The following is a 67,677-nucleotide window of genomic DNA, read 5'->3' as shown; positions in this document are numbered from 1 at the left end:
GCCGGGGCGGGGGCGGGGGCGGCGGCTCCTACCGCGCCCGCCACGGCGGAGGTCGCTGCCGGCGACGCGTCCAAGGGCTCGTCGGTCATTGCAGAGCGAGAAAAGAGTGCAGAGATAGAGAGGGAGGGCGGGAGAGATCTGAGAGGGAAAAGGGTTATTAGGGGCCGTTTGTTTGTTGACACAAACAAGTTGGTCATGATTATCCCACAATATGGATAATTAAAATTTGATTTAGAAAATAGTGTTGGGTTTGCAGCTAAATTAAAGTTATTGCAATAAAAAATTATAAGTATGATATATGGGTTCATATGTCATTATATTCATTACTAAAATATGGGTAATACTAGTCTTATTTTCTATATTAAATTGTAAGAAATACAATGGTTTAAACGGATCACGAATCATATGGTTTAGAAATTATAGTAATTTGAAGCAAGTTAATCTAAAATGTAAAGTATTTAATGCTGCCAATTACTAGATAACACATCGGCAAAGACGTTGCTACAGCCAAGCCAAATTCTGGGGCTGACGTTTTGCTGGCTCAAGTCATGCCAAGGATTGCTATTGATTGTAGCCAGGCATGACCAAATTTTTTGGAGCATAGCCAATGCACGGTCACAAGCCAAATTACTTAGGCATGGCCAAATTTTGGTTAGATAAAGCTGAGATGTAAATCAAACAGTTCCTTAGTTATTTGATAGTGCATCGGCCAGATTTCCATATGCAAATTAGAAGGTGCTACCGGATCCACCAAATGTTTATTTTGGTGTCACTTTTGAACTATTTTGCGCCTTTCTTCTTCAACCATTTCTTTTATATCTTCTTTCTTATGGGTGTCACTGGCTGACTGTGTAAGGTGGATTCGAGCGGCGAGAGTACCGCTGGTGCTCAAATCCAGACGTTATCAAGCTGTCAAGACTGCTGTGCACCATGCTCACCCACTGTGCTAACAACCTCCGCTATCACACCTGCAGCCATACAAGGCTCACCATCTCTCAGCACCGTCGGTAAGACAAGACTCCTTCGCATCAAATTGGTCATGTGCTTGTTGCTCCTCTTCCTTGCCCCTCTCTCTCTTCCCATCACCACTACTCTTGGCCTCACCCACCGCCTCAGGGCTTGGCCTAGCGGCATCCTCAATGATTAATCTTGTTGTCGATGATGGTGACCACCTCCTTTGCGGTGCACCAGCGTGTGTTGTCTGCCATCTCCCCAGGCCACCATCAATGGACGACACTCGGGTGGAGCATGCGTGGGAGGAGGCAGAGATCATGGTACCTAGGGATGGCAATTATGCCCGCAGGTTTGGGTGCCTGGGGTTATGTGACCGACGAATGTGGATTCGGATGCGAATTCCCACCCACGGATCTAGCGGGTCAGGTGCTCGAAATAGGTGTGAGTTGGGGTCTAGTTCCTGATTTCTTCCGTGGGTGCCTGTCGGGCCACCCAAATTCGAGTGCTCGGCCCTCAGGCCTCAGCCTCAGCAGTCAGCCCAGCCCATTCAGTTGGAACCCTAGCTCTCCAAGTTCCACACCTCCACCTGTTCCTTGACCACGACCCCAATACTCCACATCTCCACACGATAACGCTTGAGAGCCTGACGGCTAATGCCCCTAATCCCCATCCGCCAAACCAACGTCGCTCCACTATCGGGCTTCTTTGGTTGGGACCCTGGTGGAGCTACCTGGGCTAGGCAGTAGCATCCAGCCCTAGGCATCCAAATCAAACGCCTATATGTGTTGCCTACGCTAGGCAACAATTCCAATGCTGCAAGCAAACGAGCCTGATGAGTCCATGGATCTTTCGGATACGATCAATATCGCCAATAATCCTCAAATCATACAAGATCCAATTACAAGAGCATGTGCACGATAATTAGACCACCATGTGCACTCGTTCCTTACTGTTCATGCTTCATTGGATGGATTACTACTAAATTTTTATGATGTTTTATTGCTTAGGAACGTGGGAGAAGCAGCACAACCTTACTCGGACATCACCCCTCGAAGTCAAAGTCTACTCGGGCTCGAAGCTAAGCTCTAGTCGTGGTCGTGGTTGAGGTCGTGGTCATGGTCGAGTCTCAGGATAGCACGTCAGTAAAACGGGCATAACTCTCTCATACGAAATCCGTTTTAGGTAATCTTGGACATTCTGGAAAGCTTACAACGATCCCTTTCCAATGGATATGAGTTCAACCAAATATTTCTTATGGTGTAGTCAGAGTCGAAGGAATAAGATGTTGTGCTACCGTTTTGGACCTAGTTGGGTCTTGTAATCGTGTCAGAGTCGGAGTCCAGGTTCTGTACGCCTCTTTCCATGGCTGCACAACCCTAAGTCGACCTCCTCACGTCCCCCCTATATATACATAGTAGCTGTCGTAGTTTAGACTCAGGTTTAGCTTAGATTATTCTGTTTTAGACAGTTTCGTCATTTATCAGTTTGTTGAACCCTAACTCGAGTACTTTATTGGTAATTAGCAATATTCAGATTGCATCTACATGTTCTTACTTGTGTTCTCGATTCTCTTGTAGGAAAAGCCTTCTTGGCGAGGTCAATCACGTCTTGGCACGGTTGATAACTATGAAGTAGTGATGTAGTGGTTGCGAGGGTTCTCGATCTGTTCTGTTCAGAGCCTTTGGATCATCAACGTCGAACCTCCACTAATCGACTTATCATATTACCTTTCGGAAGATCGGGCAAATGCGCATCAAGTGGTATCAGAGCCTCGGTTCCCCATTAGGTAATCTCAGTTATCCCCTTTGTTTCGTCGTTTTCCATTACCTAGAGTCCAAAAAATTGCTCCATAAAAATATTTAGATCTTAGTTTTTCCGCTATCCAAACCACTTTGCGCCTTCACAATTTTATTTTAAGTATTCGCGCCGTTGAGTTTGAGTCCATCGTCGGTGTCTTTGTTGCTGGTCGAGTCATCGTGTTCTAGTTTTTAGTGTCGAGTCTTGCTGTTTAGTTGTCGTGTATCTCGATCTGGCCTTGTTTGCTATAGCCGAGATTGTGTATCTACTCGAGTTTGACCACTAGTTGAGTTGACCATCAAGTCGTGTTTGACCACTAGTCGCTTTAACCATCTACTTGAGTTTGACCACTAGTCGAGTTGACCATCAAGTCGTGTTCGACCACTAGTCGCTTAAATCATCTACTCAAGTTCGACTACTAGTCGAGTCGACCATCAACTCGGGTTCGACCTCTAGTCGCTTCGACCACCCACTCGAGGTTCGAACGGCCACTCTGACCACACACTCGAGGTCCCGACCAGTCACTCCGACCACCTAGTCAAAATCGCCCACCTTCTCGAATCCTACCATCCTTTCGGGTTCGACCACCTAGTCAGATTCAACTACCCACTCGTTGTTGCCTCCACAACCTAGTTGGAGTCTATCTGTTTCTGGCTGCTCTCGGACATCCTACGAACTCATCATATCGAGCATTGTCCGACAAAGTTTGAGTATCACTCGATAGCCCAAACAGAGGTAGCCAAAGTTCAAAGAGAGAGAGAGAATCTTTTTATTACCTTTATACCCCTGCTCTTCGAAAAAAATTTGTGACCCACATACCTCACTGGTCTTAGAAAAGACAGTAGAAGAGTTTTTGAGTTTGTGTCACATTAAAAAAAGCAAGCAAGAAGTAAAGAGTGCCAAAAAAAAAGAAGAAGCAAAGAGTGCAAAAAAAGAAGAAAGAGAGAATTCAAAAAAAGAATCAGTTTGCATTGTGAATTTTGTTCCTTTGTGCTTGTGTTTGTTATAGTTTTTGACTTGCTTGAGCTAGTTCTAGGAACGTATTCGGGCCAGCAACTGTGACGAGTATTGTTGACTTTTATTCAGCTTTGCTAATCTAATTTCAATTATTGTCATTCCTTGCTACTAAATATTGCATATTCAAGCTACACTTTCTCTTGATTAGAACAGTTTCTCCCCTTGCAACTATCTCACTCGCACCCAATAAGGTATCACGATCCAGCCACCGATTGTGCCAACTGCGGTAATTGGTAAGAACACTTGCAAGAGCATGGTAAGACGCTTGAGAGTATGTGAGTCCACCTCCACCACCTAGTAGTTGATAGGGATAATTTATCTTTCGTTATTTTCTATCTTCAACTAACTATGGCAGGAGAAGCATCGGATGTGAAAGAGTGTTTTGAGGGAAGAATTCACAATGTTGTTGGATGATTATCGACAAACTATTAATGACCACATTGACAAGAAGCTTGCGGGAACCAATACCTTATTGCAACGACTTAATGAAAGTATTGCAATGCTCAATACATACTTTGATCGATTGGTTAATCCGCCACCGAACAATGGTCGAGTGGATCCTCATGGTGCAGCCTATGAACAAGAGGAGTCCGTCGAGGATGATGAAATTTTGAGACAAGAACGTGACACCTTTGATGAACGACAAAGGAACCGATTGAACTTCAATTGTCAAGGTATGAGAGGTAATAATTTTCAGCAACATAACCCACGTATTAATGATGATTTATTTGCTAAGGTTAAGTTTACTATATCATCTTTTGAGGGTGCTTATGATACTGAAAGGTATTTAGATTGGGAGATGATGATAGAACATAAGTTTAATGCTCATTTAGTTCCTTAAGTGCATAGAGTTAGTGAAGCCACTAGTGAATTTAAAAATATTACAATCATATGGTGGAATAGGGTATGCATTGGCAGATTAGCTCCTACTACTTAGAATGCTTTAAAGGTTGCTATGTGTAACAGATTGGTTCCACCCTCTTTTAAACGTGATTAGTGTAAGAAATTATAGCGCTTAAACTAAGGTAATAGATCCGTAGAAGAATATTACCAGGAGCTACAAATTAGTATGTTGTGTTGTGATATTATTGAGGATGAAGAGGCTGCAATGGCACGCTTTTATGGAGGGTTAAAGCGTGAAATTCCGGATATAGTTGATTACAAAGAATACAATAGTGTTCCTAGATTATTCCAACTTGTATATCTGGCAGAAAAAGAATTGCAGTGACAACAACAAAGGCCTAGGAGCAATTTTAGAAGCACGACCGCTTCAAAATCAACACCGGGACAAGTAAAAATAGCCCTATATTTAGCTACATGTTCTGATGCCCCCTTCTCGAGTATGGCGCGTTCAGCAGTACCTTCGACACCGTCACATGCTCCCGAGGTAAGCAAATTTGTAAGTATGCAGGGGTCAGCCAAGAGCTCTTCTTCGGTTGCTTCTACAGGCTGATCGACTGGGATTGTATGGCACCGATGCAAAGGAATGTGCCACGTCATGAAGTATTGTCCAAGTCAGCAAGCGTACATTGTAACAAAAGACGGTGGATATGTAAGCTAGTGATGTTGAGGATGAATATGCACTTGCAGCTAACCATGCAAGCGATGAGGATGAACATGAGACGGATATCGACAATGAGGAAGAATTAAGTGCAACTGTTACGGAGAATTATAGGACACTCATTGTGCAGCGAGTGTTAAGTACTCAAATAGAGCGAGCGGAGCAGCTACAACGCCACAATTTGTTTCAGATGTTCCTCATAGTCAAGGATTATCGTGTTTGAGTCATTTTTGATGGAGAAGGCTGCAATAACTTTGTAAGTTCAGATATGATCAAGAAGCTTGCCTTGTTGACAAGAAATCATCATCACCCTTATCATACTCAATGGTTCAACAATAGTGGTAAGTTGAAGGTAATGCAAACAGTTAAGGTGTATTTTTCTATTGGTTCATACCATGATTGTGCTGATTTCGATGTAGTTCTTATGCAAGCATGCTCTCTTTTGTTAGGACGACCATGAGAGTTTGATACTGATGCAACACATCATGGTATAAATAATAAGTACACCCTTATGCGTAAAAGAAAGAAAATAACTTTTCTACCATTAACCTCTGCTGAAATTGTAAAATATAAACAAAAGATTAGCTGAAAATAAGAGAAAATAGTTTGAGAATGAATCTAAAAATCAGCAGGTAGTGGAAAAAGTTTTTCCACCCAAAAAGGAGAAAGCAATAATAACTTCTAAGTCTGATGGAATTAGACTAAAGGGTGTATTATGCTTGCTACTAAATTTGACCTTGCTGAAATTTGTGATAATGAGCTGCCATGCTATGCTTTGATATGCAAAGATGCTTTTGTTTCACTTGAGAATATATCTAGCTCTTTGCCTCCTGCTGTTGCTAACCTTTTGCGGGTGTTTGTGGATGTATTTCCAGCTGAAGTACCCCCGGGATTACCACCTATTCGAGGGATTGAACATCAAATTGATTTGATTCCAGGAGTAACTTTGCCAAATTGAATTCTATATAGGACCAACCCGGAAGAGACTAAGGAAATTCAGCGACAAGACCAAGATCTTTTGGACCGCGGGTATGTCCGAGAAAGTCTTAGCCCTTGTATTGTTCATGTTCTTTTGGTTTCTAAAAAAGATGGTAGTTGGCGTATGTGTATTGATTGTAGATCCATCAATAATATTACTATAAGATATCGTCACCCTATCCTTATGTTAGATGATATGCTTGATGAGTTGAGTGGTTCTATAATTTTCACTAAAATTAACTTACGAAGTGGATATCACCAAATTAGGATGAAACTTAGAGATGAATGGAATACTGCATTTAAAATTAAGTTTGGTTTGTATGAGTGGTTAGTAATGCCTTTTGGGTTAACTAATGCACTAGTGCTTTCATGCGCTTGATGAACGAAGTTTTACGTGTTTTCATTGGGAGATTTGTGGTGGTTTACTTTGATGATATCTTGATTTTGAGCAAGTCATATGAACTACACTTTGATCACTTACGTGTTATTTTTAACGCTTTGAGAGATGCACGTTTGTTTGGTAACCTCAAAAAGTGCATCTTTTGCACGGATCGAGTTTCTTTTCTTGGCTATGTTGTTACTCCATAGGGAATAGAGGTGGATGAAGCAAAAATTGAAGTCATAAAGAGCTGGCCAACCTATGAGACTGTTACTCAAGTGAGAAGCTATCATGGTCTTGCAGGTTTCTATCGGTGATTTATGCGGAATTTCAGCACCATTGCTGCTCTATTAAATGAGTTGACAAAGAAATGAGTAGTTTTCAAATGGGGATCTGCATAAGAACAAGCATTCAAGTTGTTAAAAGAGAAGCTCACCCATGCTCCATTGCTCCAACTCCCTGATTTTGGTAAGACCTTTAAACTAGAATGTGATGCTAGTGGGATTAGAATTGGAGGTATGCTAATTCAAGAAGGTAAACATGTTGCTTATTTCAGTGAGAAATTAAGTGGGCTTAGTCTGAATTATTCCACTTATAATAAAGAATTGTATGCTTTAGTGCGTGTGCTTGAAACTTGGCAACATTATATATGGTCCAAAGAATTTATTATACATTCTGATCATGAATCGCTGAAACGTATTAGAAGTCAAGCTAAACTGAATAAACGACATGCTAAATGGGTAGTATCTATTGAGTCTTTTCCATATATCATTAAACATAAGAAAGGAAAGGACAATGTGATTGCTGATGTGCTCTCTAGGCGTTATACCATGTTATCTCAACTTGATGATAAGATTTTTGGTTTAGAGACCATTAAGGACTCATATGCTGCTGATTTGGACTTTAAAGAAGTGCTTGAACATTGTAACGAAGGGAAGACATGGAATAAATATATACTGAATGAAGAATTGCTCTATCGTGCTAACAAGCTATATATTCCAGTTAGCTCCGTTCGTCTTTTGTTGTTACAAGAGGCGCATGGAGGAGGATTGATGGCACATTTTGGAGCAAAGAAGACTGATGATATGCTAGCCGCCCACTTCTTTTGGCCAAAGATAAGACGTGACGTCGAGCGCTACGTTTTACGTTGTACCATTTGCAACAAAGCTAAGTTTTGCTTAAATCCACATGGTCTTTATATGCCTCTTCTTGTTCCTAGTGCACCATGGGAAGATATTTCTATGGATTTTATTTTAGGACTGCCTAGGATAATGAGGATGAGGGATAGCATATTTGTAGTTGTGAATAGATTTTCTAAAATGGCGCATTTTATACCTTGTCACAAGAGCGATGATGCTACAAACATAGATGATTTATATTTCAGGGAAATCGTTCGCCTACATGGAGTGCCTAATACTATCGTCTCGGATCATGACACAAAGTTTTTGAGTCACTTTTGGAGATCACTTTGGAATAAATTATGGACAAAGCTGTTGTTTTCTACTACGTGTCATCCCCAAACTGATAGTCAAATAGAGGTCGTCAACTGCACATTATCGACCATGTTACGGGTAGTTCTAAAGAAGAATTTGAGGATGTGGGAAGAGTGTTTACCACATATTGAATTTGCTTACAACAGGTCGGTACACTCCACCACCAAGGTAAGTCCGTTCTAGGTAGTGTATGAATTTAATCCTCGTGCTCCTATTGATTTACTACATTTGCCTACTTTTGAAAGACTTAATTTAGATGCTAAGAAACGTGCTGAATTTATTCTTAAGTTACATGAAACAACTAAAAATAATATAGAGAGCATGACTGAAAAGTATAGGATTGCTGGAAGTAAAGGTAGGAAGAAAATAAAATTTGGACTGGGTGATTTAGTTTCATTGCATTTGAGGAAGGATAGGTTTCCAGAACTAAGAAAGTCAATGTTGATGTCTAGAGCTAATGGATCATTTAAGATAATTGAGAAAATTAATGATAAAGCATACAAATTGGACCTACCTGCAGATTTTAGGGTTAGTTCCACGTTTAACATTTCAAATTTGAAGCCATATTTGGGAGAAGAAGATGAGCTTGAGTTGAGGATGACTCCAATTTAAGAGGGGAAGGATGATGAGCCCATGGCTCCTTCAGATACGATCAATACCGCCAATAATCCTCAAATCATACAAGGTCCAATTACAAGAGCACGTGCACGATAATTAGATCACCAGGTGAACTCGTCCCATGCTATTCATGCTTCATTGGATGGATTACTACTAAATTCTTATGTTGTTTTATTACTTAGGAATGTGGGAGAAGCAGCACAACCTTACTCGGACATCACCCCTCGAAGGCCAAGTCTACTCGAACTCGAGGCTGAGCTCTAGTCATGGTCGTGGTCGAGTCCCAGGACAGCACGTCAGTAAAACAGATATAACTCTCTCATACGAAGTCCGTCTTAGGCAATCTTGGACACTCTAGAAAGCTTACTACGAGCGCTTTCCATTGGATATGAGCTCGACCAAATATTCCTTATGGTGTAGTCATAGTCGAAGGAATAAGGTATTGTGTCATCGTTTTGAACCTAGTTGGGTCTTGTAATCGTGTCGGAGTCAGAGTCCAAGTTGTGTACGTCTCTTTCCACGGCTGCATGACCCTAGGTTGACCTCCTCACATCCCCCTTATATATACACAATAGCCATCGTAATTTAGGCCCGAGTTTAGCTTAGATTATTCTGTTTTAGACAGTTACGCTGTTTATCGGTTTGTTGAACCCTAACTGAGTACTTCATTAGTAATTAGCAATATTCAGATTGCATCTACCTGTTCTTACTTATGTTCTTGATTTGCTTGCAGGAAAAGCCTGATTAGCGAGGTCAACCGCGTCTTGGCACGGTTGATAACCACAGAGTAGTGGTGTAGTGCTTGCGAGTGTTCTCGATCTGTTCTGTTCGGAGCCTTTGGATCATCAATGTCGAAGCTCTACCAATCAACTTATCATATTACCTTTCGGAAGATCGGGAAAACGCGCATCAGAGCCCTACCTCCATCCGCTGGACCGCCGATGCTCCAATCCCCATCCGTTGGACCGCTACCGGTCCATCGCATGAGTGTTGAACGCTGACTCCTCATCTTGTCGTCTCCACCGTCGCCACCCATTCTGGGTTGCACTCGTTAGAGATTTGAAGAGGTTAGGCAGTTTGCTAGAGATTCACCTTACCTGCTGCATCAACAGCACAAGATTTGGGCAATTCATGCAGTACACTGGCTCTCACACTATTGCTAGGAGGCACACCCTAGGTACATTCACCAACCAGCTCCAAACCTCCTTCAGCGAGCCCCACCCGCTCATCCTCACTGACCCAAGGACTAATTACCAGGTGAGAAGAATTGTCATTTCACTGTTCCAATATATGCATTTGGTTCATGCTGGAATGTTGATGATGATGTGTCATGCACAATTGTTTGCAGCCAATCAAGGAGTCTGCTATGGGGAACATCCCGACCATTGCCTTCTGTAACACTGACTCCCCCCCCCCCCCTCGACGCGATATGTCAATATTGGAATTCCATCCAACAACAAGGAGAGGAACAACATTGGATGCATGTTCTGATTCTTTGCCAAGATGGTTCTGTAGATGAAGGGGCACTATCCTCCCTGGGCACAAGTGGGAAGTCATGGTATACAAGAGTATTATACTGTTCATTTATCAAATTGGAGATGCATTGTGTGTGAATCTTTTTTATTCCTTTCCTGCTTATGTGTAGGGAACCATCCAAATAATATTCTAATTAATCACCAGGAGGATCATTATTCATAATCACAACCTCGATGATTAAACAGAATATTATCCCGGTAGTCCCGGCACATGTTTTGTGCCCAAGATCGAAACGCATGCCTTCCAACAACTAGCATCACAACATAGCTTAAGAAAGAGTAAGTAATTAACATTTATATTATAAGTCTTTAGCATGCAACCATTTTCAACAATTTACAACAAAGGTAACAACAACTACGCAGCGGAAACATAAACCTATACAACAAAAGAGAGTGGAGTCACATGCCCTTAGACTCCACCCCAAAAGCATGACCTCCGAGAGTAGGATGCACTACTCTTGCCCGCCACCCTGATCAGTGACATTCTTGGGCTGAACCCAACTGAGCACATCCTGCACCTTGCTCGACTCAACTGCAACACCATTCTCTGATAGGACATGACCTAGGAATGCAACCTCCTTGAGCCAAAGCTTGCATTTGCTGAATTTGGTATAGAGTTGGTGATCTCGGAGTCGGCCAAGAACAACACGAAGGTGCTCAGAATGTTCTTCTTCAGTCTTAGAGTATATAAGAATATCATCGATGAAAACCACGACAAACTTATCCAGTTTCTCCATGAATACCATGTTCATCAAGTACATGAAGAACGTCGGGGCATTCGTCAAGCCAAAGGACATAACAGTAAACTCATAAAGACCATAATGAGTCGAGAAAGCCATCTTTTGAATATCCTCTGGTCGGACCTTGATTTGATGATAGCCCAATCTCAAGTCAATCTTCGAGAAAACCCGGGCACCGGTCAACTGATCAAACAGAATGTCGATCCTCGGGAGTGGATACTTGTTCTTGACAGTGACCTCATTCAGAGGACGGTAATCAACACACATCTGAAGACATCCATCGTTCTTCTTCACAAAGAGTGCCGAGCATCCCCAAGGTGAGGAGCTCGGACGAATGAACCCCTTCTCTAGCAACTCCTTCAACTGCTCCTTCAGTTCCGCCAATTTATTTGGCGGCATCCTATAAGATCTTTTTGATACTGGGGCCGTTCCAAGCACTAGATCAATAGAGAACTCCACGGAGCGGTCGGGTGGCATCCCTGGCAACTCATCTGGAAAGAAATCCGGGAATTCACACACCACAGGAAGGCTTAACAGATCCATGGTGGGGACAGCCTTCAGGGCATAAAGACAAGGATTGACACCCTTAAGCTTCAAATGAACTTGAGTGCTGGATAGACCATTAAGAGTGACGATCTGTCGAGCACAATTTATGACAACCTTGTTCTTGGTAAGCCAATTCATCCTCAGGATGATGTCTATCCCTTTGGAGTTCATTACCAACAGATTTGCACCGAAGGGTATCTTATTGATAACCAACGATGCTCTGGGAACACACTGATTAATAAGAACCTCAGCTCCAGGTGTATCTATGAGATAAGGCATAGGAGTGGCGCTAACATTCAGCCCATGACGCCGTGTATAACTCATCGCTTTGAAACAGTGAGAAGCCCCAGAATAAAAAAGAACAACTGCAGGAATGATGACAGAATTAAAACTCATATTCAACGTACCCATCAGTACGTTATCACCCTCGTGAACTTCGTTAGCGGTGGTGTGGTGCGCTCAGCTTGGGGACGCGGGTGGCCTGAGAAGACTGCGGTGCAGACTGAGCAAGTGGTGGCCTTGGAGCGGTCACCACAGCTCCCGGCTTAGGATATGGACAATCCCGAGCATAGTGGCCAACACGGCCGCAGTTGTAGCACGAGCCGCCGGGACCACCTGTCACGCTCACTTGAGAGCCAACGGGTCTTGCAGACTATCCTTGTGGAGCGGAGGAAGACGGGCGCTGCACCATCCACATTGGTCGTGGAGCAGTCGATGCCGACATGTGAGACAGTGGAGATGGATTCTCCGTGCGAACGCGTTGAGAGCTCCCGCCCATGGAAAGCGACAGACCCCTCTTGCGCTTCTTCTCCTCTTGGTGGTTCTTGAGCTTGAACTCCACTGTGATGGACGTGCTCACCAACTTGTTGAAGTCGGTGAACTCATGTACGGATAGCCGGTCTTGCATCTTCGAATTGAGGTTGTTGACAAAGCGATATTGTTTTCTCTCGTCGGTGTTGACCTCATCCTGAGTATATTATGCAAGGTGGTTGAACACCTGCACGTACTCCATCACTGATTTATCTCCTTGCTTGAGGTCCATGAATTCCCTTCTTTTGATCTCCATAAGACCCTTAGGAATATGAAAATCCCAGAATGCCTGGCGGAACTCCGCCCAAGACACTCGATGATTGGCGGGGTGCAAGGCCAGGTAGTTGGACCACCACGCGCCCGTCGGGCCTTGAAGCTGATGAGCAGCGAACAACCCCCTCGTGATCTTCACATCCGAGGAGGGCGAGCTTCTGCTCGATAGTCCAGAGCCAGTGGTCGGCATCCAGAAGATCCTCATCCCGCATGAAGGTAGGCGGCTGAGTCCTAAGGAAATCCGAGAAGTCATCTCGGCGCTCAGCCCCACCTCCTCCTTGAGGGGCCATGTTACGCACAAGAGCTTCAAGAAGTGTCGTTAGAGCTTGACGGTTTTGCTAAATTTGCATTAGCACATCCGCCATGCTCAGCGGTGGAGGCGGGTTATTCTCATTAGAACCCTCAGGAAGATCACCCAAACTGCCACGGGTGCTCATCCTGTTGTGACGATGAGAAGGAAGAAATGTGAAGGTTAAATTCCGCCATAGGTGAAAAATCCAACTCCAACTAATGCTACTTGCTATGTCGGATCTCGCTTACTTGGGTCCGTATTCTACATACTGATGAAAATGCATGTTGAAAGGCATGATGCAAAATGAGCAATGAAACATGAAGGCGTGCTCGCTTCTGAACTACACGTATCTTTCTCAAATGCATCTCACCCCATCAAGCGTTACAACTACAAATGTTATACTTAGGGGCATAATATAGCAGGTTCATACATATTGGCAAGAAGATGCACAAAAGAAGTTTTAGTGAGTTGCTTAGTGAAGTTAACCACTTACTAAACAACGTTCTAATTATGTTTAGGCTACTTCATTAAACCAAGCTATGATACTACGTTGTGGGAAACCGTCCAAATAATATTCTAATTAATCACTAGGAGGATCATTATTCATAATCACAACCTCGATGATTAAACAGAATATCATCCTGGTAGTCCCGGCACGTATTTTGTACCCAAGATCGGAACACATACCTTCCAACAACTAGCATCACAACATAGCTTAAGAAAAAGGAAGTAATTAACATTTATATTACAAGTCTTTAGCATGCAATCATTTTCAATAATTTACAATAAAGGTAACAACAACTACGTAGCGGAAACATAAACCTATACAACAAAAAAGAGTGGAGTCACATGCCCTTAGGCTCCACCCCAAAAGCACGACCTCCGAGAGTAGGATGCACTACTCTTGCCCGCCACCCTGATCGGCAGGCACGAAGTAGCCAAACACCAGCTCTTCCTCACCAGCAGCACTAAAAACGCAGGCATGAGTACAAAGGTACTCGCAAGACTTAAACCATATAGAGCACATATACATAGCTCGACTCCAAGAATTGTGCATTGAGCCATTAGCAAGGAAAAACCACAAGGTTAAGTTAAACATAAGCGGTAAGCAACCGAGACATATATGTGTGAGGAACAAACTTAACCAACAAACACATAACTCTAACCTGCCATAACCAACTGAACATAAATAAAAGGAACCATTATGAACATACATATAACAAAGACCACCTCGGCCATCTCCCACATATCCAACCATGAACCACAAGCGAAAACTCTACGACCGATGCAGATGAACAGAAGCATGCTCATGACCGAGAGCGTGGCATTTCGAAATGTTTTTACACCCTGCAGGGGGATACTCCTAGACCCACACGATTTGAGGACCATACGGCTTGCATGACCACACAGGTCCATACAAGGGGGTACTCATGTCAACATTTCCCAATAAGCCCCGATCATTTGAAACATGCATGTCTCAGCACGGCAGTACTAGAACTACTCCCGGAGCAAACTAGTACCACTACAAGCCCGCCCGCTCACACCGTCGATGTCCAGGCCCCAAATGACCACAGCTACAAAGGTATTCGGCTCGTCTTACCATTAGATTGACATGCGGTGAGTATGATAAGTGCTAAAGCCGACTACACTGACGATTGGTGCTTAAATGACGCAAGCGGTCTACAGTGTCCGTTTTCCTCTCCCTACCTACCTAGGGAACTCCACATCCGGGCAGGATAAACACCTCCTAGTACCGCTCATGTCTCGTCTCATACTCACCACCCATACAACTATCATCAACCCATATCCAACATTGTGATCAAGAATTAAACCTATCGCTCGTGAACGATGGAACATTCCACCGCTCGATTTCTACATGTGACATATGCATTGCAAAGCATTTAAGTCGAAATTGTACTTAGATGACAACATGCTCTCAAGGCTACAAGGATGCAAGTAAACAATATCTCAAGGTAGAGCTAATGTAACCAACATAGGATCTACCCATTTATACCAGACACTGACTCGCTAAACATGCAATATACATAAGCATAATTTATCAACTTTAAACTTCATTCAATTGAACAAGGGCGCAATATGCTTAGTTGCTCGAGGGAGGAGTGAGAGAGAGCTTGAGATAGAGGGGGGCTGGGTGAGCTGCAACAGCTGTGCCGCTCAAGTGAGGGCGTGGGGAGTGAGGGAGGAGGGAGAGAGCAGGTGGTGCTGCCCCATTTGGTGGTTGGGATGGTAGGACCCACATGTTAGGGAAAGGAGGTATTTCCAATGCGATTTTTATTCTTTTCTCTCCTAATTTTCTTTCTCTTATCCGAATGACTTTAAACGAATTGCTCTGGAGTTACAAAACAAGGTCACACAAAATTAAACGTAATACTTAAGAAGCATAATTATACTTAATTATGTGATTAAGGATTTAGGACGTGACATTATGTGACAATGTTCTTTGCAGGTTGATCTATTCTTTTACAGAGATCCTGAGGAAGCAAATGAGCAGGAGGAGGAAGTTGTTGCGACTCATGATCCAATCTATCAGATCAGATGCAATCATCTGTGGTCAAGTATATTCCCTTGTTATGTGCTGAATATACAACTCTACTGAGTATGATATATAAAATTAACTTTTCCCCGGTGATTATTTTGTACTTCTCATCAAGGCTAGGATTGAAAATAAAAATTGAGGCTAGGACTGAAAATAAGGCTAGGGCTGAAAATAAGGCTCGTGAGCCAGCTCGGGCTCAGCTCGTTTAGCCCGAGCTGGCTTAGTGACTAGCCCAACACACACTCGGCCAGCCGCTGCCCAAAGGCTTGGGATCGAATCCAGCATGGAATGAACTGCCCCTGCCCAACACATTTTGATTCGTCGCCTAGTCGCAACCCCTCTCCTGATCCCCAAATCCCACGACGTGAAGGAAGTTAGCCTGTGGTGATAGGCACAGACTCCTCCTCCTCTACGCTGGGCGGGGGCGGTAATGGCGACGCAGCGGGTGGCGTCGAGTTCTGGCATGGGGCAAAGCGCTCGGGGTGACTCAACAAGCAGGGCGAGTACATCAAGGTGTGGCGTCGATGGTGCTTCATGCTCAAGCAGGGCCGGCTCTTCTGGTTCAAGGACCCCACCGTGACACAGGCCTTGGTGCCCCATGGTGTCATCCCATTGCCTCCTTCCTCACCGTCAAGGGAGCAAGGTGCACGCTCAACCGCTAGTGCAAACATTATCTGAAGGAAGAATATAAAAGTGCAGAGATTATCTGATATTAAAAGTCCATGGAGATTATTGGGGTTAGAGTGCTGAAGCATTTCAAGATTGAACAAGCAGAGAGATGAAAGAAAATGTGAAACTCATAGACTATTGATAAGCTTGACAGTTCACTTTGTGCCGAAAACGTGAACAAGAGCAGAGCAGAGATGGAGAAGGTTGGCCTGTGTCTGTCTAGGCTAGGCCTTCCTTCCATGCCTTGAGGCAACATAATTGGAAGAATTCAGTAGGAAAGGGAAAGGGATTTTGTTTGATCATGAGGTCGATGTTTGATTTCCTATAGAATTCAGAAGAAAATCTACAGATAAACTAGCCCATTATATAGACAGATCTTCAAATCTTCAGTATATTTGTCATTATTGTCCCTCTATCTTGTCTTTTTTTCTGTCTCACATTTTTCATTCAATCATGCAATCAGACCAATGGCCCCTTAATTATCTGCATCATCTACATAATGTTCCCTTTTTTACTCAAGAGCACATAAAAAAGGGTAGCGACAGCATCTTGCAATCTCTAGCATAACTAACCATATGTATATATATAATATAGTCAAGTAGCTGATCTATATTTGTAAAATCATCATACCATTAGCAGTTTGGATTCCATGGAGACTGACCTCGTCTTCCTATTGCGATTCACAGCAACAGCTAATGCTGCTGCACTGGTGCTAGAGATCAAGCTGCCAAGCTCCATATAACAACCAAAAAAGAGCTTGTGCGTCTCGTCGTAGCTTGTGCTGTGAGGGAGAAGGACCGAGCTAGCAACGAGCCCGAGCCGAGCAAGTTTTTCAGCTCAGTACCCTAACTGAGTCGAGTCTGGCTCAGCTCGCCCATAGATGAGCTCATTTGAGCTAAGCCGAGCTTGCTAGTTTCCACCCTTAGTCCAAGGAACGCCCCGCACAGGCCACACGCAACTGCTACCGTAATCGAGTCTGAACCATGCATGTTGTCCTCTCGCCTCACGTGAGACAAACGACGATTAGATGGAGAAGAAGTCGAAGCCGGTGCAATTGTCATCATCCCTATCTCTGCATCGCTTTAGACAGAGGACGACGCATCGATGTTCCAATTGTTAAAATATAAATGAATTGCCTATCTTTTCTCATCAGTTTAGACTTTTGGGTGAACTAATTGGTACATACAACTTAATATTGCAGCTGACTCTTATTTTTACACCTGAGGACTAAGGAAGCCTACACGTGAGAAGGACGTTGAATTATAAGTGAATTACCTATATTTCTCTATTAACTAAGCTTTTGGGTGAACTAGTCCGACACGTGGCAGGACATGACGACGCGGTGGTGCGAGGAGCAGTAGCAAGCGCTCGAACAGGCATGGGCGAGCAACGATCGTGCCATGTACAACACGCCGCTAGCCTAGGCCAGGTCGTGGCCCTGCGGAACCTATACCTGTGTTAACTTCTTGACATCCTTCGGTTGGGCACGTGCGTTCTCGCCTTTTCTTTTTCCTTTTTTCTCTCTCTTCGGAAGCTACCAATGCGCTATCAAAAACTAGATACGTGAGTATACAAATTTTATGCCTCTAGCAACAAGAAAAATGACCTCACAAGATGCTGAAATTTCAGTCCAAAAGACCAAAACGAAAATCAAAATCAGAAACTGAAAACTTGCAAACTTGTAAGGAAACCAATAGAGAGAAACTAGAAGTAGGAGAATTCAAGCATATGCAAAAACATAAAGTTCATTACTCAAAGAGGTCAACCCTATTTTATGTGGATTACAATGATTTATCTCTCAAAACTCTCACCTATTACATAAGCTAAGCACTCATCTTTCTCTCCTCTAAAATCCTAACTTTAAGCTCTCAAATGGGTGGCACAAGAGAGCTCAAGTGACTGGTTTAAACTCTTTCATAGACATACCCCTCTATTTATAGGCCTATTAAACTTGACTCCTAAGTTTTCTAACTTTTCACAAAATACTCATATCTTGTAGTACACTCATACCTACCACCGAGGGTATTTTGGTTCATTTTTTCTCCATTTATTGGACGGCCGCGACATCTTCACAACTTAACTTCGTCTCGACGCAAGCTTCAAGATGGTGCCACATACTCCTCCAGCCTTCACACGGTTTTAAGACCAAATCGCGAAACCACCTGCACGCTTCTCAAAGCGTGACTCACCGCCTTGCTTACACCTTTATCAAGCGTTTCATTGTCGACACATGTACTCCATCATGCGATCCTGACCGACGGCAAGTCTCCCCCACTCCCGATCCCTCGGGCCACCTTATCACTTGCACTGACATCCCCTTCGCTTAACTTTGTCAACACGCCGTCTATATCCATCTTACATGCTTTGCTTGACCTCCACGTGTTCAGCTAGAATTACCCTTGACTCCGCCCGACCTCCTTGATTGTCCGGCACCAGCACTCCACTTGGCTCCGATCATCCCGCTGTCGACCACCAAGTTGCATCCATCACCTGCACACCATGAGACAAACAAACACATATCTCCAACTCTAATTCCAGTTAGTCCATAATCAATATGCTCAAATGAAATTTCAAATCACATCAAAGGTCATGTAAAACCGAAGATCCTGAAGTCAAATAAATGCCAATATCAATCACTCATCACAAGTAAACCATGCACATTTCAACTTAGCTCCTCAAAAGACATGCTTAACATGAGTTGAAAAAATCAAAGAGAACCATAAATATGAATTCAAAATTTGAAACAGGCCTGTTACAGCCAGCCGATTGCCTTTGTTTTCATTATTTCAAATTAAAAAAGTTCTCTCATTTACCTTTGTTTTCATGAGAACAACACATATGAACACTACCTAAATCAATGCTGGTCATTTACCGCGACTGTTTTCTTAACCGTGATAAACATTATTTATCATCATATATAGTTTGATCGATTATTTTTTATACATGTTTTTGTTTTTTGCAAGGAGTTTACTTACTTTTTCTACCGTGTAAGCCTTAACATGATTGTGATAAACAGCTTTTCATTAGCACTGATTGTGATAAATAGTTGCATGTGCCAGGCTTAACTAACAACCTTTTCGGACTTTTTTGCAATCCGCTCTAATTACCTTCGACGTGTTTGCCGTCTATTTGTGCTGGTTCTTGGCACATTAAGGCCGATGAAGCGAAGATTGTCAGCCTTCAGCTGTGGTGCAGTAGCAATAAGAAACTAGAAAAAGATTGTCAAGTGGAAAAAATATAATACTACCATACCATGTGTAGCAAATCATGGAATAATGGTAAATGTCACCATTAGAAAAGGCTCAATCTCAATCTGTGCTCTTTTTCTTTCTAGAAAAACCCTCTGATTCATATTAGTAGTAGTGTCAAATCTAAAGTTCATGATTCTCTCTCTAAGAAAAATCTAAAGTATATGAGTTCTCGGTTTTTATATTTTTTAACAATACGATTCTATCTGCGTTGTGAAGATCTTAGGGCAAAACTCCCGCCTAAGCTCAACTCTACTGTAGAGTCGAGCCCCCACACTCCGTATGTGCCCAAACTGATGCATACCCGTGTGAGCACTCGTGCTCAAATACGGACCGCCTCGGGAGTGATGTTACGTCCTTACCAACCGAGCTGACGCTCGATGCTCTCAGCTTTTACATTAGAGATACTAGATAAAAAATAAACTTGCTACCATCAAATCCTTGAGATGATTACCGTGCTGAACTTCTTGGTCTCCTTTTGGAAGTGTGGACCTTGCTTGATCTTAGCATGTGTTCTAGGCATCTCAATCGATTTTTTCAATAATAATCTTTTTTGCAGAATTAATACGTGATTTAAAAAAACAGAAATAATCGTCCTGTCGTGCCACAACAACCAGAAAATAAGGAATAACGACGAAGCCACGTGGTGTTACACTTCCGTTGCGTGATTCCTAACTTTCACACTGTGTGTCGCGACACACAATTATTTCTGAAATTCTTGGAAATCACGTATTAATTCTGCAAAAATAAAACTAAAAATGATTATTAAAAAAATCTCAATCTTCCTTCCTGGGCTTCCGTCTAGCCATATCGGTTGGGCCCGACCTGGGCCTGACCTTCCAGCGCCGGCCTTTTCAGGCCCGTGCCAAAGCCGACGCCGCCCACGTAAGATTTGAACTGGTCCAAGGGAAATCCACCTGCGCCGTGCCACCACCACGACCGGGGCGGTCTATGGGCTCGGTCCACGCGCGGCCGACACGTGCCCGACCGGAGTCCACCTCGGTTCCGCGCCGCGCACGACTGGCCTCGTCGCTCGCTCCCTGGTCTGGGTGCGGGTGCACGCCGATTCGGAAAAAAAAAAAAGCAGGAGGAGAGAGAAAAGGAGACGCGAACGCGACTACGCGAGCCGGTCCATTCCCATCCACCGTCCACGAAGGGAATATGCAAAGCGCGCCTCGGGCCCACCTTGTCTGCGTGGGGCGGGACATGCATCGGGCGCTTTGATGCCGCCGAGGAAAAAGGCACAGCGATACTCGGGTGTACACCCTCGAGTTATCCTTTATTTGCTCCGTACCATAACTAGCTTTGCTATGCGTGCGGGAAAATTTCACTCGTATGGATATATCTCTACTATTTAAAAAATATATAATAGTATTTTCTTAACTAACTCGCATTCTGCCGCCGTCCTGCTCCCCTACCGTGCTGACACATGGGTCTGGCACCCTCCACATTCCCTTTCACATTCTCTCCAGATCCCACCATGAACCTCTCCTTCTCCTCTCCTAGTTGTCGCATTCAAGGTCGCGCTTGCTCGCCCCGTCCACCCTGCGCTGCTTCCGACCGCCGTGCTCTCACCCCTTCTCCGCCTCCTCCCTGCCTTCACCTCCATCCACTTCCTCTCGCTCTTCTGTTGCAACCCAGTTGCCCTCCCACCGCTACCGTTCCTCTCACTCTTCTGAGTCCTCGTCGCATCCCCTCTGGACCTCTTCTGCCACATGCCGTCCTCCTTGGAAATTGGTGCCTTTTCTAGCGGGGAGGAGGTAGGCCACAGGGGAATCTGGCACCGACCACCACGTCCCTTCTCGCAGCTTCCTCCTCCCTACCCTCCCTTTCCCAGATCTGAAGCCATTAAACCAGCGGATCTCGCCTCGTGGAGCGGTCGTGGCATCTGTGCAAGGGCTGAGGGAGAGGGAAGCCAGCTAGCCATAGCCATGAGATGGTATGCATCAGTAGCCTCCTAAGAGCGCTGGTGTTGCGTGCGGTGGCGTTTGCGGGCAGGTACCGGGGACCCAGGGTCCTATGCGGTCGAGCGACGGATGTGCGTGTGACATCACGACACGGGTGGCGCGGGTTTCGAGCGGTTGCGGGCACCGAGGGCAGGATGGTGCTAGATTCCTTTGGCTCTGCCGGCTCCGCGGTCGTAGCGGTGGAGCTGGGGGTGGGGGCAGGGCAGGTGCAGCCGTAGTGCCACGTGGCGGGGGTCGTGCCCCAGGCGCACAACAACGGGTATGCCAGTGGCAGATGGGAGAGGTAATGCATAAGCGTTTACCCCTGCTGTTTGATGCGTTTGGTTTCCTAAATTGTACAATTTGTCGTTCAGAAAATTGCTCGAGTCCTGAATTGTACAACTTTCACTACTAGGGAACATTATGTTTTGTCACTTAGGAATGCGTAAACATCATCATGATCTTCACGCATTCCTCACTAATTGTGAACAACATATAGCACTGAAATTTAAACCATTCTGTCTGATTTTTTAAAAAAAGATGCTCACTAGGAAGCTACCATGCATTACCTTTTTGTTTTTTTTTTGTTTTTTGAAGACTTGGATGCATTGATCTAAGAAACACAATACATGAGTTAGAGAATCTGATTACCATTTACATTGAACCAAAAGAATTTTTGTTGGGGGAGATGTTGTAGTGCTCCACGTTATAGCTAGATAATTCTATCTCTAGCATATGTGGTCTTCGTCTTTCTTCAGTTTCTAACATAACACGCAATGGAGTTGGCTTCCTAGGCACCTAATAAATAGATTGTGGTAGTCATTTGTTGTATCATTGATTGCTTATGCTATTATGTAAGTCCCTTGTGCTGATGATTGCTTGGCTAAAATTTGGCTGTCAATGATGTAGCTTGTCGCGCCATTATTGAGCACCTCATTGGCCCTCCTTTCCATCATAAGAGCATGCATTTCTACTTGAAGTGACGATTCTGGAGCCTAGCTGAAGCCCATTTGATCAGGAGTATGATGGATGAAGATTCTTATTCCCATCTTCCTGTCTCAACATGTTGCATCGGTGATTTAGTGTAACATCTTGGACCTGGAAAGAGTGTTTGGCTATTCATACCTTTATTGTGTTTTCTACTTACATCGAGTCTCTGTGCTCATGTAGTTGTTGGAACTTTGTAGCAGTAGTGGTCACTTGGTCCATATGGTGCGAGAGAGATAACTGGATCTTCAACAGGTCAGCCCACATGCCAGCCACCCTGGCACAACAGATCATGGAGGGAATGATGTGGACACGAGCAAATTTTTGTTGTTTGTTTCCGGTAGATTTTAGGTCGCAAAATGTAATTGTGTGGCATTAGCCTTTTCCGTTCCGGGTCGCGTAAGTTATTGTTTTATTTGCTCCTACTTAATGAAATATGCGCACAACGAGTTTTTAAAAAAAATTGTGGCAGCAGTCGTTTTTATCAACCCCTCCACAACATGCAAAACCTGTGCCACTTTTTTTGTTAGGTATGTGATTGTTTCTTTCTTTCCAAATTTGCCAAAGAATTATGAATATTCTTGGTAGCTATGAGTATTGCTATGAGTATATGGGTTGTGAATTATGTCTTGGTATCAATACCTTGACAATTTTGGATGCTATCGAATAGAAGCTGCATGTTCGATATGAACACAGTGAACTGCTGTAAGCACAAGTGAAGAACAAATTGTTATCTGTCCCTAGTCCACATCTTGAGAACCTATTGTCTGCATCTTCGATGCACTTTCTCCCCTGTTGGTAGGGCTAGCGTGATCATCCGCCAAGCAATGGTTTTTAATACTAGGCAGCATCTTCTTTGCGTTACCATATATTGTTAAGCACCTGCAGCTCTCTTGACTTGTTGTTTGAGGGCCCGCTATTGATTGTTGTTCCCTGATCACCTGTTGGTAGACAAGTGTGCTTCCAACACAGTGTGTCTTGAGCAAATATGGTTGTTACCTTTTGCGCATTCCATTGCCACAATTAGGTTCCTAGAGGTTTGCTACAACTACAGGCTTTGGGTTGAACAGTTGATGTAGTTGCAGATCATCATGTATTTGATGCCAGACCAGGCACCATGGTTGGCTCTAGATTGAGAATTGCCCTTTTGATAATTGTTAAGTGTTCAGTGTGCTAGCATATTTCTAATCTTTAGTGTATAATTCTAGAAGGCTAATTTTGATGTATTTTGTAGTGCGCTTCAGTAATTTGTTTGGGTGATGTATTTGGCTTTTAGTGTCCTACAATATTCATGATTGCATTAAGGGTCTAATCGAGTGTGTGCATCAGAATGTCCCTCAGTATTGGAGTACATATGAAGACTTTTATATGATTAAGCAAGCTGGTTCATGGACGTCTTCCACATCACCAACACTGGGTCGCAAGGTAGCCGACACCGATGAGCTGCTGCTGCTCGAGGAAGAACAAGGTGGCATGTGTTGGTCGACCAATATGGCGAGGTCCGGTGGCCACCATACCTGCCCAACATTGGAGCCTTCCTCAACATGTAGTCGCTAAATAATGTTTTTCGTTTATTTCTTACGCTTTGCAACATCTTCCGTTTGAATTGGCAACTTTGATGTTACCATATGCACTGCTTGTGTTTCTGTTGCAACGCACGAACACTCATCTAGTGATTTATCATAATAGTTTATTTTATGTTAAGATTCGTACAGGAGAGATAAGTAAAAAATTAAGTGAGAGAATAGATGGATGCAGGGAGGGCAATCGAGTATGATGGATATAGGTAGTGCTCATGTATACATGTACTTGTCAATTTTTACCCGCCCACGCCGCGAATGCCTGCAGGCGAAAAGTAGGGACCAAACCTATCACCCGTAGGTACCCCATCGCCCGCGGGTATACATGTAGGTGGTGGCTCGGCTCGGGGTTGGGCGTCGCGGCGCGAGACTAGCAACAATGACACGGGGCGGGGTTGGTAGCGGCGGTGACTCGGCTCGGGGCTAGGCGAGTTTGGGTGGTGACATCGCGGGGGAGGTTCTGGGTGGTGACGGCGCAACTCGGGGTGAGCGGCAACAGTGTGGTTCGGGGTGGGGCTGAGAGGGGCTAACTGCGGTGGCAACTTGACTCGAGGTGGAGAGGGGCAGGGAGCGGAGGGGCAGGGTTAGGCGGCGTAGCAGGAAGTGGGGAGGGGCGTGGCTAGGCAACTGCGCGATTGGATCTGGAACGGAAGACATGACGGGTCACATGGAGAATTGGGCTCATATGTCAGAGAAGTTATACGGGTAAACGGGTTTTGCATGTATGAGTATGACTTACCGGGTATAGAAATATCTTATGCATATCCGTCTACCAATTGGGTAGTATTTTTTATCCACAAACATACCCACGGGTATCAAATGCAACCCATACATGATCCTATTAGAGTATTTACTCGTGAGTAAATAGGTAATTAGGTAGAATTACCATTTCTAAATAAATGAGTATCAGTGAAAGAAATAAATGATCAAAATATACCGTGTGTTCACACCTCTTAGGGGAGTTGCGTTTTCAATGCGTGCAGTCATCCCCACCCTTTGGACTTTGTTTTCCTACGGCCATTGCTAGATGCATTTTTCCCCTTCTATTGAGACCTTAGCTGTGTATATCCAATTTTTCATTTTTAGTTATACTAACTTGTCCTTGATACAACTTTGCTGTTATCTCATGATTAATGTTTACGAATGATATACAAACTCACTACCACATCTTATTCCAAATATATGCCCATTTAAACTTGCGCAAAAAAGATAATATTGTCAATGAAATGGCTATAGTACCCCAAATCATCATTGTCGTGATATAAAAAATAGACCATTCATTGATGTCGTACTAAACAAAGGAATGCACGGTCATGCTGACTCACTTATTGATTAAACCAGCGTTTAAATAGTGGTCTAGCATTAATCAAATCTCTGTCTTCTTGTTGTATCACATAAGCAACATTCATAACCAGAAAAAAGGAAGGAAAAACATTTTTCGATGAACTTATAATACCACTGCTTTCACAATATAAATGGCATCAAATTCATATCAATGAGCCACAAAAAGTATAGAAAAGTTTATACTTTTAAATGATACATTTCAACCGTTTGTAAAGGAAATACAATGATTGAACATATCACAATAAGAGTAATGCTACACCTATAAAAAAAATCTACTTACTTGTTGTGACATGGACAACAACAACCTTGCATGTTGATTCAATTACCAATTGAAAAGTTTCACGTGGACACAGTAGGAAATATTGTTGTTGTTCACGTGGACCAACTAGGAAATTTTTGTAAGACTTTTTTTTTATAAGTGTAACATTACTCTTATAATATGACTACACTCTTATCATTTTCTATGGCAACAATTCATAAATGGTGATTTAAAAGATACTACCTCTGTTTTTTACCTATCACCGGTCTTTTTACTGTAGCTTTTGACCTTGTATTTTTCTTTAAAAAATTATGAATACTTAAAAGCTTCTAAAGCCACTTATTAGTGGTTGCGCCAGGTGCATTCCGGTAAGTGTGTCCTAAAGTTCCTCCACCGATCAGGATAGATTTGGAAATGGTTGGTTAGAGATAATTAAGCATGCCATAACATTGTTAATATACAATACTAATTAAATATATTTCGTGACGAATCTAATAATATAAGATTTTTATGTATCTATAATTTTTTTAAAAATGCAACGTCAAAATTGCTATATAAAAACTTAGTGACAAATAATATAAAAATATCACGGAAAGGATGTGCAAAGAACAGTTAGAAGAGTGTACTAGACATGTGGGGAGACTGTATTGGAACTGGAATTGGCTCAGACGTTTTTTTTTACACGAACCTGGACACCCGGTGGAAACGACAAATGAAGATAGAGTTGGCACGAAGCCCTTGGTACACGAGCGGTCCTTCCTTGAAAATCCTATCAAGGCTGAGGACTTATCTGTGAAATCAGCGACAGGGGAGGAGCGTGACTTATCTGTGAAATCAGCGACAGGGGAGGAGCTTCTGCGCTCCGGATCATAGGCATGTTTGTTGTAGATTGTTTTTATCTTTTATTTTTGTTAGAAGTTTAAGCTACAAATCTAAATAAATAGATTAGTTAAAAAATAGTTTTTGAGAAACTAGAAGTCTGTTTATGAAGAAAATAAACTAGTTGAGAGTAGCTTTTCTGAGAAGTAGTGTGTTGAGAAGTTAAAAAATTATTATAAAATTTAACAGCTAAATTAAAAAATAACTTTTCAGAAAAAAAACATAGCTTTTAAAAAAACCAGAATCAAAAGACCAAACAAACAGATCTAAATTTTATAGAATCAGTTTTATAAAAGACCTTTTATATAATAAAATATATTTATTTTACTTTTTTATTCAATTGTTACATCATAAAATATATGATATAAATAGAATCTTAAAGTATAGTTTTAAACCGAGTTTTATAAAATCCACCCCACCCCGACCTAACAAAACACCGATACACCACTCCACACTCCACTTCGTTTCCGCCGAGCACTCCACGCCGAGTCTACTCTCTGGCTCTCTGCAGCCTCCCTCCACCCTCTCTGTCCCCCACTTTGTTTTTGCTCGCAAGAAAAAACATACGTAAATCCGCCGTCGCCTCCACCGCCGAAGCTTCTGGGTCCTCTTCGCTTCCTCTCCGCGAAAGATTAGCCCGCCGACGTTGGTAAGCCGCCCAAAATCCTTGCTTTTTCCAGCCATTTTCTCATCGTTTCAATCTACTCTTTTTTGTCGGTTTCCTGTGAAGAAAAATGGTAATGCCGGTGTCCGTCTCCGCCGTTCCTCGATATGTTCTCGTTTCGTGGGTAGTTGCAGGATGTGCGCTTGCTCTGACGGCGTAGGGCAGCGCGGGTTGAGAGGTTAGGCTCTTGGTTTGTTTGTGTTCTTGATTTGTTTAGGTTGGCAATGGCAAGGGATCTGAGGATTTGTTATTTTATTTTGTTTGCTTTCTAGTTCATCGTTGAGATGAGGCTGGTAGTGGAAAAAAGAATCTGAAAAGACAGTGAAGTGGATTGGAAAAAAAAAGGCGTGGGTAAAGTGGCATAATTATTGGTGCCCATCTGTAGCTCTTGGCTTCTTGCAATGCTCGGGAAGATGGTGGCTTTTTGCTTGCTTCTGTTTGTAGATCTGTTATTTTTACTCTCCTGTGTGCTGAATTCCTTTTACTCCTCTTCTTTCGCTCAGATAAATACGGTTAGTATTTTTTTAAATCTTTTTGTTTCTTCCAGTAGTTGTTGTGCAAGTCTACTTTCTTGGTTGCTTCTATTTTTAGGATGAATTAAATTCATTATTCTTGTTCTCATTGGTTTGGTACCAAGTATTTAGTATTAAAGATGGTTACTTTTCACTCGCAAAAAAAAAGAGGTTTCTTTTCAATTTATTCAGTAATTTGCTTAGCAACTACCACGCGGTTGTATTGTTTTCTGGAGTTCAGTAGCTGCAGTGGTCAGTCAGTTCATTCCAGTTCTCATGCTTGTTACAGGGGCTTTTTCAAGATTAGTTCATTCTGTTCTGGACTCAAATGCCTTTCCTCCCGCAGAGCAAGATGAGGAAATGTTCACAAAATGATCTTCAGAAGTGATCTTGACTGACAAGTTGATTGCAGAGGTACTAGTTTCCTCTTCAGTCATATTATTATTAATTAATTTGTGTTCCTTGTAACAGCTGTTTAAAGCTTGTGCTTACTTCTGATGTTGCAGTTGCTCTAGGATATCAACTGCTGTTTCTTGGCTCTTTTTTTGAATCTGTGAGTAGAAGTTTTTTGGTGGAATATCTTCGTTCAAGATGATGCAGAGGCCACCATTCCGACCGGAGGAGTACTCCTTGAAGGAGACCTCCCCTCACCTTGGTGGTGCAGCTGCTGGTGACAAGCTCACGACCACCTATGATCTGGTTGAGCAGATGCAGTACCTTTATGTCCGAGTGGTAAAAGCGAAGGAACTTCCAAACAAGGACATTACTGGAAGCTGTGACCCATATGTTGAGGTGAAGCTTGGGAATTATAAGGGCACAACTCGGCATTTTGAGAAGAAGAACAACCCGGAGTGGAACCAGGTCTTTGCCTTTTCAAAGGAGCGCATTCAGTCATCAGTTGTGGAGATTGTAGTGAAGGACAAGGATCTTGTTAAGGATGACTTCATTGGGCGTGTTGTATTTGACTTGAATGAGGTCCCAAAGCGAGTACCACCTGATAGCCCATTGGCTCCACAGTGGTATCGGTTGGAAGACCGAAATGGGCACAAGGGGAAGGGAGAGTTGATGTTAGCTGTTTGGATGGGCACTCAAGCAGATGAAGCATTCCCTGAAGCATGGCATTCTGATGCAGCCTCAGTCCCTGGCGATGGCCTTGCAAGCATTAGATCAAAAGTTTATCTTACTCCAAAGCTTTGGTATCTGCGTGTCAATGTCATTGAAGCACAGGATCTTATACCAAATGATAAGACTAGGTTCCCTGAGGTTTATGTCAAAGCCATTCTAGGCAACCAAGCACTTAGGACCCGGGTATCACCAAGCCGGACTCTGAATCCAATGTGGAATGAGGACTTGATGTTTGTAGCGGCTGAGCCATTCGAGGAGCACCTGATTTTGAGCGTAGAGGACAGGGTGGCCCCAGGGAAGGATGAAGTGATTGGAAGGACGATCATTTCACTGCAGCATGTACCCCGGAGGCTGGATCACAAGTTGCTGAACAGCCAGTGGTTTAATCTTGAGAAGCATGTGATTGTGGATGGTGAGCAGAAGAAGGAGACCAAATTTTCCAGCCGGATTCACTTGAGAATTTGTCTTGAAGGTGGATACCATGTCTTGGATGAGTCAACACATTACAGTAGTGATTTAAGGCCAACGGCGAAGCCTCTATGGAAACCTAGCATTGGCATTCTTGAGCTGGGTATCTTGACAGCACATGGCCTGTTGCCGATGAAGACCAAGGATGGACGTGGCACAACTGATGCCTATTGTGTTGCCAAGTATGGTCAGAAATGGGTCCGGACAAGGACTATAATCGATAGTTTCACTCCCAAGTGGAATGAACAGTACACCTGGGAGGTGTATGATCCATGCACTGTGATCACATTTGGTGTATTTGACAATTGCCACCTGAATGGCGGGGAAAAGGCTAATGGTGCCCGGGACACCAGGATTGGGAAGGTTCGCATCCGCCTCTCGACCCTTGAAACCGATCGAGTGTATACCCACTCATATCCTCTTATTGTTTTGACACCTGCTGGCGTTAAGAAAATGGGTGAGGTGCAGCTTGCTGTCCGGTTCACGTGCTCATCACTGCTCAACATGATGCATCTGTACTCACAGCCCTTGCTACCCAAGATGCACTATGTGCACCCGTTGTCTGTGGTGCAGGTAGACAACCTAAGGCGCCAAGCCACAAACATTGTCTCAACAAGGCTGAGCCGAGCAGAACCGCCACTCCGAAAGGAAATTGTGGAGTACATGTTGGACGTGGACTCACACATGTGGAGCATGCGAAAGAGCAAGGCAAACTTTTTTCGTATCATGGGTGTCCTGAGCCCCCTGATTTCAGTGGCTAGGTGGTTTGATCAGATCTGTCACTGGAGGAACCCGCTGACCACCATACTGATCCACATCCTCTTTGTGATACTAGTCTTATACCCTGAGCTGATCCTGCCCACAATCTTCCTCTACCTGTTCCTGATTGGAGTGTGGTACTACAGGTGGCGTCCGAGGCAGCCACCGCACATGGACACTCGCCTGTCACATGCCGAGACTGCCCATCCTGATGAGCTTGATGAAGAGTTTGACACTTTCCCCACCTCTCGACCACCTGACATGGTGAGGATGCGGTATGACCGGTTGCGGAGTGTTGCTGGGAGGATCCAGACTGTCGTTGGCGACCTTGCGACGCAAGGAGAGAGGCTGCAGTCTCTGCTGAGCTGGAGAGACCCGAGGGCCACCGCGCTGTTCGTGACCTTCTGCTTCATTGCCGCCATCGTCCTGTATGTCACACCGTTCCGTGTCGTGGTCTTCCTTGCAGGGCTGTACGTCCTGAGGCACCCGAGGTTTCGCCACAAGATGCCATCTGTCCCGCTCAACTTCTTCAGGAGGCTGCCAGCGAGAACTGACAGCATGTTGTAGGCGCAGCCATCTCTTAGCTCTGTAGCCCAGTGTTTTGCTCCATTGATGGTTCGGTGTTCATCTACTAATTGCAGCTCGAATGCTGATCTCGATGATCATCCGAAAAATTGAACTGCTTGCTATCTATGTTGTTTCGTTTTGTAGCATTTCTGCCGCATGGTTGTGTTGTTTATGTCTTAAGATGGTTGTGAACCTTTCCTGTAAGAACTGAACTCATGAAGTCTGAGTGTGGCTAGGAATGCAACTATGGATGTATTGTGCGTGTTCTCAGTTCTAACCTCTCGCTGAATCTGGTTCTTGTTCAAGTTTTTGTTTCCTATGTGCTAGTAATTGCTTCTACCTACTCATTCAGCAGAGGTGAGCTGTAAGCTGCAATGGTCTGCTGATTTCTGCTCCTGTGCTGCTGCATGTGTTTCAGGAACGTGTTTCCAGCTCACTTTTATCATCTTGCTAAGTGGTTGCCAGCAATTTTAAGTACGTTATCCTCAATGCCGTTCAGGAATTCTTTCTAAGTGAATTGTGAATAGGAGTCTTATGGCCTGAAGCTCAAACAAACAATATGTTTTTGTTAGTTTCTAGCTGTGGTTTTTGAGAAATAAAAACGGTCTTTTACTGGTTTCTACCAGCAATTGGCTTATGGAGCAGCAACAGCCTGTAGAAATCTAAATAAATAGGCCTATAGTTCTTAAGAACCTGAAGTTAATTGGATGGATGGGTTCTGTTTTTCAGAAAGCTCATTGAAGTTTTTGATGCGTCGCGTGTGTCAGCCGTGTTCCCCTCGCGTCCTCCGCTTCCTGGCTCTGCGCTCCGGTGAGCGGTGGATCCAAGCATGCCGGCGGTAGAAACTACTGAGTTTAGTGCTTGTTATTTACTCCTATGTTTAGACTATTTTGTTCTTTTATAGTTGAGTCAAATATGGAAAAAAGCTGATCAATTGGATAGAAAAAAAAAGATTTTTGTCGAAGATTAGTTACTGATAATGTGTCCGTAAATAGACTGGGTACCTTCGAGTGCAGGAATTAATCACGAGATGGGATAATCGATGTATATAGGTTCGGGCCTCCGATTGGAGTAATACCTTACGTCCTGTGGGGGTGTTGCTGCCGTATATTGATGATCTCGAGTACAAGCAATGAGGCTAAATCTATTACAGAGAGTATATCCGATCTGTTCTAATCTAAAACTAAGGTCGCTAAGTACCTTCTCTGCTAGGGTCTTAATGCTTGTCTCGAGTTCTCTTTTCCTATATTTTCCTTGTGTGTTGTTCTTATCTCCCTTATTCTCACCCTTTTCTCGTCTTATATAAGGGTGATGTACCGACTCCTATCTAGTCGTGGTCGACAGAGAGTTGTCTTCCTTGATGTCCAAGTAGATAGATCTGTTTTGAGTACTAATCGTATTGAGTTAGGTAGCTAATCGAAACCTTCCTGATATGTATTTCCATGATTCCGGATGTATCAATTACCGCTGATTCGGTTCCGTGATATCTAAAACTTCTTAATACGTGTTGTACATACCCTGTTCGTATATGATATATTCCTTATGCGCATATGCCCCATAGTTAGATATTCAACAATAGCCCCTAACTCTACTCAGGAGAAGAGGTTTCCATAAGCGTCCACTTGAGTACCGCCAAGTTTAAGTTTGGTCGAGTAAAGTGGATCAGTCTCATGGTCGAAGGAATCGAGCATAGGCGGGTCCTTCCTCGAGTATCGAGTGGAAGCTCAGTCGGGTCGAGTGCCCTGTGGCTAACCGCACTCGAGACTTGAAGGAAAAGACTAAAGAACTCAATTGATCGACACCCGACTCTGAGTAGAGTTAAAAAACCTTTTAAAATTTGAAACGACAGGTGTAGGCGTATTTAATGCAGGCAGAAGGGCGTGCAGAGATTCGCACGTCGTCATTATACCTCTTTTCACGCCAGTCGAAGCATGGTAAAAACGGGTGTTGTTGTCGAAGGGACGGTAAATCTTCCTTTTTCAAAGCGGAAACGTCTTCTGAGTCATACCTTGAGGCAGGGCCTATTTATCTGAGTAGAAAGCTCTATCGTCCTACTCTCATGACATCCATTGCATCCCTGCCCTTCAATCTCATCCACCGTTGTTCACGTTCTACTCGGAGACCTTCATCTTTTCCGCCTTTGCCAAAACCTTGCCTTTAGATCTCCTCTCCAAAGCTTTTTGGCATCATCTACCTTTGTTCAAGGATTTTCGTCGCCCTCCCTGAGTCTCATGGCCGAGAATCCCGATTGGGCTGCTTTGTAATTGGGAGTACTAAATATCATCTCTAACAAGCTGCTGCACCCAGAGGATTTCACTTTCTTCCGCTGTGTCTGCACTTCTTGGCGTGAAGTGCGTAGGGTGGCATGTTTGCGCCATGGATCATGAAAGCACCATTTGTGCACAATGATGGCTTGATCAGGGTGCATCGTCTGGGAGCGAAGTAATTTTCGATCTTCGTTTTCGAGGTTTAGTCGGTGATAGTTGGGAGATAGTCGGGGCCTCAAGCGGGCTCTTGATCGTCATCAAGCTTGGACGCCATATCAACGGTAGAGTGATCAACCCAGTGATAGGATGGTTCTCCGACCTTTCGTCACTTTCTTATGATGCGTTTTGGGTAAGCCTGGAGGGATGTGTGGTGCGAAAGGATGGAAAACTATTCGTCATTGTTTGCCCAAGGATGCCATGTTTTCATCTTCAGATGACAAGGGGTGTGCACGTGTTTCTTGTCGATGGTCCACTGCGCTGGTTCTAAATTTCTAGTAGCAAATTCTGGTGGCACATTGCTGATTTACTAGATGGGGTTGCTTCAGGGGATCCATCGGGAGTCATTGCGGCATTGGAAAAGTTGATACCGGAGTTCAAACTCTGGCAGCCTGGTCTGGAGGGCACTCGACTTATCTTGGACGAGACTCGCGTGTTTTTCTTGAAATATTGGGGTGACAAAATTGATGATCTTGCTGAACACAATGCTCAGATGCCAGTTTCCATTCAAGCTTTTAATGATGACATTTGGGAGCCTCTCGACTGGAAAGTTATCCCCTGGATGAAGGACAAAACAATTCTGTTGGGCTTGACCTCCGAGGTTATCCCTCCAGTACCAGGGATTACCAACCTTGGTTGAACTCTGGGCTTACGTCAGACAAGTTCAGCTTACGACCGGGATGAATACTTGGTGCTCAAGATTTCGCACCCTGACGCTGTTTCCAGGACTGTCAAATCCCTTGAAGGGAATTTTAAGTGGCGTTCTTGTAGGTGGATATCTCCTAAGCTTTTCCCTTAAATATGTAATAGACTTCTTCTTGTTTGATAATTGTACTGGAGGCACTGCTGATATTTTGCCTGTCTAATATGCTACCACTACTATTTCCTTGTCTATGAAATAGAGTTTAGCATGAATAGATGCAAAATCGATCAGAGCGTGCTATCGTTATTCTCGAGATTGATCAATGGTATATCTGTGATACCTGAAATCATAGCTAGACAAGTCATTAGATGTGCGCCCTCGAGTACTCGAGAAGACCATAATAGTAAGGAAAAAGACTAATACAGGGCTTAGAGCATATCGGATTTTCTATGAACTTTTATCAACTTGCGCATTCAATCATCACATAAACATGAACTCGATAGAGAGCACACGCGAGATAGACTAGGACTTCAGAACCCTTTTGGTTGTTAGGTGTGAGATGTCTGATAATCTCCGTGCTGTTATGCCTCATGAGGTATAATCGTCCGTCATCGCCCAACACATGTCTCTGTTGGTTCTATTCAACGTGATCGACACAGAGCCAGATAAAATTTTGAAAAAAACATGGTATCATGATGTGGCCCCCAACTTTATGGTCGAGGAAAAATTACTCAATCGGAGAGTAAAAAAGGACATACCTGTATTGTTGGTCGATAATGTAGTCGAACAAAGAGTAAAGTTCCAGCATCGAAGGTATGCAATATAGCCCCCTGACTCTTTGTTTGATGTGGCAATCAAGACAGAGAGTAGAGCATATGTATTGACACACCATCCTCGACTGAATACTCGAGAGTGCAAGCTCCCGAGCATTATTGTTTTAACTATGATGTGAATATCGAGTGAGCTCGAACTGCCGGGCAGGTGGGCATTAAAAACCCACTCCCGTTTGTGCTCGTTTTCACCGCAATCTTGATTTGGCGTGCCATAATGACCGCCCATCCCTCTTTGCAGAGATGAAACAAGCCATAATGACGTCTTGACTTTGTGGAACGCGCTACACGCCTGAGGCGACGCCATCGTTTCGGATCCTGACGACTACATTTATACAGTAAGACCCATTCCCCTCGCTATAAATAGAGGGGACTCGAAGCCGTCTATCTTTAATATTGCCTCCCTTTGTTCCTTTGCCCATTGCCTTCTAGGATTTGTAGAGCTTGAAGCCATGACCTCTACTCCATCTCCTTCTCGTGAACTAATCCCAGAAGTCCTTCCCCTAGGCCTTTTGCCATGGTCCCTCTTGAAATCATCATCGTTTCCTCCTCCGACGAGAACTCAAGTGGTAGGCCTAAGAAAAAGAGGGAAAAAGCGCCCACCGCAGATAATTGCTGTCATCCCATTCAGCGCGTTCGCCATTACATCAAGGCCTATGCTTCAAGCCAGATGTCACAATGCTCCGCACGGGGGAAGATTGAGGATGGTGGTGATCTCGACTGGATCATCGACCAAGCCGCCACCGAGGTCTTCGGTGGTGGAGCCTTCAGGTCATCACCGGCTAGGGAGTTGCAGTCGTCTTCTTCGTCGACAACCGCCAGATCGCCCTCGCACCAGACAGAAGACCACTCGGCATCACCAACACCGGTCATCAGCTCCAGCAGGGCCTTCGTCTCGGCCACTTTTCCTGGTCCTTATGCTGGTCGACGGTCGGTCCCTGGAGTGATTAGTTGCTGCCCGAGGGAGGAGTATAAAAGGTTCCTCGACTTGTTCAAGGGCGAATAAGATTTTTTTTTTAAGATCTAAGCTGATCCTTTCTATCAATTTTGCACTAGCCACACGGATTAGTGTGAACAAGAAAACTATGTAATCGAGTAGCCAACCGAATCGAATGTAATAGACTTACCTGTAACCTATCTTTTCTATGAATAAAACTTTCGAAGTTGGTCGATGTTCCATGAGTGCTCGAGTATCTCGCCGTTTGGAGTAGATAGCCTTACCGACCCAGCTCGAGTGACCTCGACTACTATGTAAGGTCCTTCCCACTTAGGCGATAACTTGTGGTGCTGGGCCTATTTCTGCACCTTCTGTAGGACGAGGTGTCCAGCAGCAAGTTGCCTGGGTTGAATTTTCTGGCTTTGATATCTATGCAACGCTTGCTGATACTTAGCCACTCGAACAGACGCTTGATCTTGGTACTCATTGAGTAAATTTATGTCATCCGCTCGTAAGTGCTCCTACCCTTCTTCAGAGTAACTTTCCACTCGAGGTGATCCGAACTGCAACTTGGTCGGGAGCACCGCTTCTGCTCCATAAACTAAGAAGAAAGGAGTTTCACCGGTGGCCCTATTAGTCGATGTACAAATGACCCATAGTACCGAGGGAAGCTCTTTTACACAGCGTTTTGAGTAAGCCTTTAGCCTGTCGAAGACTCGAGTTTTGATACCCTGTAAGACTATACCATTAGCACGCTCAACTTGACCATTACTCTGCGGGTGAGCTACTGAGGTGAAACAAGTCTTAATGCTGAATTATTCGCAGAACGCAATAAAGGTTCCGCTTCTGAACTGGCTACCGTAACCTATAATTATCCGATGTGAAATGCCAAATCGAGTAATTATGCTCCTCATGAATTTCTTGGGCACTTCTACAGTTATTTTTCCTACGGGTTCGGCCTCTATCAACTTGATAAACGTGTTGATAGACATGAATAGGAACTTGTAACCAGCTTGGCCCTTGGGAACGGTACCAGGATATCCAAGCCCTAGACGGAAAAAGGCCAAGAAAGAGGGATTATTTGTAGAGCTTGGGTTGGTTGAGTGGTCTGCCTTCCAAAAAATTGACAGTTTTCGCACTTTTTGACCAGCTCGGAAGCATCCTGGAGGACAGTCGACCAATAGAATCCCTGATAAATTTTTTTTTCTGACCAAGGTGCTAGAAGACGCATGATTACCACACGTGCCTCCATGGATATCGAGCAATATTTTATTTCCCTCTTCCTGAGTGATGCACTTCATCAATATTCCGTTACTCCCCTTTCGGTAGAGCTTGCCGTCTACCAAAATTTAGAGCTTAGATTTACGGGCAATTTTCTCTGCGGACGCATCACCATCAGAGATGTCTCGACCCTCGTGGTAGGCTTGGTACAGAGTCATCCAAGTCGGGTTGCGTTTGAGTAGTGCAACATCTGTGTCTGTGGGTTCTGCCTTGCTGACCTAACCAGACTGCTGGTCGGGTTGGGCAGCATCTGTTTGCCGTACTGTCGGGATAGATAGTTTAAGAAGTTTTTCAATGAAGAACCCTATGGGTACCGGTGCTCGAGAAGAAGAGAGTCTAGCAAGCTCATCTGCACCAGAGTTATCACTCCTTCTGATGTGCGTCACTTCTAGCCCTTTAAACTTTTACTAGAGCTTTCGCACCTCGAGTAAGTAAGCCTCCATGTTGTTGTCCAAGCACTGGTACTCCTTTTGAACTTGGTTTATGACTAGCTGTGAGTCCCCTTTCACAAGAAGTTATTTAATCCCAAGCGATGCAGCTATGCGGAGCCCGTTTACCAGTCTTTCATATTCTGCAACATTATTAGAGGCTTTAAAGTCCAACTGAACAACGTACCTGACTTCATCGCCCGTTGGAGATTTGAGCACAATGCCAGCCCCCGAGCCCTGGAGCATGAGCGATCCATCGAAAAAGAGTGTCCAGTGACCTTCGACCATGTTTGGCCTTTTTTCCTCAACGCTTATCCATTCAGCGATGAAATCTGCTAACACTCCGGATTTCATGCTTGTGCGTGGTGCGTAGCTTACGTCGAACTCATTTAGTTCTACCGCCCATTGCGCGATTCATCCAGTAGCTTCCCGATTGTGTATTACATCCTTCCGCGGATACGTCGTTAAGAACGTGATCCTATGCACTTGGAAGTAGTGCCATAATTTCTGGGAAGACATTATGACTGCATATATCAGCTTCTGTACTTGCGGGTATCACAGTTTAGCATCGTGTAGAACCTCGCTCACGTTCTAAACAGGTTTTTGGACCTTGGCCTTTTTCTCGGGGCATTCCTGTTCGACCTCTAGTACCGTGCTTACAACTTGTGGGGTCAAAAAGAGCTCCTCTTTCTCATTAGGCGGTGTAAGAATCAATGGGGAAGATAAGTACCTTTTTAAGTCTTGGAAGGCGCGTTCCGCTTCCTCTGTCCACTCGAATCAGTCTTGCTTCTTCAACAACCTGAAGAAAGGCATTCCTCGCTCGCCCATCCTAGAGATGAACCGACTAAGAGCAGCGATGCAACCTGTCAATTTCTGAATCTCCTTCAGTGTTCGAGGCGACCGTATCTGGCCGAGAGCCTCAATTTTGTGCGGGTTGGCCTCAATGCCTTGACTTGACACTAGGAAGCTGAGAAGCTTACCGGACGGCACGCTGAACGTGCACTTTTCGGGGTTGAGCATCATGCGATACTTCCTGAGGTTGTCGAATGTTTCCGTGAGATCGTTAACCAATGCGTTTCTAGTTTCTGACTTGACTACAACACCATCGACGTATGCTTCTACATTGCGCCTGATTTGGTGTTGTAGATAGTTTTGAATACACCTTTAATATGTAGCACCAACATTTTTTAAACTGAAAGGCATCTTTACATAACAAAATACACCGAAGGGAGTAGTAAAAGCCGTTTTCTTTGCATTCTCTAATCTCATGCTAATTTGGTGATACCCTGAATAGGCATCTAGAAAACATAGCAATTCGTATCCTGCTGTAGAGTCGACGATCTGGCCGATGCGCGGGAGGGGAAAATGATCCTTGGGGCAAGCTTTGTTGAGGTCAGTGAAGTCGACGCACATTCTCCATCTATCATTGGCCATCTTGACGAGGACGAGGTTCGCGAGCCACGTAGGATGACACACTTCTCGAATGAAGCCCGCCTTTAGGAGTTTATCGATCTCCTCCTGGATGGCCCACTTCCTATCTTCCGTAAATCTTTGCTGCTTCTGCACCACAGGTTTGGCACCTGGTTTAACAGCTAGTCGATGCTCAATCACCTCCCTAGGGACCTCGGGCATATCGTGCGGTTGCCATGCGAACACGTCTTGGTTTGCCTGGAGGAAGGTGATGAGCTCGAGTTCCTATTTGGGGTCAAGATTGGCCCCGATCTTAGCCGTCTTAGATGGTTCAGGCAGGTCGAGGGGCACTGCCTTGACGCAACCACCGGTCTTCTTATCATTGACGTCATCGTTGATCTTGCCTTCGGCGTCATCAGACTCAGAGGTGCTAGCAAGACTTATGAGTCTGGAGTTTTTTGCCTCGACGACATCTTGGTGCCTTTGACACTTAGAATTTGTGTCCTTGGGGATGATAGCCACTCGACCAAAGTGTTCAACCATACGCAGGCTTTGCTTGTCGCATTTGACCGTTGCACGCTGATCCCCTTTAACTATAATGGCCCCTTTAGGACCTGAGATCTTGAGCATTTGGTAAGCATAGTGAACCGCCGCCATGAACTTGCCTAGCATTGGGCGGCCTAGAATAAAATTGTACATTGTCTCAAAGTCCGCGACATCAACGATCAACTTTTCTATGCAGAAATTATCGGGCGTGCCAAACGTGATCGGTAGCTCGATTCGACCGAGAGGCATGGTCGATGAGTTGGGAGTTATGTCATGGAAAGGCTCGACTCTTGTTTTAAGCTCTGATATCTGAATTCCCATCTTGTCCAATGTTTTGGAGAAAATGAGGTTGAGTGAACTACCACTATCGATCAGAGTTCTGGAAACTTTAACGTTGAGTATGGTTGGCTGAACCACGACCGGGTATCGACCAGGATGTTGTATTGCAACTGGATGATTGGTTTGACCAAAGGTGATCAACTATTTCGACCACCTGAGATACCAAGTGGGCCCAGTTAGGGCCAAGTTGACTTCTCGCTCGATCACCTTGTACGGCCTTTTGGACTCGTACGTGGCGGATCCTCCGAAGATGTGCGCCAAGCTGTGGTCTACCTCATGGAACTGGGGTTCACTGCCCTCAACGTTCGACTTAGCCTGCTTATTGCCATGCTCAGTGTTCGCCTTGATCTTTTTGTCAAGCTTTTTCTTGAACACATAGCACTCGTCGAAGTCGTGCTGGTTGCTCCGATAGATGGGACACCACATCCCGCTACCTTGATTGAGGCATTTGTTGTCCCTTGTGTTGCGCGATTTGTTCATGTTGACTGTAGCTATAGTCATATCGGGTCCCTTGCGCTTGTCACCAGGTTTGGATTTCTTTCCGCCATTCTCCGAGGACTCGGGTTTGTCCTTGATAGATTGAAGGTTTTTAGCACGCACGTGCGCTTCTGCTCATTTTGCGCACTTGTTGGCTATCTCGAAAAGCTCTTTTACCATACGGATCTTCTGAGTAGCCATCTTTCCACGTAAATCTGTGTCCTGAACACCTCATTTGAAAGTAATGATTACCAACTCATCGGAGATGTCCGAGATCGTGTTATGCTTGTCGCTGAACCGGTAGGTAAAATCTCGAAGAGTTTCATTGTTGCCTTGGTGTACCTGGTGGAGATTGTTCTCCATTCCTAGGCACTCGAATGTGCCTTGGAAATTGGCTATGAACTGAGCCTTGAGTTCCGCCCATGAACTAATCGAGTTGGGCGACAAGTTTAGCAGCCAAGACCTTGCGGGTCCATTGAGGGCGGTTAACAGGTAATTGGCCATTACTCGATTGCACCACCGGATGCTCGAATAACAGTGGTGTAGATCTGCAACCACTCGTTGGGATTGATTTTCCCGTCATATTTTTGGATTGGGCCCGCTTTGAACTTCTAGGGCCATTGAATTGACTGAAGTTCGTGTACGAAAGCCTCGTAGCCTCCGTCGAACTCATCAAGAGGAGGTGGTAGGGGACTTTCACGCCTACCTCTTCGAGCAGGGGAGTCATGTCGACCATCCCATCTCATAGATCTGCGATCATAGTAGCGGCGATCATCTTCATGGCATTCTTCATGGTGGTTTTCGATCACGTCCGTAGATCATGCCGATTGCGAGGAATAAGATTCCTCAGGTCTTCCTGATTTCCGCACCTATGGACGGGGCAGTTATAGTTTGGCCCACATTGTCGTGTTCGGGCTCGACCACCTGAGCTTCCCGTCTGAAATTCCCCTACTCGAGAGTGTTCTTGCCCGTGGCTCCTCGAGCTGGGACTGTACTGACTGGGAGGCCTGGAAATGCTGGGATTATTTGCTCGAGCAACTTGGATCTGAGCTGCATCGAGTAGGGTTTTGACTTGATTGACCATAGTGGTTAGCGGATTCACCGGGTCTAACTCTAGAAGGGATCCAAGGATTAGATGCGCTCCTCGTATGTTAGTATCCAGAGTATTGAACACGTTGTTACCAAGGCTCGGTGACAGTCAAGTCGATGAGGCTTCATGGTTCTCCCTCGAGTCGTGAGTCGTCACAGGAAAAGGCGTACCCACCGGAAGTCACTGGAAGAGGCCAGGAGGCATTGTTCTCCCATGGTCCGTCGGTGAAGGGTCGTGTCGGGTGCACGCAAGGCTCTAGCTGCGGATGTTTCTGGTGGTAACTCGGTGCTGGTACCGTTGGGGGCGATAGCTATCGCCGGATCTTTGGGAATTTTCGTGCCGTGGTCGACTATGGTCTCTGGATCTATCACCATTGGATCAGTCGATGGGGGGCCGTTGCTTCTAGCAATATACACGAATCGATCTGTTCAGCTGCTCTGGCTAGTGTTAGAATCACCGTCGCCACCCTCGTCGCTGTCAGTGTCTATGCAGTGGAGACCATTAGGCTCCGTAGGATCCCACTCAAGATGTCCCACCTCACGGTACGCATCCACTGGCCTGGATTCGAGGGTACCTATTTGGATCAGTCTACCTTGGCCGTCCCAACGGAAAACCATGGTTCCGAAGATGATCTCTGAGTTGATGAGAGGGGACTCAAAGCTGTCCGCCGTCGACTCGAAGTGGTCGTAGAAGCTGTCGTCGGAGAATCTGACATAAATGTGAGCTCGATACATGATTAATCCTGCAAAGCAGAAGAAGGCCCCTACTAGCGCGCCAACTGTTGAAGATTAGTTCCTAACAATGTGTCCGTAAATAGACTGGGTACCTTCGAGTGCAGGGATTAATCACGAGACGGGACAATCGATGTATACAGGTTCGGGCCTCCGATTGGAGTAATACCCTACGTCTTGTGAGGGTGTTGCTGTCGTATATTGATGATCTCGAGTACAAGCAATGGAGCTAAATATATTACAGAGAGTATATTAGCTCTGGTCTAACCTAAAGCTATGGTCGCCGAGTACCTTCTCTGCTAGGGTCTTGATGCTTGTCTCGAGTTCTCTCGTCCTATGTTTTCCTTGTGTGTTGTTCTCATCTCCCTTGTTCTCGCCCTTTTTTCTCGTCTTATATAGGGTGAGGTACTGACTCCTATCCAGCCGTGGTCGATAGGGAGTTGTCTTCCTTGATGTCCAAGTAGATAGATCTGTTTTGAGTACTAACCACATCGAGTTAGGTAACTAATCAAAACCTTCCTGATATGTACTTCCATGATTTCGGGTGTATCAGGTACCGCTGATTCGGTCCCATGATATCTAAAACTTCTTAATACATGTTATACATACCTTGTTCTTATATGATATATTCCTTATGCGCATATACCCCATAGTTAGATATTCGACAACTTTTGTGCTTGTGCATAGTTTCTCCAATTCTCCGTGTGTTTGTGAGTGAGGTTGAAGTAGTTGATCGACAATCGATCTTGATATTTGGTATCAGGGCCTGTGTTGTTGATCCAAGTGCAGCTACGTTGTCGTGGGCTTTTAGGGGTGTGCAGTCGAGGCTTCCGTAGATCACTAACACCTCCTTCACGCTAGCTACGACGGACAAACTACACCGAGTGGGTGCTCATGATGTGGGTGAACCTGCAGGCGCAAGGCCTTTAGGAGGCAATCGAACTCGACAGCAGTGACTACCATGACGATGGGCTAACGTTGTCCGCCATTCTCTGTGCCGTGCCATCAAAGATGCTGTGCACTCTAGCTGGCATGGAAACCTCCAAGGACGCTTGGGACATGATGAACACGATGCGTATCAGCATTGAGCATGTAGAGAGGTGAACACATATAAGCTACGACGTGAGCTCGACGAGATCATGTTATAGGATGGTGAGTCTATCGACAACTTCGCCTTGAGGATCACGAGACTTGTAAACAACCTCCGAGTACTAGGGGATGAAGTCACTGATGTTGAGGTGGTGCGAAAATTTCTACAGGTCAGGAACGTCTCCAGTAGGTTGCCATCTCCATGGGGACCCTCCTTGATCTGAGCACGATCTCGATCGAGGAGGCGACTGGTCCCTTGCGCGATGTGGAGTAGAGGTACAAGCTCAGCTCTTCGAGCGGCAATGGTGGGCAGAAGCTACTCCTCACTGAGGAGGAGTGGCTAGCTCGCATGAAGAAGTGCGATGGTGAGGGAGGATCCAGTAGCGGCGGCAATGGTGGCTCCTATCGTCGTCATGTCAAGAACCAAGGGCACGGCCACAACAACGGGTCGCGTGACGACAACACTATCACGTCTGGCGCAGGAGGTGGTCGGGACAACTATCATAACTGTGGCAAATTTGGCCATTGGTCCAAGGATTACCGCAGTTAGCCGAAGCGGGCTGAGGCCCACTTGACACAGGGCAACGACAATGAGCCCACTCTTTTGATGGCAGGCTTGTGTCGCATTGCCTGCCACATCCACTCTGCAATTGGTCAAGGCAAAGGTATCTGCACAGCTGGATCGAGAGGAGGAACGTGATGATCGGATGTGGTACCTCGACACCGGTGCCATGAACCACATGAACGGGTCACGTGTTGCATTCTCTGAGATCGACTCTAGAATCCAAGACACCGTCAAGTTTGACGATGGCTCCATCATCGACATCAAGGGGCATGGCACAATCTTGTTCGTCTGTAAGATCGGCGAGCACCGTGCACTCACGAGGGTGTACCTCACTCCTCGAGCTCACCACCAACATCATCAATATCAACTAGCTTGACGAGAATGGCTGCCAGGTGCTGGCCAACGATGGTGTCCTGCAGATCTGGGACTCGAATCGATGACTGCTAGTGAGGGTGTGGTGCTTCCTCAGCTGGTTGTACATGCTCAGCCTCGACATCACGTGACCAGTGTGTTTGTCGGAAAGAGGCTCAGAAGAGGCATGGCGTTGGCACGCGAGGTACGGGCATCTCAGCTTCCAATCTCTGCACAAGCTCTCCAAGTAGACCATGGTACTAGGGCTGCCGTAGATTGATCACATTGATCAAGTCTGCAATGGCTGCCTCATTGGGCAACAAAGGTGAGCATCATTCTCCAAGGTGGTGAAGTATCGTGTGGGGGCACATCCTCGACCTTTTGCATGATGACTTCTATGAACTGATCACGCCAACGACGCCAAACGGCAACCACTACTTCTTGTTTTTGGTAGATGACTTGAGCAGCTACATGTGGCTCAATCTCCTCGTGAGCAAGGACTAAGCTCCAGCGACAATCAGGCGGTTCGAAGCCATGGCGGAGGTGGAGTCGGAAAGGAATATCAAAATACTCTGCACCAACTACGACGATGATTTCACTTCGGTGGAGTTTGGAGACTACTACACCAAGCATGGTGTTCAGAGACAGCTCACGACCCCCCTATTCTCCACAACAGAATGGGGTCGTTGAGCACCGCAATCAGATAGTGGTCGCCATGGCCTGAAGCATGCTGAAGGCAAAGGGCCTCCTCATAACATTATGGGGTGAGACTATCTCCACCGCCGTCTTCATCCTCAACCGTGCACTGACTCAAAGTGTCGATGGCAAAACTCCGTATGAGGCTTGGCATGGTCTGCGGCCAGTGGTGCACCTCCTCCGCACTTTTGGTTGCATCACGCATGTCAAGAGCATGAAGCCCTACCTGAGGAAACTGGATGACCGCAACAGGCCGATGGTCTTCGTTGTCTATGAGTGCGGCTCCAAGGTGTACAGGGTGTACGACCCTGCCAGTAAGCGTGTGCACGTGACAAGTGGTGTCATCTTCGACGAGGTGGCACAATGGGACTGGAGCGGCCATGGTGAGGTTGATGCTGTGAGCACAGGAGAGCCATTCATCGTGGAGTACACTACGGTGTATGCACCAAGGGTGATAGAGATCGATGACATGGCTAGCCACCAGTAGTCTCCACAGGAGCCAGGCAACATGCGTGCAACAACACCAAGAGTGGTGAACATGGCAACACATGCGGCGTCGAGCGTAATGGAGTTCGCATCGCCATTGGCAAACCTAGAGGAGTACCTTGATGTCGACCACGACAATGCTCCACTCTGGTTTCGCACCTTCGACAATGTCCTCAGCCCAGTCTCACCCGTAGTCTCGCACCACACGAGCTACTCTTCACCACGACAGATGAGACAACCTCGCTCCAAGAGGCTAAACTGGAGGAGTGTTGGCGAAAGGCGATGCTTGAAGAGATAAAATCAATCGAGGACAATGACACATGGGAGCTTATTGACCCTCCTGCTAGCCATCGAACAATCGGGCTCAAGTGGGTCTTCAAGGTCAAGCGTGATGAACACAACGCCGTCGTCAAGCACATGGCATAACTCATTGCCAAGGGGTACGTCCAGCGAGCCAGCATCAACTTCAATGAAGTCTTTGCTCTAGTGGCACGCATGGAGCCGGTTTGTGCACTGCTTGCTGTGGCGGCGCACAAGGGCTGGCAGGTTCATCACATGGATGTAAAGAGCATGTTCTTGAATGAGACCCTGACTGAGGAGGTGTATATGGCTCAACTGCCTTGGTTCACCGTCGATGGCAGTGATAACAAGGTTTTGACTCCGCAAGGCACTGTATGGCCCACGTCAGGCACCCAGGGCGTGCGATGCCACCCTTGCTGCTATTGGGTTCTCTAGGAGCGCCTTCGGTTATGTAGTGTACACTCGCGGCAATTACATGTGATGGGTGGTTGTCAGAGTGTATGTCAACAATCTCATCATCACAGGCACCGAGGTCGATGGCATTCATGCTTTCAAGGCTGAAATGATGAACAAGTTCAAGATGAGCGACCTCGAGTTGTTGTCCTATTACCTTGGCATTGAAGTGAAGCAAGAACCGAATGGCATCTCATTGTGACAATCGGTTTGTGCACTAAAGGTACTTGAAAGGAGCGGGATGACCGACTGCAACAGCTGCCTGACGCCCATGGAGGCTCGGTTGAAGCTCAGCAAGTCAAGCTCAAGCCCGCTGGTGGACGCCACATTTTACCAGAGCGTCATTAGTAGTCTTTGCAACCTGGTAAACACGCGCTCTGACATTGCTTATGCGGTGGGTTACGCTAGCCGGCTGTAGAACTCCTTATCACCGCTAGCTCTAAAACCCCCTTCATTGCCTGTTTTTGAGCCGACAGTGGGTAACAGGCAGTGATAGTCGCAGGCTATCATTGTCAACTTGAGGGACTAGAAGTGAAAATGTTTTCACTGTCGGTTGAAGGCTCCAGCTGACAGTGATGTCTGGGAATCACTGCCAGCTAGTGGTCAGCCAGCAGTGATTCCCAAGATATCATTGCTGGCTGGAGCCTTCATCCGGTAGTGTTTTGCCTCTTCGGCCTCCCTCCCCTCTCCTCCTTGTCCTCCCTCTCTCTGTCCTCTCTGTCCTCCCTCTTTCTCCATCTCTCTCCCTCTCAATACATACATACAATGAGACATATATTTAATGTAAATCAATAATATATGTACCTTTATTACTACATAGTAATTCATATCATACAATGAAGGTGTTGGGTATCGACAAACACACATATATACATAATAGTTCTCATAGGTCACCCCTTGAAAAGTCGGTCGAGTTGAGCTAGTCCAGTATCCCTCTACCTCTCCTGCGATGAGGACCGCGTCTCCGCACAGATGACTGATGGCGTGTGTACGTCCAGGGACGTCGGGGGGGGGGGGGGGGGCGATGGTGGTAGAGCGAGGACCCGACTACGCCTGATCGACTGCAACGTCGAAGTCGGACGCCTGAATGCCACTATGGTTTGAGCCTTCGGCCTCCTCCACAGCACACTGACGGGCCACCCTCTCACGCTCATCCATAGCACACTAACGGGCCAGCCTCTCGTCCTCCTCCTCTTGGGTACGCTTACAGGACACTGCTTCTTGCTCCTCTGTAGTGCACAACTAACGGACCAACCTCTCATCCTCCTCCTCCTGGGTACACTTACGGACCGCTGCTTCTTGCTCCTCCGTCACGTCATTGTTGGAAGGCCATTCTGTCGAAGAGTCGTCCGATGGTACCAACTCCGAAAGCTGGGCGAAGTCCACAATAGGATCCTCCGGACCAGGTGCACTGACAATGGGTGCACTTCTACCATGGCTTCTTTGAGGCAATGACTAGGGAGGTGGACTTCTTCTAGGAAATGGTTAAGGAGAGGGAGATCTTTGAGGCGATGGTGGCTAGGGGTGTCATGGAGAGTAAAGGTTCTCAGTATCTGTCCCTGGTGGAAATACTATGTAGGCCTTCTTCCACGCGATGAATGTTTACCCGTTCTCTCCTATAGTGTTCGCCCCCCTCCTTTGTGGGCTAGTCCACCTCAACATGACGGTACTGATCAACTGTCTTATCTACTTCGACCACGACGTATCCCTCTGGTATTGGATGTTCGAGCAAATGTTCATGGGAGCCGCGGGGATAAGCCACGCCGGAAGCCACCTTGATGGTAATGTTTCTAGCACCAATGTGTAGTTCACACAGTATCTATGCTATGATGAGGTCCACGGGATAAGTGATGGGGTCAGCTCTAAGAACTCCCATGGATGCACAACTACTCCTATGACCACCAGGGCTGGAGCATGCAACATTATGAGATGTTGCTGGTCATTTCTGTTCGCTCACAATGGCACACTGTTGACGCATGAGGGCTTGCTGTACTGCATGTGCTATCTTTTCCTCTGTATGTTCCCTATCCTTTTATAGCGTTTGTTCAAGCATTTTCATCATCCTAGCTTGTTGTGGCTCTCGTTCTGCATCTCACTCTGCTTGGGATCTCTTTTGACTCTTGTAACTATCGATGTCACCTGGAATCCATATTTTCAACCCATCACCCCAACACCTCATGTGCGACCACTGTGCTCTTCGTGTGCGACCTCCTGGCCTTAGTGTGCAACAAAAACTGTACAGAAGGTGTATAAAAATGCTCTTGGGAAATGAATAACAATTGGCCTCAGGACAATCAAGGTCCTGCCCCTAATTGTTCTATTGAGTACATCAACGATTGGACAAATTATTAAGTTCTCATCTAGTTATTAGAACCTGGACAGAATTCTCAAAAATCACACAATATCATCATGAACAGTGCTACTTTATCAATCAGAGAACACTAATTCTAAAAAGGACAAGCAATTTCCTATCGAGATAGAAATAGAGACTGATCAGTAGGATCAAACAAGTAATGACAGGACAAAAAGGATGAATCAACTTCCTAATCTAGAACCTGATATGCTAAGCAATCTCTGAACTTATAGCAGCACACCATCCAGGGATCAAATTATAATAGGTAGCCTATTGTAGAGACAACACAAGAAATATATCTCGGTATACAAGTACATACCAGCAAGAACTATCAACAAGTCTCACCAGGGGCTATAACAAATATCAGACAACCAGAGAATCACAGGTCTAAACTATTGTACTCAGTAAATTGCCCAGTCTCAGTGTATCAATTCATCATTGAGCAAAGGGAATATGTACCAGTACTGTCTAGAACAGAAGAGGGGAAATACTCACAAGCATCATTTGAACACACAAAAGGATCGAGACAACATCTATTCTTATCATTTGAACACACAAAAGGACCAAGGTAGATATCTGTTCTTATCATTTGAACACACAAAAGGACCAAGATAGCATATCTGTTCTTATCATTTGAACACATAAAAGGACCACAAGTAGCATATATTCTTATCATTTGAACACGCAAAAGGATCACAAGCAGCATTTGTTCTTATTATTTCAACACATAAAAGGACCAGCACACAAGTATCTGTTCTTATCATTTGAACACACAAGCAGCCATCCATGAATTAGTACAAACTTGAGCTGAAACCCTAGGAATCGAAGGGGAGAATGAGACGGAGGGGGAGCCGGGAGGCCTACCTCGACATTTGGGTGGTTGTCCACATCAACAGTGGTGGTGGACGAGGGCACAGGGCACGGCAACACTGGCTCCTCGGTGTCGGGGTGCGTGTCGATGTGGAAGCGACAGGCTCCTCGATGTCGGGGTGGTGGTCCTCGGCGACGGTGGCGGTGGACGAGGGCGCAGTGCACGACAACACGGGCTCCTCAGCGTCTGGGAGGAGGCGGCAGGCTCCTCAATGTCGGGGTGGTGGTCCTCGGCGATGGCGATGGTGGATGACGACGTAGGGCATGGTAGGACGGACTCCTCGGTGTCGGGAGACAATTCGGCGGAGGGCACAAGATAACAAGGGGAAAATTTTTCTTTGTGTTAGAGGGCACATGCATCAAGCACTTTTATAGGGGAGGACTTTCACTGCCTGCTCAATATGAAGACCAACAGTGAAAGAAAATGTTCACTACCGGCTTAATAGGACAACCGACAATGAAACATATTTCACTACCAGCCCAAGAAGTTCACTGACAGTTAAACAACTTTCACTGCCGGTCAAATATGTTCACCGGCAGTGAAACCCCTTTCACTGTAGGTTCGGGGTGCAAAAAAATTTGTTGTAGCTGCGCGCGCGCCTACTGAGACTCGAACCCATGACCTGCCCCAAGTAAGACCGAACAATTAAACCGTTGCGCTACTCAAGTGTTTTCAAATGAGTTTGTACTACCTATGTTTATTAACATTGTGTTGACCTAAAATCCTAATACATATTTATTTAAATTTGAACTTGCTATATACCAAAATTAAGTTTTGTATATACCTAAATTTCATGGTTCAATTTCATACCTAGTAATTAATACAATTTATTAAAAAATCAATTTGCTCAATAATAAAGACATCTTCCACAATAAACTACAAATTGAAGCTTCCATAACATAAGTGAGATATAATTGTATCTAAAACAAATTCATACATAGTAATACAATTTAACGACTTTGTCTTAACGATTCGCCCTTCATTATGATCACGACTTACATATGGAGGTTCATCGGTGTCTTGCATGGGATCTAGGTCGACGTCCTCTCCGAAAGGAGATAGCGCATCAAATTAACTGTAGTCTTCGTTGTCAATGACATTCTCCACTCCAACAATCCTTCTTTTTCCTTGAAGAACCACATGACGCTCCAACCACATGACGCTCCTCTTTGTTATCCGGATTTGATGATTTTTTGTTGGTGCCATCCCTAGAAAGTTTCTTTATTATTCAACCCCTACATGCATTATATATATAGCTATAACTTCTCAAAATTAAATAGCACATTCACCCTCGGGATCAACCTCATGACACTCCGCGACTTCGTTCTCTAAAGAGAGATAAAGTGCATCGAAATGAGAATAAATAAAATGTCATGATATATGATCCAAACGACATGAAATTTGGTAGAGATGTAGTTCATGATGTTATGAATGCAGTACAGGAAAAATCACATGAATTGGAGTTCATTTGCCCACTTAATTAACCAAATTACATGCTTGCTGTTTTGAAATCCAAAATTATATGAGGTAGTTCAAACAAACTCACATGAGGGAAGTACTCAACTTGACAAAGATATTTTTACTGTGTAAAGTATACATAGAGAAGACCTAAAAAAATTACTTTCACATTTTATGATTTTTTATTAATTTTTGTAGAAATTAATAAAGTTTAAAAGACTTAATCAAGATTAACAAAGAATTAGTGTTAAACAAGCATTTCATGCTTGAAATATATTTTTCCTATATAGAGCATGACAAAATAAGATTAATAAAGTTGGATTGACCAATTTTGGATATTTCAAGATTTAATTATGGATTAACAAGTTACAACATATTTAATAAAATAGAGGTATTTCAGTGGACATTTCATGCATGTATGTATTTTTATCATGTAGATCATGACAAAAATAACTAACAAACTTGGTTTCATATTTTTCTGAGCTCTAGATATTTTTCTACAAACTATAGATTATTTCATCTGATTTATCAATACAACTAATATTCCTTTCGTCATTTTCTAGATTTTCCAACTTTGACCGGTTGCCGACGGCGAATGGCTATGGAGCTTGGCCAGGGAGGGGTACCAAAATGCTCAACGCATTATGGCAAACTCGTTTGGGAGGGTCGATTACGGCATGTACAACGGCAAGCACGACTGACGACGACCATGGGGAGCGACAGAGCTAGGTCGATGGTGGTGGCACGCTGTAGAGGGAGATAGTGGAAGGGAAGGGAGCGGCAAGGTTCCTTGGACCACGGTGAAGCTCACTGTGCGTTCGGCTCGGGTAGAGGTGGCTCACGGCTAGGAGTTCGTCGGCAAGGTGGGCGAGCTTGCGATGGCGATTGGTGGAGCACTAGGTCCAACGATGGGCTACGATCGAACTAGCACGCGCGAAAGATTGGGTATGGCACTGTGAAGCTCACCGAGCAATGAAATTGGACGAAGAGGGCTTAGAAGCGGTGATGCATCCGTGAAGGCGACGAAGGTCGCCGGGGACGGTGCTATGCTCGAACTTAGGGGAGGGTCACTATTTTATACTATATACATCACTGTTGGCTCATCCCACCAGCTGGCAGTGATGTCCAGCTATAACTATCGGTTGGTGGCTTAAGCCGGCAGTGATAAGGCGGCTAGGCATCACTACCGGCTCAAGCCATCGACCGGCAATGATTCCCCTTATCACTGCCAGTTTATAAGCTACGATGACTGGTTCTTCATGCGCGGCCTATGAACCGGCAGTGATGCACTATCACTGCTAGCCCGTAGGGAACCGGCAGTGATGGGTCGACATATAAGCCTGGTTCGTGTAGTAGTATCGATTCATGGAGGAACTATATGAAGAGCACCTAGCTACGGTGAAGCACATACCACGATATGTCACCGGGACACACAACTATGGAGTTGGCTACACAAAGAAGGGAGACGACTGACTGAGACTGATCAACTTTAGTGATAGTGACATGGCCGGGGACGTCGACACCCCATCACCTGGCAATCACATAAACAACGGGTGGTGGCACTGTCGTCCTACAAGGCAGAGTACATCGTTGTGGCTACTGCGACGTGTTAGGGTGTTTGGTTGGCGTGATTGCTGAGTGGCCACCTCGACTCAGAGTCTGATGCCCTAATGCTCAAGGTGGACAACATGTCCGCGATTGATTTGATCAAGAATCATGTCTTCCATGACTGGAGCAAGCACATCGACACTCGATTTCACTTCATCTGGGAGTGCGTTGATGGAGGAAAAATCATCCTCGGGCCCACTCATACGGATGATCAGCCCGTGACGTTCTCACAAAGCCGCTCGGTCGTGTCAAGTTCTTGGAACAACGCTTGTCGAGATTCCAAGTGAACTGGGCAAGTATTAGGGGGGTATAATGACAAACGATTAATTCTTGTAGTTACACCTGGGAGATTAGGTCTTTTAATTAGTGTGAGCACGTCCGATGCTTAATGCACTTTACGTGGGTGCCAGCTTTGTTAGGAAATAAGCCATCAATGGAAGCAACGGATGGATCTACCGAGATGATGCACACGATCACAGACGACACCAGAGGCACGATGTTTGTTAACGAGGTTTAGCCGAAGCCTACATCCCCGGGGCATGACTACGGGCGCTCCTCCCCAACTAGCAACACCGACCGCTTCTTGGGGTTCCCGCAGATTTGCTGCCCCCTGCGAACCTGTCGCTATGCCGTCATGGTTACAAACAGTGGCCCTCCTCTCATTTTTATGAGGAGGCATGGTTACAACAATCCTACTAGGATTCCACCATGTACCGCTAATACAACTCAAAGCCTTATACGTAACTAATTCCGTACAATTATTCGACACATATCCAACAAATTCCACCTTAACGAATAATTTGCCACCTTGAAGCCATCATGCACGAACCTCCATGTACACCAGACTTGAGTTGTCGCATTTGCCACTCAACGAGAGCTGCCCGATGAGTTTTACTCATACTCACCGCATTCCAGAGACACTGCTATCCCTGCAACTTCAGACACCATGACTCCACCTGCAACTAAGCACCTTTCTCTTCTATCAAAACAACCTCTTTGAGCGAAATTAGATTCCTCATTAGCTTTGACACATGTCTGACTCCCTAAAGCACACAACTGCAATATAGATCTTGATTTTGATAGTACCTTACTCCAACAACACGGTAGCCCATGTCGTCATATAAGTAGATACAACCAGAATCACCAGACTTCATGAAAAAAAAACCACTCCATGTTGGACATCAGATGAAAAACTAACTGAATCCGACATCCACGCTCCCAATTGAGTGCTTCTTGATACTGAGAACTTCACTGTTGCTTTCTGAGTCACACATAGAAATTGTCACAATAACATTGCTCTTTCACCTGACTGTTTAGGTTACGATTCTCCGACGTCTTACACCGTAACCTCCTGTAGTCCCAGACCAACCAGATTACTCCAATTGCAAGTAGATAACTTCTCTACTTCCTTCCAATTCAGCCCTTGATGCATCTTCACGCCCATCGATCCACACTTCAGAAATCCCGTACATACAACTCGAATTGATCCGCACCCTTGCTGATTTGGAAGCACGCAAGCTCTCTCCAATGCCATCCTGCATCATGAGCTCGCGCCAGGTGTTGTCACACCACAGAGAATAACCACCATCGGCCTTCACGCTCCTATGTCATTGTTGCCTGTCTCTTCATCTCTGCTATCCATGGTATGACTAGCCTGTCGCCACCAGCCTATCCGTCCTGCACCACAGTATGTTCAGCGTCCAAGTGAACTATCCGCCAGCCTTCTCTGGATTGTCTGCTATGTGCCTGCAAACTATCCGGCTACCACTGTCAAACTCTTATTAGTCGCCATGCGCATCACGACCAAACACTATCGATAGCCCATGCTCATCACCGAGCACCGCAACACTGACCTAAGGTTTGGCTAACCAGTCGACTGACTCTCCTCCTTCGCCTGTTACAATATTCATCAGTGTTTGTGACCTCCTGTCGTGCTCCAGCACTTGCGCACCTTGTGTCTATGACCTCCTATCGCACTCCAACACTTGTGCATCTCGTGCACATCCGCACGACACACCATATCACATGTATGCCGATCCATCCGACACCTGACTGAAACACCAGTCTCACCTTGCTGAATACCAGATTATGAATCCTCACCGCGAATTGTATGCTCAGGTCCATCGCTGAACCCACCTGTCATCGTCGAATCATCTTTTGTTTGATCCTGCCGTCACCTGCCCTCGTGCCTTCGCACCGCCCGACCGAGCCTCCATCTGGCCGGTTGAGCCACCGCCCACCACAACATCCTCCATGCATACAAGGACCTCACGATCAGGCCACACATGTCATACTACTGTTTCCTAACCGAGCCAGCCTCACAGGCTCACAACAGACCGCACCCTGCACATGCGCAAATCCTACTCGGCCACGAGTCCACGCTCAACTCCAGACCAACCTGAATGCAGAAAGCATGTAGAACCGTGCCTATGTCAAACTCCTGGCCTCCCACGTTCGGTCTCCTATGTCTCCACGCTTATTTACGTTCACATGTCGACAGACGTCGATCTCCTTCGCGCCCGACTTGTGCATTGATCGTCACAAAATTGGACTTGCGCCAACCGAACTGCTTAGCTGACTGAAACAAACATGTGATCGAGTCCAAACCAATCCGAAGCCAACTCGTCTTCTACCTGGGCGCCAGCCTGAGCCAACTGACCAAAGGGCCTCCTGAGGAAAAACCAGCCTCTGCTGTGTGCCCAGCCACAGGAGTCATCACGATCGCGTCCTGCATGCGCATGCATCATGCAAACAACTGAGACCATCCTGCATGCACCCATTGAGACCACGCGCCCAAACTGGCCACTGAGCGGCCTTGCCGAGCACACCATAGGCCGAGCCGCCTCTTGCTACCGCCTTCATGTGCTCGCACCAGGCCACCAGCGCAGCACCTGCCAGCCGCGCGTCCATGCTCCCGACCGTTCCATCACTTGTGCTGAGTCCCGTATGACATCCCCAAGGCCTTCACGTGCATCTGCGATTCCTCGACGACATCTGCGCCGCCGTCTACGACGCCAGCCAACCAGCAACTCTAGCCATTACCGATGCTCACGTTGACCCTCCGTGACCATACACGCACCGCCCGCCCGCATCGGTCACCACTATGCTCAATCTTGCGTTGTGTCCACCTCGCATCGCCCGTGCGTGGCACGACACCACTGTAGAAGCATAATCCTCGCGTCTCTACATGATCTTCTATGTACCGCCTCTAGATCCAATCCAACCATGGCTCTGGTACCACTTGTTAGGAAATAAGCCATCAACGGAAGCAATGGATGGATCTACCGAGATGATGCACACGATCACAGATCACACAAGAGGCACAATGTTTGTTAACGAGGTTCAGCCAGAGCCTACATCCCCAGTGCATGATTACGGGCGCTCCTCCCCAACTAGCAACACTGGCTGCTTCTCGGGTTCCCGCAGACTTGTTGTCCCCTGCGAACCTATCGCTATGCTGTCATGGTTACAAACAACGGCTTTCCTCTCATATTTATGAGGAGACCTGGTTACAACAATCCTACTAGGATTCCACTAGAGTTCTACTAGGATTCTACCATGTACCACTAATATAACTTAAAGCCTTATACATAACTAACTCCGTACAATTATTCAATACATATCCAACAAGCTTCTTGTTTTTGGCTAGGCGTTCTTCAGCTTCCAACCTTTGTTTCTTCTGTTTCTTTGCAATTGCTGCAACACATAGTGGTATGGAATAAGTGCGGTAGAAACTACCAAGTTTAGTGATTGCTATTTACTCCTATGTTTAGGCTATTTTGTTCTTTATATAGTTGAGTAAAATATGCAGAAAAGCTGACCAGTTGAGCTAAAAAAAATACTTTTGTACTTGTGCATAGTTTCTTCAATTTTCATGTGTGTTTGTAAGTGAGGTTGAAGCAGGTGATGGAAAAGCGATCCTGACAAAGGAAAGTCCCAAGAACAGGAGGGAACCATTGGCTTTTCAAGCACTTTGCTCTGTGGTTGAACTACAGCTCCAAATGCAACTGCCACTCTGCAATGTCATATTCTTCTATTTGAAAGATCAATGTCTCATTTATTGGATAGATTACGGACCAGATGTACTTGACGGGCGGCGCCTACATTGGACTCATATTGGATTTCACTTGTAGGTCAGGGATTGATTTCTCTGGGGTTTTTAGTCGTTTTTAGCATAGTGAAATTGATGCAGATTAAGATGTTTTCTGCAGAAGTTACCAGATGATTTCGTATTTATATCTTAAACCTGAACACTTTCTTTTGTCCTTTTGAAACCTGAGCTCTTTTGGCTCACAACTCCTGTTGTTGCAGCCTGGCACATGAGGTATATGGGCTATTTTGGCCCCAATGATTATGCATGGCAACGGACAACTGATTAATTGAAGTGCTCAAATATGTCGGGAATTAAGGGGAAAGTACCCAGATCAGACATGACGATCACCCGGTACTTTTAGCTAGTTTCTAGCCCATTCAGGACATGTTTGTTTGCACTACGTATGTGAAAAACAGCTTTTATAAGCTGAAGTGAAAACAAATCAGCAATTTTTGAGGTTCGGATTTCACAATCCGCTTGCTAGATTGTCACAATACCATAATCCACTCTCCATCAGCTTTCCTCGGCTTTTGATTTGCAAAAGGACCAAACTGCCTATCAAAATTGAAGTTGAATTACTCGCCAATACTACTGGGTTACCCCTTACCCACGCGCCCTCAATTCGATCTCCTCTCCACAGCCCCAACACTCGACCAACCCATCCCCAACTCGATCTCCTCTCCACTGCCGTCGACAGGCCTCCAACAGCTATCCCCTCCCTCCCCGCCGCTGCCGCCGCCAACGGGCTGCCCCCTCCCTCCTTGACGCAGATTCGTCCCCTCCCAACGAGCCCTCCTCCGCCGCCACGCACACTACTTGCTAACCACGAGGACACTGTCCGTTGCTCCAGGAGGACACAATGGTCACCACGGCCAGATGCTTCTGGAACCTCATCCAGTGCCACCTAGGACCACCGCCACATGTTGAGCCCACACAGAGGACGGAGAGGCTGAGGCCTAGGACCACCGCCACTGGAGGCGCGCCTCTCGAGCGCCCAACCGATGTTGGCGCTACTCCTTTCCGTGGTCAGCCATCATCGGCCTCTGCGAAGAACGCATCGAGGGCGAGGAGCCCCAAATCTGGCTGGCACCATTTTTCATGTGTGATGAACTTGAATTTCTATGATGAACTTCAATTTTTGTGATGTTCATCCAATGTTCACATGTGATTGCTATATAGATTAAAGTTCATGTAAAGAATATAAATGATGTGAAAATTTTATGATGTTTATCCGTTTGATAATGCAAGCCATCTATCTGCATAAATTAGATGTCGAATCCATTTGAAATTGATCATTAGTTGAATTGTATTTAGCATTAAATTTAAAAAGATTGACTAAAAACACCCAAATTACCTAAGGGCATTACTCACTTTTGTCATACACAAACAATAATCCGACTCACCCAAAATCCAGGCAAATAAACAGCCATCAGCTTTTCAAAATCTAGTTTTGCACAATCCAGAATCCAAAAGCTACTTTTCAGAATACACAGCTGAAGTAAATATACCCTCAATCATTGGATGAACCCATGATAAATTTAATCCTAAATCCAACAGCAACTACTCATGTATGTCAGTATGTGCTCAAACATATATGGGAGTAATACATCAAGGGTTGTACATGAGTATTTCCTTGAGGTAACTGATCAAGAAGGCGCCTGGCCATTTCCTTAATCGGCTTCCAGCTCTAGACCGGTCAAGAAAATCGTGACATGACAGTACAAATAGAAAAAAATAAATATATTTTTCGTTTAAAAAGGGTTTACTAGACCTATTGTTCGTCCTAGCTGTGTCTCTTAGCCTTAGGGCACATGTACCAGTTGGACTGATCGTCAGTTGGCTCTTTTCGCTCCATCACATGGAAGATCAAGTTAGTTAGTCCCATAAACAGAATCAAGTTTGGCTAATTTGTCACACTAACTTAGATCATATCCATGGTAAGATTGAAATGGATCTACCTGCTTGAGAATGACATGGCACCTAACCTTGATAAATGGGCAGGACAAAACAAACCCATCTTTTAAGCTAATCCCACTCCGAGTAATTTGATATATACCAATTTAAGTAGTTTATAGAGAAATTTTCTAGCTATAAATATCCGCCAAGATATATAGACAAGGCACAACAAACCCACAGAATTTATTAAACTACGCATAAAAAAGGGTCTTTCTCTTCTCATTTGTATCATTGGAATTTAATTTGGAATAGCTCTTGATTAAATTTATTATACCCACGCAAAAATATCCAAAAGATGGAGCGGAGTTAAACTTGTTCTTCAGATAGATTTTTTAAAGAATTGAACCAAATCTACTCGCTGAAATGTCAATATGTGAAAAGATATGAAACGATCGATCGACAAGTGTAAAACCGCCCCGAAGCTACCTGATTGCATAGACTTGATCACATTCCTTAATTCTTATTAAAGTCTAATTATATGTTGCTTTTCCAACTTTTCTATAGCCACTGGCTCCTTTCTATTCCTTGCACAACCACTCCTCCTCAAACCAAAAGTCATCCTTTACCTTCTGCTCAGAAGAAAGGCCACACAACTCACAAGTGATTTTGAGAGTCAGCTAGCAAGGAAGGGGAACAAAGGCGCGCAGCTGCTACGGATAGTTTCTTTCTTCGTGTATCGCCGTTCATGCATCGATCATAGCAGTTCAGATGTGAAGAAGGAGAAGATTACTTTTGGAATTGGTAGGATGTTTCAGTCCCTTAATTTGAAGATGGGCAATTATCTGTGAAGTGGTCAAGAAGCAAGTTCAGAGCTTATTAGTTTGTTCAAGGAAGCATCTGAATGGCTTATCCATCCACCTCCGGCATGATCCAAGATTCTTCCTCCCTCCATGGCAGCATCATGTAAATTAACTCATTCATTTGGTTTGATAGCTAACTCTCCATTATTTTCCTTGATTCCATCCTTTGTTAAAATAGAACTGCACTATATGAATTATTGTTTTCCACAACTCATTTCCATTTGAGAATCTTGCTATCTGGTCATCTGATTAGCATGACATGTTTACTATGATCGATAATCCATTTTTCTTAGCTACCTGTTATCGTCTTTGTTTGCTCATGCGATGATTTTGTGAGTAAATGATTGCTATCGAATCCGAAGATCGTTTAAGAAGCTTTACCTCTCCTCTCATGCATGTTTTGCTTCTTTTTAGTATTCCCTATTGGAGAGAGACCAATTTTTTGATGCTATGCTATTTTCAATAAACAAATAATTGATGAAGTTATTTATGTCTCTTAGGTGAACAAATCTATAATAGGCAAAGGAATTAGTTCAACCTCTACGCAAGCTTGTTCCAACACTACCTAGTTTCATACTTTATTCCCTCTATTTCAAATAAAACTTTTTAAATTTAAGGTCTAAACTTGTAGAACTACTCAATAGAAATTAGAGCAGTTGTGATACTCTGTTGCATTTGTGAAAGTGCAGGAGAAGGGATCATGAAGGTTATGACATGCCATCTGATCTGGATCAAGCCCTCCTCCTCTACTTTGATGGCCAGCAAGCTAAGCCATCAACTCAAGAACAACAGCCGCGTAAGCCGCTTCATTCTGCAAAAAGTTCATTCTTTTGACAAATGTTTTGTCACTGTCCATTATAAGCATATCTTGAAGGAATATGTCATTGGTAACTTTCCATTAGTTACAAGTTCATGTCTGGCAAAATTGTCCATATAAGCATTGTGATTTGACTGGATTTTAGCTTTAGGCGCCATGGCGATCAATCCTCTTTCCTTTCCCTTTCCTTTTTCCGTTTGGATCACATTGTGGTTTCGTCAATTGATCGCAAACTTTTCCATCTGTCAGTATTTTCCCCAGATTTTTTCAACCTACCAAAACTAGTTGGATAGGTGGAGAAGAGTGACATGTAACAGACACTAACTATGGTTTCTAAGATAGTACTATGCTAAAATAAGGGAAAAGAACGTCATTGTACACTTTTCCCTCATTCCTGACACTAACCCCAGCATTTTACACCTCCTTTTTCTTTGGTTACCAGTTTACCACTTACCGATGCGCGTGTGAAAAAGGGAATTACATATTTGAAGATTGTGTGCACACGCATCTGGAAAATTAACCATCTTTGAAATACATTAGCACGTGCGTCTGCATGCGTGTCTACAAAGTCATAATGCTTGCAGAACTTGCTCATGTGTGCAGAGACTCTCAACATCTTCCCTTCCGAGCCAATGCATGTAGAGCCATCACCAAAGGTATCCTTTCAAGCTCTACTTGGCTACCTAGCTCAAATTTCAAAAGATGATTGCTTCATGATGCGAGTATATATATATATGCCCTTTCTCTTCTTCCTATTCAGGGTTTCATGGCTTCACCAGCGGCACCTCAGATCCCCGGCCCTTCCAAGAAATCGTCGTCGCCGCTTTCAACAAAGGCAGGAGGCAAGAGCTCCAAGGCAGCAATCGAGGTAATCCGATCGATCTCTCTCGTCTCCGTTGGTCTCACGCACGCTTCATATATAAACGTGTTGCATTGTGGTCACAACAAGAGAGAAGGTAGCGCCGGCAAGCGCGGCGGCGCCGCTGCGTCGAGCTCGGAGCAGGATGGCCCCCGGACGCCAGACCCCAAGACGCTGCGGAGGCTCGCGCAAAACCGGGAGGCCGCGAGGAAGAGCAGGCTGAGGAAGAAGGTATTAATAATTAACTGACCGGCTCTGCCATTACGTAGCTAGTAATTAGTAACTGATCATTAACAAAATTAGTGGACAAGTCAACCCTCGAAACATGAGAAAAAGTCTTGCAAGAAAGAGCAATCGAAAAAACTAAGAGATGAGGAGTAGACTGGACATATTGTAGGGTGGTGAAGTTAACATTCTACCTAAGAAACTTTTGTTTTAGGCTGCACACACATTTCTCTGAAAGTCTCGTTTCGGCTTCATATACGCAATTATTTCTTGTTTGTTGTGTGTTAAACAGGCTTATATTCAGCAGCTAGAGTCAGGCAGGATCAAGCTGGCACAGCTAGAACATGAGATACAGGTGGCAAGAACTCAGGTAAATTGATGAAGAGCTGAATAACTAATTCCAGAAAGATCTTGTTTGAGAAATATTATACCTGGAAGGATTTTAGAATGAAAGATCTCTATACTAGATACTACCAAAATTTCAGAGAAACAAATTGCACATTGCACAAGTACTCTTGTCGCAAACAGAACATTTCAGAATTGATTCATGTCTAATATTTGCATATATGCTACTAGACGTGTGTATGATCTTCCTAAATTATGAAGTGTTCATTCATTCGTTAACTTCATTTATTTCATCATACAGGGTGCACTATGGGGTGCAGGAACTTTGAGCCCAGGTTTTGCCGCTAGCATAACTAGTTCATCAACAAATTTATCTCTCTCATAAAATGGCTGTGCATATATACATATATATACACATACGTGATCATGCACACACACGTGCGTGCGTGCGTGCATGCAGATGCTGCGCTGTTCGACTTGGAGTACGAGCGGTGGCTGGGGGAGCACAGCAAGGTGGTCGCCCGGGTCCGGGCCGCCGCGGAGGAGCACCACCGGCCGGACGGCGAGCTGCGCGCGTACGTCGACGAGGCCGCCGCCCACTACGGCGCGCTGATGGGCCACAAGTCCCGGCTCGCCGGGGCCGACCCGCTCCACCTCCTCTCCGGCCTGTGGAAGGGCGCCGCCGAGCGCTGCTTCCTATGGATCGGCGGCTTCCGACCCTCCGAGCTCATCAAGGTACGTATACACACACACTAATACACTACTAGCACTCTTCTTGAGCCACTCACTCTAAAGCCTAAACACATGTAACTTTCGAAGTGATACTTGGCTTGATCTCATCAGAAATGACGCATAACACAAATACAAGAAATGGCACATCAGAATTCCACACGGTTTAAAGATGCCACCGGATGTCTCACTGATATGTGAGGCCATGATGCACACGTCAACCTGACAACCTCACGACCGATTCCAATTCCCCACAGAACTTGATGCAAGTAACGCAACATATTATAATTGGTCCAGAGATTGCAGTGGATTAGCTAGCTATAAGACAAATAAGTACAGTAGAAGGTAGGACGTCACAGTAGCTGATGGAACAGTTAAGCTCCGGAAAAGTCGTTGCTAGCTAGAGTGTCATGTCTCAGTCATCTCTCTAGGATATGCATGGGTCGCAGGCGGAGGAGTAGGTGGAGAGAGCAGCTAGCCGCGGATTTTTTTAGCCATTTTAAAATATTATTTTAAAAACAGAAAGTAGGAAACTGATTTTTTTTAAAAGAAAGTAGTTCCTTTTGTTTCAACAAAGTTCGTGGTGTGACTTTTTAATGTGGTAACACTATATAAATTGGGCCAAAATCCAAAATTAGACAATATACGCGACCATATTTACCGAAATAGACAACATGTTAGCGTATTTACAATTTTAGCATCCGTATTCGGCACACCGTGTGTCGAATATGGCACTGTAGCTCATATTCGGCACACGGTGTGCCGAAAATGACACTGTAGCACAATTTTCGGCACACCGTGTGCCGAAAATAGACTGTAGCACAGTATTTCGGCACACGGTGTGCCGAATATGGACTGTAGAACCATATTTCGGCACACCGTACGCCGAAATACGGTGCTACAGTCCATATTAGGCACACCACACTCCGAAAATGAACAGTACCGCGCGTGAACAGTAACAGCAGTGCGTTTGAATTTCGCTTTTCTTCTTTTCCAAAACGGTGGTCTTCTGTTACTCCAAAAATGTTAAAACTTTTTTTACATAATCCATAATCCATGTGCAACCCATTTTAGTTGGATTCACCGAAAAATCCTTTGTATATTTAAAACTAAAATTCTTCAAAAAAGACTACTTTTATAACTTGTAATAATTTTTAGTGTCTCAAATAAATTACCAAAAATTTAGAAAAATTCACTAATATTTTTATTATGTGATGGACTAATTTCCAAAATTATTTTTAGCCCTATTTTATATGATGAAAAAGTGAGTTCTTTTGTAATGCTTCATTTATATGTATTTTTATCATTTCATGTAAATGAAGCATTACAAAGTAACTCATTTTTTCATCTTATAAACTAGAGCTGAAAATAATTTTAGAAATTAGTTCATCACATAATAAGAATATTAGTGAATTTTTCTAGATTTTTGGGAGTTTATTTGAGACACTAAAAATTATTACAAGTTATAAAAGTAGTCTTTTTTGAATAATTTTAGTTTTAAATATACAAAGGATTTTTTGGTGAATCTAATTAAAATGGGTTGCACATGGATTATGGAATATGTAAAAAAAGTTTTAACATTTTTGGAGTAACAGAAGACCACCGTTTTGAAAAAGAGGAAAAATGAAATTCAAACGCACTGCTGTTACTGTTCACGCGCGGTACTGTTCATTTTCGGAGTGTGGTGTGCCGAAAATGGACTGTTGCACCGTATTTCGGCACACCGTGTGCCGAAATACTGTGCTACAGTCCATATTCGGCACACCGTGTGCCGAAATACTGTGCTACAGTCCATTTTCGGCACACGGTGTGCCGAAAATTGTGCTACAGTGTCATTTTCGGCACACCGTGTGCCGAATATGAGCTACAGTGCCATATTCGACACACGGTGTGCCGAATACGGATGCTAAAATTGTAAATACGCTAATATGTTGTCTATTTCGGTAAATACGGTCACGTATATTGTCTAATTTTGGATTTTTGCCTATAAATTGATGTGACTAAATTGGTCATACTGATATCGGCTCGATATCTTTACACACGGGGCTGACGTGGCACCCCTGGTCACGTTAAAAGTGTTGGCGTGATCTATGTCATGCCAATATTTTTGGCGTGACTTAGGCTAATACATAGCAACGCATCGGTCACCTTTCTCTCTCTCCTCCCTTTCTTCTTCCTCGAGCTAACAGCACTGAACTGCCGCTCCTCTCTCCCGCACCTCATTCCTCTGCCAAATCTAGCGTTTTTAAGCTCAAATCTAAGAGGATTTCGTGGAGACTGGCCTAGGAAGGTAGCTCCTCCATTCCCTCTAAGTTTCTAAGTTTATTTTGGCTTGCATTTGTAGTTAAATGGTGGTTAGGGTTTAGAAATTTAGAGTTGATGATCTATGAAATTAGTATGTTTGGGGTAGATCAGAGGTCAAATATCGTGCTATAGGTGTATAACGCTACGTTTTGACAGAGCATATAAATTGTTGTGATGAAATATTTGGATGGTTTATGTGGATGGATCGGATTGTTCGTGTGTTTTGTGGTGACACGGTTAATGCAAATGAGGAGTTTGATAAGATGAAGAAGCAAGTGTTGAAATTTGGGAACCCGTCTTGCTTCGATGAAATTATTGCTTGGGTTAGGTCAATTATGAATGTTGATGCGGATACATGTGATGTAACTGTACATGGAAGGTTTGATGCCGGCTGGGGTGGTAGGGCTCACTATGTTGTCATGTAATTGGAGTTGGAGAAGATTAGAAGCTGTGCAAGGATTGTGTGAATGGTTTTCAAGTTTGTTGCATGTAGGTTGTAGTTGATGTGGGTACGGGGGGGAGCTTGATGCCATCGGTTCAAGATATGTCGGGTAGTATTAGCCAGGAAGTGAAGCCTGTTGAGCAGTTGACTTAAGAAATTACCATCATTATCCCAGATGTGGCTGGTGTCTCTAAACTCGCCGATGTTATGGTTTCGGAGGTACCTTGTGTCTCTATTCAGGAGATAGCTATCGGTGGTTCCAATAACTTTGATTTTGTTGTGGTAAGTAACAACTTTAATGACGGGTTTTTTGAGGATGAGGAGGCCCAAACAAATGTTGAGGAAATACCAATTTTTCGTCAGATAGTGAGGCCGAAGATGAAGGTGATGAGGTAAAAGAAGCAGAACATGTGTCTGGTGTTGAGAAATAACACGTGGGAGCTGAGGTGGAAGAAGAAGTGGGTGAGGATGAGGCTTGGTGGAATGGAATTTACACGGAGCATGAGATGAGGACACTGAAGCCAGTACATGTGGATGTGCCCGAGGTGTCGGGCTACGCGAATATTTCATTGACCAAGAAAGTTCTATGTCTACAGAGGAGGAATGAGACAGTGAGAATGAGTTGATTAAGAAGGGGATGATATTTGATAGTCTTGATGAAGTGAAGTTCTGATTCAGGGACTACACAGTGCGGTACCATAGGCTGTACGATGTGGTTCATTATTATGCGAATAAGAGGTACAATATGAAATGCCAGAGAGGTTGTGGATGGGGTGTATGGGTCCACTTATTCTAAGTGACGACCGATGATGGAAGGTCATAAAAATGAAATAACCTCACACTTGTGGGTCAGCGAGGCCTGAACAAATGCACTCCTAGTGCACGACGAGGTACCTTGGTCGACGCATTGCCCCCATTATTTGGGCAGACTCGAATACAATTGTGGCCTCTCTAATTGAGTCTATAGTTAGGTTTACCAATTACTAGGTGTTGTATGGCAATGCATGGAGGACGAAGCAACATGCTATGACATTACTATGGGGATATTTGAAGGAGGCATACGTGAGGATCCCTAGGATCTTAGGTGCCATTTAACATTTTAACCTTGGGACTAAGTGGTCCATTTCATCTGGTGGTATGATGGGCAACGATAGTGGTGTCATGAAGCTTGTCATGCAGCATGTGTTTTGGTGCTTCCCTCAATGCATGAAGGCCTTCAAGCATTGTAGGCTCGCGATTAGTGTCAATGTCACTTTCTTGATGGAAAAGTACAAGGGTACATTGATGATTGCTGCTGACATGATGCAGAGGATCAGCTGGCCCCCCTAGCATTTACGTTGACAGAGGGAGAGAGGAACATCAGTTAGTCATGGTTCTTATACTTGGTTCGCTGTTATGTAATTAGACCAACACGCCAAGTCTGTATGATATCGGATCGACCCCCGGGTCTCCTTAATGCAGGTAGAGATTAAATGGAGGGTTACCCTTCTCTTTTGCACCAGTGGTGCATGCATCATTTTGCTGCAAACATTTAGAGAAGAAGAGCAAGGAGGTAATTAAGAAACCGAAGATACTTTGCAGAGTTAGAGATGAGAGAGAGTTCAAGAAAATGCTTGAAGAATTGGAGAAACTTTTGAACGAGCTTGCGACAGAGTTGTTGAAGGGTGAAATGGCTGATAAGTGTAAATGGGCGCTAGCACATGTATAAAGTTCAGACTTCACATTGTGCTTGTGTTAGTTTGCTCTTCTGACAGTGTAAACACTTTCTTTGAATTGAATGGCTAAATCTGGACTCCATGCTCTGCATGGATGGCCATTGGCCAGCTGTTGTTGTCAATATATCACCAAACAGAAAGAGCAAACTAACACGAGTGAGACTGTCATCATGCTTAGAGGTTTATTGTTGTGAATATGCAGCCTGCAAGTGGGATTGTCAGCAAGATGAGAAACAACTCAGCTTTGTGTGAGTTATACAGGCTTGTCAAGCGAAAGGAAATGACATGACCAAAAAAACAATCACGCCTATATAACCTTCGATTTGTGTTATAAAGGCCTGTTATGACGAGCCACCTAGCGTGACTATCCTATCACACCAAGGTCTTTGGCGTGACACAACACGTCGCTTATAGCGAGCCCTTGGAAATGGGTATATGCTAGTGTGGCTGCAAAGTTTGTCGTGCCAGGGTGTTTGGCATGACAAACTGTGTCGTCACGTTGGGCCCTCCCTCACTCCCTCACTCCCAGTGAGCCCCTGAAAATAGGTAGGTGCTAACGTGGCTCCAAAGTTTGTCATGCCAGGGTGTTTAGCATGACAAACTATGTCGTCACGCTAGCCCTTCTCCTGCTTCCTGGCTCCCAAAGAGCCCTTGAAAATGAGGTTCCTCTAGCTTGGCAGTAGAGTCTATCATGCCAAGGCTCCTGGTGTGACATAACATTCCAATGTTCTTAAAATATTTGTTATAATTCATGTACATTTGTTAAATAATATATGAAATTATTATCAACCCATATATAATTTAAATCGGTTCAATCGTATTGTGCAGCACAAAAAATTGGCACAGGCCGACCTGAATACAAAGTAGACAACTTAAAAAAATGCACATGGACAATTTTATACAAAGTAGCTCACTATTTCCAACCATGGAAAAGGCATTTAAATTGACACCTTTAAACTCAACGATGGACACCTTTCAAGAATACACAAGGAGTGTTGGCTGACATGATGTTTTATTTCCAAAGTACTATGATTTTAATCTCACCAAAGGCGATACTCATATTTACCGTAGCAGTAGACGAGTTTCGCTATCACAACATATTGTAATCATTTTCTAATGAACTGTTCTCGACATCCATCTATTATGCTACATTCCTGTTTCTATTTCAGTGAAATTTTTGCTCTCATCATTATTTTAACACGTTCAAATTTCTCAAATAAACATACCAAACACACAAATAAAACAGTGTATATGGTTCACATAGTACAATCGATGATGATTACACATGAAGTTCATAGATAGTTCATAACATAGTACATTAATATAAGACACTAACCATATACCCATCGAACTGACCTTTTATGCTAATCGTCTGACCCATCATAGAGCAACTCATCATCATCATTATCA

At 44.7% G+C, this 67,677-nt stretch overlaps 3 protein-coding genes across 9 annotated transcripts in view; 2 read left to right on the top strand and 1 right to left on the bottom strand.

Moving 5' to 3' along the window:
* Positions 1 to 126, bottom strand: part of LOC133927034 (uncharacterized) — a 6,744-nt gene extending 6,618 nt beyond the window's left edge. Inside the window, exon 1 of the mRNA XM_062373284.1 lies at positions 1 to 126. This exon is cut by the window's left edge and continues 409 nt beyond it. Coding sequence (XP_062229268.1) covers positions 1 to 89 — 89 coding nt within the window. The 5' untranslated portion in view covers positions 90 to 126.
* Positions 127 to 26,888: 26,762 nt separating this feature from the next.
* Positions 26,889 to 30,834, top strand: LOC133927033 (FT-interacting protein 7-like). Of its 6 annotated transcripts, XM_062373280.1 has the most exons (5): positions 26,889 to 27,111; positions 27,193 to 27,304; positions 27,399 to 27,574; positions 27,928 to 28,052; positions 28,145 to 30,834. In XM_062373280.1, exon 5 carries the CDS (start codon positions 28,230 to 28,232, stop codon positions 30,555 to 30,557), a length of 2,328 nt encoding a protein of 775 aa, XP_062229264.1. In that variant the 5' UTR covers positions 26,889 to 27,111; positions 27,193 to 27,304; positions 27,399 to 27,574; positions 27,928 to 28,052; positions 28,145 to 28,229; the 3' UTR covers positions 30,558 to 30,834. The 6 variants fall into 6 exon arrangements, with proteins under 6 accessions (XP_062229264.1, XP_062229263.1, XP_062229267.1 ...); XM_062373279.1 differs by lacking the exon at positions 27,399 to 27,574; XM_062373283.1 differs by lacking the exons at positions 27,193 to 27,304; positions 27,399 to 27,574 and having other exon boundaries at positions 27,985 to 28,052.
* A 27,658-nt stretch (positions 30,835 to 58,492) lies between these two features.
* Positions 58,493 to 67,677, top strand: part of LOC133927032 (transcription factor TGAL8-like) — a 14,530-nt gene continuing 5,345 nt past the window's right edge. Inside the window, exons 1-8 of one of the 2 annotated variants that reach the window (XM_062373276.1) lie at positions 58,493 to 58,934; positions 59,516 to 59,627; positions 60,252 to 60,304; positions 60,409 to 60,516; positions 60,598 to 60,738; positions 61,025 to 61,102; positions 61,379 to 61,412; positions 61,538 to 61,812. In XM_062373276.1, coding sequence (XP_062229260.1) covers positions 59,546 to 59,627; positions 60,252 to 60,304; positions 60,409 to 60,516; positions 60,598 to 60,738; positions 61,025 to 61,102; positions 61,379 to 61,412; positions 61,538 to 61,812 — 771 coding nt within the window. In that variant the 5' untranslated portion in view covers positions 58,493 to 58,934; positions 59,516 to 59,545. The remainder of the gene's footprint in view (positions 58,935 to 59,515; positions 59,628 to 60,251; positions 60,305 to 60,408; positions 60,517 to 60,597; positions 60,739 to 61,024; positions 61,103 to 61,378; positions 61,413 to 61,537; positions 61,813 to 67,677) is intronic. The other variant, XM_062373275.1, reaches the window with a different exon arrangement.

This window comes from Phragmites australis, chromosome 8, assembly GCF_958298935.1.
Source record: "Phragmites australis chromosome 8, lpPhrAust1.1, whole genome shotgun sequence".
Lineage (NCBI taxonomy): Eukaryota > Viridiplantae > Streptophyta > Magnoliopsida > Poales > Poaceae > Phragmites > Phragmites australis.
The sequence above is the reverse complement of the archived record's forward strand: the minus strand, read 5'-3'. Positions and strand labels throughout refer to the sequence as shown.

What these genes read in the sequence shown, in the direction of transcription:
- LOC133927033 (XM_062373283.1), top strand. Translation starts at nt 28,230, where the DNA reads ATGATGCAGAGGCCACCATTCCGACCGGAGGAGTACTCCTTGAAGGAG.